We start from the raw sequence: 53084 nt of genomic DNA, 5'->3' as shown, positions 1-53084 counted from the left end.
CACCCCCCCATCTGAGACACATGTTGGTGCGGCATTGACATCCGCACAGATGAAACGTCTGTTGCTGAGCTCATCCCTGCTATTGCTCTGTGTGTAGGTGGGATTGGGGGGGGTGCTTCTTTTCCAGGCATAATAAGTCAGAAACGTTCCCTGTGACAATGGATTCCATATTAAGACAGACAAACAGATGTTCTAATTGTTTGCGCCAGTACAACTTCTGCACTTGTTATTTAAAGAAGGGAATGAAGATACAAAAACAAGGCTGTGGGAAACATTTCAAGCGTTATTTATTTTGTTTCTATTCCCTCTGAAATAAAGACTAGTAAATCTCTCCCAGGGTGTTCAAAGTGAAAATGAAGAGGAATTCCAAAAAGTTCAGACATTTAGTGCATGTCATCATTTTTGGTTACTATTTCTACCATTCTGGACCAATATCCTCCACACTCTTAAATCTCAGCCCAATGAACACACACATCCTACTAAACCCCAGTCCCTCACAGGATCAGGCTCCATTAGCTGAGTCACTACAGGTCAACACAGCCACTGCCTCTGCTCTCCGCTTCCCTGGATCGTGGATTGTGCAATTAGACATCATAGCATGTGCTCCTCTTAACCCCGGGGGTACACTTAGAGAGTCATTACTCTCAGTAATGTCAAGTGTGATCCCTGCGCTTATCTGCACCAACTCACTGTAGTGGTTAGACTGACAGGTCCAGGGGCAGTAAGTCAGCCCATCAGAGGCAATGCTCCCCTCTTGTGCCTCAGAGGGGTAGTTCACCATTCCAAGATCAATGTTTGTCAATCCACATTCCTAAATTAATAGGAAAGGTGGTAACTATCTAAAACAATGAGCATAGACAGTGCCATTCATCTGGGTTTCAGGCTTATATATGTATGTAGCTGTATCTATTGTGGGACTCACCAATAGACTACCTGAAACTTTGAGGTTTGCAAAATGTGATGTTGGAGTGAATTATCACTTTAATTCCAGTAACAATAGGTGAAGATGCATAACCTCTGTTGGGGATTTTCCTATGCAGCCAGAGCCATATTAAATATATGGCTCTGTACATAGCATGAGAGGTAAAACACAGAGCCTTTATACACCCTAATCACCAACCACCCCTGCTTGTTGGGTCTCATCCAGAGTGATAATGACTAAGGGATGTGTGGTGGGATGTGGAGGGAACTCCCAATACCACAGCCCTGCTATCTCTGTGGGAGTTCATGATACATACAGACTGCACACAGATACACAATTTTGCAGTTTGGACAACAAGTGATAATTGTAAGATAAATGTTTTAAATAAAAGCTATATCCCCATTATAAACCTGATAGAGATAAATTGAGTAATCAGTTTGGGGGAAGCTGTGAGGAATGCACCTCCACACACACACGGACCTCCCATGTATTCACACACACAAATATGTATGCTGGTGGACAGACGCGCATATTACCACACTATAAATTCACCATACCGAAATGATTTGTGCGGACATCCTCTGTCGCACCCTAGCAGGCTCCCTGACATCCTTCTGCCCCCCCCCCAGAGCCCTATGAACCCTGGTGAAAACTAGTGCACTATACAGGGAATAGGGTTCCATTTGGGATGAAGCCTGAGTCAGTCGGCCCCTTGCGTTTAGGAGAGCAGCGACAGACAGTCAGTAAGTGGAACCAGCTCAGTCACAGAGGTCAGATTAAGATACAGAGTGGAGGAGTGAGTAAGAGGGGTTAACAGTGACGGACCGACCAAACACACACACACCACTACAGCACTGTGATGTCACTAATTAATTCAGACAATCACTGCAGTAAAACCATAGTCAATGCTAGAGAAGGAAGTCCAACGGCCAAACAACCATCCACTGATCACTAACAATACTTCATCCTCAAAGCCAATGCCATAATATACATGTTAATGCAGTCACATGACAAAGGTGTCTATGATGTGTAGAGGTCTTGCCTAGAGAGATAGAGAGTGGCCCAGGGGAGGTTACGGCCCTCCTGAAGGAGTGGTGACAGCAGACACCCTTTGCAGCCATTCTTTACACTTGCTGCCCTCTACTGGTCACACATTGGGACTACAGCGACTGGCCTGGACTGACATGCAAGATAGAGATGTCAAGACAGCATAGGTACACACACACACACACAGTATAAAATCTCACACGCTTGACAATTGAATACTGAAAATTCACTCCAATTCTGTTTAAAGCATAAAGTAACCTTTATGTAAGGTTATTTGACCAGGTAATTATTTATTATAAACTTTTAATTGAAAAGTACATTTTCCCTCCTGTACTATAGCACATCCCATTATTCACAGTAGTCTCAGTCAGGAGGAGCAGTCCAAAGAACACAGGGCTGAAATGGCACCCTATGCCCTTTAAAAGTGCACAACTTCTGACCAGAACCTTATGGGAACGGGTCAAAAAGTAACACAATATTTAGGGAAAAGTGTGCCATTTCAGACACACTCAGTCTGAGAGGAGAGGCAGAGCAAGAGGGGTGGATGGTGGTGGGAGGCAGAGCAAGCTGGAGATGGAGTCTCCAGACGAGGATGATATCCTTGTCACCCTAACGAGGAGGCAGTTAGGTAGCTCCAGAAGTACACTCAAAGTGGCCTTTCTTTCAGCAGACAGAATGCTCACTCATAACCTTACACCACAAAGAATACATTTAAACATAATCTAATTCAACAAAAGCAAAAAAACTAAAAATGTTGTTTGTTCTTTCCTATTTACAAAGTGTTTTGACCGAATCTTTTAAGGTGTCGGAGGGGTTAAAATCCCTCAAGGTTAAATGAAACGACCTAGTACAGTACCACATACATAAAACTTATCAAAACAGGGAGGGTGATAGTATTCCAGTCTTGCTGATGTCCATGAGAAGTTGTTGACTCCAGAGTCCTTTGATTCCAGGAAAGCTCCTCTTCTAGAGCTCAGTCAGGTGTGATGGGTTTAACATTGGAAATGGGAGCCTTCATGATCCAAGATGTATGTGAGTGGTTGACATTGGATGACAATTAGTTGACATTAAAAAGGTATGTTGACTTGAAGATCCAAACTCTCCAAATTGAAGCAAATAAGTCATTTGTCATTTGAGGGGGAATTAAGGTGGTAATAAAATAATTTTGGGGACAAATACAGCATTAAATATAACCAGGACTTCTTTAAAAAAAATAACATCAAGCCACCTTCAGAATATTAGAAAATAAAACAAATCAACCCATCCTGAGAACAATCAAAAAATAAATACACCCCTAAGTGTGCTCCTTTGTTTGTGTGTGTGTTTTTTTGTGTGGCGCAGAACTCAGTCCAGACTGTCTTTTGGTGTGTCAGTATCCCTGTAGTCCATTGTAAACCTTCTGTACTGACGATTGTTTCAGAATCCCTCTCACTCCTGAGAACAACAAAAGGCACAATTTAAAGTACTAACCCTTGTGATCATAATTATTACATGTTTCAGAATCATTCATTGCCGACAAGTTAATCAGTAGTTTCATTGTCTTCGTGTCCTGCGCCTCTGTCTTTGTGTACATTGTTGATATGCCTAATCTTTATGGAAGAACAAGACCCCATACCTGATATGTAACATACAGTTGACCTTTTACTGATAGCATCAATGTCAACTCAAGTCTAATAGATCATTACAAAACCCTTTCCCCATGTTTATCAACTTCCTCCTTACCCTCTTTCTGATTGTCATCCAGCTGTGTCTGTGGGAACTCGATGTCAAAGGAGACAATGAGAGATCCACGGATGTTGTTGTTGTCAAAATTTGGCAGGCCTTCTCCCTTCTTCCACAGCCGGGCACCAGGCTTGGTGATCTTGTCCCTCTCAATGTGAACCTGCCACAGGGGCAGTCACAAGTCAATGTTGTTATTGATTCAAAGATGTGTCAGTTTTGGACCAATCATTCCAAACCCAGATAAAACCTACTCTGGACAGAAAGCATGCTCAATGGAGAATATCCATTGGAAGTTATTTTTAGTCCAGGAATAAGCTTAATTTGGGTCGGGGAAACTTGGCCATTACATTTCATTACATGTTGGAAAAACAGTTCATGTGTATTCCTGAGTGGCGCAGCGGTCTAAGGCACAGCATCTCAGTGCTAGAGGCATCAGTATAGACACCCTGGTTCGAATCCAAGCTGTATCGCAACCGGCCGTGATTGGCAGTACTATAGGGCGGCGCACAATTGGCCCTGCGGCGCCCGGGTTTGGCTGTCATTGTAAATAAGAATGTGTTCAACAGACTTGCCTAGTTAAATAAAATAAATTCTTGGTCTCCACTGGGAATCTTGTTTTTGGTCCTGATTAAACATGTAGAATCGACCACAGACAGTTGGCCTGAGTTGGGGGAAAACTACCCAATGCATCACTGATAGCTAGTAGGCTGTAGTTGGATAGATGTGTAGGAGCCTTTACACACCGTATGTCCATCGAGGTGTGTGATGTCCATCTCAAAGCCGACCAGAGCCTCTACCAGAGAGATTGTGACGTTAGTGTACAGGTCATCTCCTCGACGCTCAAACACTGGATGTCTGGAAGCACACACAATCATTGTTCAATAAAAACGGCTTCAACTGACAACATATTACTGTGCAATAGAAACAGGCTAACAGAGTGAGAGAATGCATTTGCATAAAGCAAGCATACAAATAGATAAACAGAAGGGCCAAGACACAGATGCCGCAAGTAGAGTACATTCCAAAAATCTTTACATAACATCAATGTATTCACTTGACAGTTTGATCTGTACTGAAAAAGGTATAGTACTCAGAAGGATAGATCAGCCTCGTCAGAATCCTTATATAATATCTGAAATAAGGAAATGCATGCTGCTCTTACTTCATAACTTTGATGCGGAAGCGTAGATCCCCTGGCTCGCCGTCGATGTGAGGTTCACCTGTAAAATATTATTATTATTTATATACAATGACTTTACCCTTGTTTACCCATGTTATCCTGATGGTTGAGTAAGTAGCTTACCTTCTCCAATGAAAGGGTACTCCATCTCATCTCTCACTCCCTGTTCAATCTCCACCTCCAAAGTTCTCTCCTCATTCACCAGCCTGGGATCATTGAGAGAGACAAATCCTAACCATTATTATGAAACTATTTGCTTTATTACTGAGCATGTAAAGAAAGACACCATTGTCTCCTGCGTTATCAATCTCAGCCAATAGTACAGTGACTCACTTTATATTGGGGCACTCATCACACACTACTTCCTGGGTCATCTGGAAGCGTCCAGGTCCGAGCTGCGTCGTCCTCATTTCCTGTCTGCAGTTGCATTTCCTTTTCCCAGAGGCCTCTTTGGCTACAGGCTTGTTGCGCACAACCTGGGCGGTGCATATAGATGTTATGATGAGAGTGGTAGGTATGTGTTGGACTAGGGTAGGACTGGTGAAGCACATCAATCCTATACAATATATCACAGACCACCATCAGTGATTAATAGTACCTCTACAAAGTTCCCAGAGTACACTTCTTCGAGTGTGACCTCCAGGTCTAGTACTATGTCATTTCCTCTGGGAATGTTCCTGTCCTGTTGTCCTTGCCTGTTACCTCCAAACATGAAGCCAAAGTCCCCGAAGAAACTGTAAGAGGTGATTGTTGATGAGAGAACAGTGATGCCGAAGGCATTCTTTGATTCTTAAAACCTCACATGCTTAGGCCTACAATTGGATATGGCTTGTAACTGGAATACAGATGTCATTATTTTACCACACACTAGTGCCTAGTAGTATAAATGAATGGAACGCTCATTAGGTATTGTTAAGCAGAGGTATATGTATTAATGTGTGACTCCATACAGTATATTATGGTAATTAGGTCAACCTACCTGGAGAAGATATCATTGTGAGAACCATGGTGACCCTCTTTCAGACCATCCTCTCCGTATGCATCATACTGCTTCCTCTTCTCATCATCTGAAAGCACCTACAAACAGCACAACACCAGGGACTAACTCATTTAAGTCACAAAATAAAGGGTTTTGTTGAATGTGTGAATTTGCAACATTGTATAAACATGAATTGCAAACTCTTAATATCACATTAAAAAAAAAACTAAATAGCTCATCATGCAATTGTCCTAATTTGAACCCTTTCAATTTTGTTATAGGATTAGTGGTCACTCATAATGCCATTGGTGCACATCATAGAAGCACGTCACTGAGCAGGTCCGCGTGCTCCACGTCGTGTTTTCAGGAGAGCAAGCGGACCACAACATGAGCCAATCAGAGGCAGCCACACGGTCTTTTTGGCCAATCAAAAGGCTTATGTCGTTTCCATAGACACTCGCCTTGGTTAAGGGATACAGTATTTTCAACCTAACTTACGTTACCCGCGCAGGCATATTTTTACGCCTGCTACATTAGGTTACCAACAACAACCAAATAGGTTGCTTCAGTTTCCTACAAAATACGTTTATCGGTGCCTCGAGCGCTTCAGCAAATGAAATATAACGAAACCCCTAATATACACCCTGGTTAAATTAGAATTATTAAAATATTATTGGGAGAGAAGCAATAAAACGCTAGCGTTCTCATAAAACTCAACTAAGTTGCCGTTCATGTTTTGTAAATATCTTAATGACGTGAGCATTGTTTCCGAAGCCACAAATCAGACACCATTATTATACTGGTAAAACAAAAAAGGGCCATTCAACACATTGGAAGATAAATTATATATGATGCAGGCAAACACAGCGGGTAATTTCCTACCTCATAGGCTGACCCCAGGTCTGCGAATTTGTCAGCAGCAGTAGGGTCATCGGGGTTTCTGTCAGGGTGAAGCTGGAGAGCCAGCTTTCTGTAAGCCTTCTTGATGTCCCTCACAGATGCCGACTTGCTCACCCCCAAGATCTTGTAGAAATCTCGCCTGTAGAGAAAGGTGAAAATGCGAGGGGAATTTAGTTACAGACTCTTGTAGATACAGTATTTCCCTTCATGATAGGGACAGGTGGAGTAGGGTTCGCAAACGTGTCGTTTATATATAATAATCTTTGCTTGTGTCTTGTATTTATGAAGTTTAAAAAAATCGAAAATGGGGATCACCCAGAGTGATTCAGATTGATATCAATAACTCATTTGAGAGTACAAAGCCAGCGGGAAAGCTAGCCCACTTCCCTGAGATGGCATTCATCATTCCCTTGAATAGTATGACTCAGCCGATAGACGATACTGGAAACAAAGAATCAGGCAAGGGTGATGTTGACTACCCTTTCGGACAATTATTTATTTAGCGAGTTGTTGAGATTGCTTATTTTACCCCTCCAGCTAGTAGCGAGCTAGCCATATTACACTTGGAGAATGGGGTTCAAAAGTGTAGACCAATCACAATGAAACATGTGTACCAGTTAGCGACACCGCGTTTAACCGTTGCAGTAGCGGTGTGTACGGATAATATAGAAACATGTACTTACCCTGCAAGCACTGCCGCAACAAAATACAGGACAAGACAGCAAACACTGCCCAGATTCATCCCTTTAACGGCCATAGATCCCAGTTTCTTCAAGAAACCAACAGAACAACCCGGCTTTTTGATGTTCGCTTCCTTCTGTCACTAGTTCTCTTCCTTCTGTCAAATCAGAACCGCCCACGTGAAACCCAGAAGTCCCGCCTCTCATCCTAAAGCCCGCCCACCCTTAAAGGCGCTGCATGGTCAATCTGCTGTCTGCATTGACCATGCAGCATTTACAGTGTTACGGTCTCTGGGCATTCATACTGTACTTCCTGCGCTTCGTAGAGCAACGCAGAGCTGTTGTAGAGGAAGTAATCAAGACAGTGAGGTTCTGTTTATACAGGACCTCCCGCCTCCATCTATCGTCCACCAATAATGACAATGCGGAGCTATATGGCACTATATGGACCCCTCCGCATTGTTATTGAGCCCTCCACATTGTTACAACATTTGGGAGGCGCAAGGCGATGCGGTACAGGGCTCGATTAGGCCTCTGCATTAATCCAGACGCTCTGCAATTCCGTTACACCCTCCGGCCACATTTCTGATCGAGCATAATAAATTGGCTTTTAGCTACAGCAACAAAAGCCGGTGTAAACTTTTGCTATATCTTTGCAATAGCATTTTTAGTGGATGAATGTAGGATGTACATCGTTTTCAGCAATATCCCCCAAAATCGATAAATATTCTCCCTTTATGTCTGATTGAGAAAGAAGAGCGCAATTTTGCAGCCTGCAATTCCTGCATGTGGGCATCACAGGAGGTTGGTGGCACCTTAATTGGGAAGAACGGGCTCATGGTAATGACTGGAGCAGGCTCAGTGGAATAGTACCAAATACGTCAAACACATGGTTTCCATTCCATTTGCTCTGTTCCGGCCATTATTACAAGCCATTCTTCCCTCAGCTGCCTCCACTGGTGGGCATTCCAGCATCTGCAGGAACCATTCTTTATACTTCCTATTGGTAGATGTTTTAATTAGGACAGGCAGGAGTGATCCTGGGGTCAGTAGGGGGCTAGCTAGCCGTACACCGGTAGACAGTGTCTTTCGCCCCCGCCTGTCAGGCACTGTTTTCCCGCAGTGCTATTAATGACGGCAATCGGTACACCGCAGGCGAGGGCGACACAGTTAACTAGTTACCTAGCACACTGTCGCCCTAGCCTCCTGTCTCCCTGCATGTCGGGGACTGTTATCATGCAGTTCTGTTAACAATGGTGAGGGCAGGCGACACTCCCGCTAGGACTGCGATTGTCAGGGGCAAAAGAAATCTGTTAATAAAAGTATTGTCTGCCACAGTGGACTATAAAAATACCCGTAAAACCTAGCCGTCAAACACGGAAATGGTTAAAATAATTTTTCCACCATTCATTTTTCACATAATGAATTTTACAGAGACTTCAAATTAAGTATGCATTTGGTGTAGGCTTATCTTTGCGTGACATTTTGACAACCGTGTAATTCTCTTGTGACAAAGTGAGTTTTATCAATATATTTGCCTAAAAATAAAATCATTCAATACTAATCAGCAACAGAGAAGACCTCAGCAAGACCACAAATTCCTGCAGGAAGCTCCTGCACATCATCTCTAGCTGACACTGTCTGCTACCGTTCACCAGTGCGATCAGAGACCTGTGCCCAATCCACGATGAACTCATGTGCTGTATTGAAATGAATAGAATAAAGTGTTGAACTTCTTCTGTCCCCTTTCTCTGTCTTAGCTAGTAGCCACTGACTACACTTTAGCTACCTAGTTAGCAGAGCAGTAGATACAAACAAATGGTATTACTTAGCTGAGATAATTGTTTGTACAGTATGTCAACCTTGGTGTCTATTTCAAACCTCATGGCAAGGATGAGCATAAGAGCGTTAAAATGGGAGAATACCACTATGCGTCTGGCCATGTGGAGAAGTGCAGCTATAATGAGTGGCAATTTACCAGTTTGGTCAGGGCCAGAATGAGGGATAAAGTTGATCCTGTGTCAGTGAGTGTAGATATTAACTATACTGCTGTTAACATTCTATAAGGAAAGATACACTTTTTATTTTTTATTTAACTAGGCAAGTCAGTTAAGAACAAATTCTTATTTACAATGACGGCCTAGGAACAATGGGTTAACTGCCTTGTTCAGGGACAGAATTAAATATTTTTTACCTTGTCAGCTCGGGATTAAATCTAGCACCCTTTCGGTTACTGGCCCAACACTCTAACCACTAGGCTACCTGCCCGCCATTTAAGCAATTATATAATCAATCATTAACCAGATTACCAATGATACCAGACTTAGATGAGTGATAAATCAGTTCTAAGATGTCATTGATGAGAATTGGTCAAAAAATCTATTGACATTCAGAATTGACCATGTTAAGACATCCAGCCTCTATTGCAGTTTCATGACTAGAGACATCTTCAAAGGCACAGTATTTATTTATTCAGAGTGGCACATGCATTCACACAGTCTTGACTTATAGGATCCTTCCAACTATATGATTGATATGTCAAATTATAAAATCACAAATTATATATTAAAAGTTGATGGAAAAACAACTTTTGTCCTCATGAAAATTACAGTTTATTAAATATTCCACAGCTGTAATGTCATCAATTAAATCAAACTTCATTTCTTACAACATTTCTTACAACAAATGCATTTCAAGGTGTTCAAAGTCATGAATTGAAAGGCATATGGCACTTAACATCCTTCCTCTTGGGAGGTCTCTATTAGTGACCAGGGGATTCTCTCTACCACATGTGAATGCCTCTGTGGAGCTCATAAGTGTAGCCATGCAGCCTATTTTGGCGTATTCACAATATCGGCCGTACAGATGTGGAATGCCAGTGGAGGAAGCCAGCAATGCCCAACAATGTGCAGTCAGTGGAGGACCTATACCCAGCCGAAGACTACAACCCTCTGTCTCGAGAGCCCAGAGAGGAGGAACTTCAGTGACTAAGGAACCGTTTCCGGGGCATGTTCAGTGGAATAGCACGTCTCCTTGAACCTGAGTCAGAACAACCGCTACCCTCCTGTCTGTACTGGACATTTTCTTTTTAAAACAAGGGTACCTGGGGAATGGAACATTCTAGTAATTTAAAAATGCCAGGTAGCTAGCTAGGTAACTAGAAAAATGCCACCCCCCCAAAATTATATACATGAGAAATACACTATCAATTATTCACACAACAAACTAAAAAGGCTATAATATTTACATGTTAGTTTACTTGCTACTTGTTGATGAGAGTTTGTATGGAGAAATGTGGAGGTTTTTCCTACTCTGTGCCTTGAGTGATGACGTTAAAGCTTGCGACAGGAAGTATAGTTCTGTATGATAGCTACATTAGCAGCTAATTCATATTTCATTTTTGGGAGGGTAATTACAGATTAAAAACTGATAAAAGTTACCTTGTCCGGTGGAGATTTGCACAGTTATTAAAACGTTGTGCCAGGGTAAGCCTACACGAAACACAGACCTTATATTAAGTAGTTATAAAATCCCCTATGGAAAAATGAATGGTGGAAAAACGATTGGAACCATTTCCGGGGTTTACCGCTAGGTTTTATGGGTATTATAACTCGTACTGTGGTACTCAATTTCCATTTTGACTCAGGGGTAGGGGCGTTCCTGCAGGGATGCACACATGTAAGAACGCCTGAATTGTGGGCTTCAGTGTTACCGGTAATAAACAAACCAAAAGCCAGCCCAGGTTGATAAGCCACTAAACTTGAATTTAAGAGCATTATTACCAGTTACTTTTCCTGGAGCTTCGAGACAGGACCAGAAATCGTTTAGACTAACGTTAGTTTAAACTTACTGAAGCCAAGTGTTTTGTCTGTCTGCTAACGCGTTAGTCTGCTTTATATCAGCTAGCTACTAACGTTCCCTTAATGCTAAGCAAATAAATCAAGCAACTGCTGTCAGCTTCATTCTATTTTTATGCCAGATCGTCTCTGCTTGCCAGTTGTCATGGGAACATCAGACAGACGTCCTAGTATCCAGGACGCTAGGAGGGAACAACAGAGACATTTGCATTGGAGCAAGAGGCAGTGAAATAAATGCCATTTAGGAAGCAGTCAAGTGAAAGGGTCCATATGCCCATTCTGTTACCTATAATGTTAAAAATCAGTTTTTACAACAGCTAGTTAGTTATGATACCACTTTCATCTAATACTGCAATATTGATATGAAGACCAGAAGCCACCAATTAAATAGGTGAACTCTTGTTTAAAACTTTTTGGCATACTCCAAGCAGGCTGTCATGTGCTTTTTTTTTTTTACTGAGGAGGGGCTTCTGTCTGACCACTAACATAAAGGCCTGATTGGTGGAGTGCTGCAGAGATGCTTGTCCTTCTGGAATGTTCTCCCATCTCCACAGAGGAGCTCTGTCAGTGACCATCAAGTTCTTGGTCACCTCCTTGACCAAGGCCCTTCTCCCCCGATTACTCAGTTTGGCTGTGTGGCCAGCTTTAGGGAGAGTGTGGTAGCAGGAATACAAGATTGTTATATTTATACACCAAATGGTTGTTTTATTCTTGCCTCAAACAGTGAAAGGGTCCATAACGCCCATGTCTTCATAGTTTTTACAATAAATTGTTTTCCTTTTCAGTAAGAACAGTACCCTCTGCTCAACTCTGCAACCTCTGAACGTGTATGTGTCTTTCGGAGGGGTTAAAATAAAGTATAACGCATGTATCTGTTAGATATCTGTTAGATATCCGTGTACATTGGACAATAAAGTAATCTTTTTCTTCTTTCTTCTTTGCAGTGCCTCAGCCTGGTGATGGAGGACTCAGTGTACCCCGGACGGGCAGTGTTAGTATGTCTATAGAGGTTTGTGAGTTATCTTGTGACTGTTTTATAGCTCACCTTTTTTTGTGGGAGAAGAGAGCTATCGGGATTGAAGCATGGCTGTGTGTCTGTGACTGACCGTATTTCTGTTCTCCAGTGGAGGGCGCTATGAAGAGAGCTAAGATCGCCCGGAACACCCACATTGTATTTTCCTTTTTGTACACATTTGTTTCATCATCTGAACAAATAATAATCCTCTTGGAATGGCCTACCATGAGGTCAAGAAGGAGCTGGCCCTGGACCAAAGGTAAGGTGGCCTGTCTCCTGGGTGAGTACATTTAACACCTAGTCGCACACATTTACTTCCCACGTTTATGCACACATCAAATCAGGTTACAGAACATTTAGCTGGGCTTAAGACCCCTAGACATAACGAGAGCAACAAAATCAGTACACTAGTTATTGGTTTCGTAGCAGTTCCTTTAATATTTCTATACTGTAATAATGTCCATTAGCTCAGGTGCGATGACATTCACAGTGGTGTGTGTGTTTTAGGTCAGTGAGCCTAAACGTCAGGGTGGTGTTTGTGGCTGGCCATAGGGTCCTCCTCCTACTGTAACATCCACGCCCTCAGCCCCACTCAGCCCATACTCCTCCCCGGGAACACGGCTCTCACCCCAGGGCCCTTCCACACACTACCCCTCCCTGGAGGATCACATGGCAAGTGTGGGTTTAGCTGTGGTGCCAAACGCCTGGGACCAGCCCTTACTGCTGGGTGTGAAGGGCACCACCCCAGACCCTGGCTCCTACCGTTTCCTGACGCCCGCTGAGTTTCTAGAATTGGAGGTGGACACTTGTGAGGTGCCTGGTGGACTGCCATCGATGTACCAGAAGGCCCATGAGGAGAGGGAGAAGAGTGTACAGGACTGGCAGAAGACGGTGAAGGATGCCCACCTGAACAAGTGAGTGACAGAGCAGAGACAGACACTACCAGTCAGCCATTCTACCGCTTAGATTTATCAGCAATTTGACCAGCGCTCAGTGAGTGGAAATATGAAGTGCTTTCCAGTTTCCAGGATCAATGTGAATATAATGCAGCCACTCAAAGTCTGTGACTACTGTGTCACTTAATTTACATAACAAGTGACCCAGTTGCGTTCACTAATATGATTTACAAATAAATGCAATGATTTAATGGGGAGCTAATTGAGGGGCCCAAGTGCTCATTTAAAGTGAACTCTGGTTGTCTGTTAATGTTTTTGAGTCTTGTTCCTGTAGTAAGTTGTCTGTTTTCAGAGAGCGGTGGCGTCAGTTCCAGGCCCTGGTGGAGCAGAAGTTCCATGATTGGCTGTTGGAGTCGGGACACAGACATGGGCTGGACAGCCTTATCCCCCCCTGCATCACTTCCCAGGACCCCTCGCACAGCGACAGCCTGGAGGCCAGGCCAAATGACACCAGGCAGGAAGGGACATCTAGATGGACAGTGGGGAGGACACCTTTTGCCTTGCTGACTTTTTGGGTTCTTGTTGATGGAGATCCCCATACAAAGAAGCTTTTGCCTCACAGTCAGCTGTTTGCTTCACAGCCACTGGTAGCACTAAGCCCTTTGTTTGCATGCTGTCCACAGTTCCAGACAGGCCTGGATCTGATCTGAGGATCACTAGACTGCAGAAGGGTGGCCTGGTATACACCTCTGGCTCTGTTCTCGTCCCCTGTATGCTGTCTCGCCCTCCCACTGCTGCATTCCTTCATCTAGTTGAGACTGGTGTGTCCAGATTCTCTACCCTTGCACACTCACTCTCATGGATTTACCAATGGTGGGGATGGTAGAGAATCAGGACACAGGCAGTGGTCCTAGAGTACTTGGGGTACGACTACAGGGTACCTATTGTTAGCCACTCAGGTTAGATCTGCCTAGAGTCTGGTTCTTCTGCTGTGTGCACTGTACCAATGAAATAATAGGGAATCATTTAACTGTCTGTTAAATTCAGAGATTGACCTTCCAGTATAGGGGAAAGATGTATTAATGTATACATATGATATTAAGTTGTTTATGTATTTTCTGGTAGCGTAGGAGAGAGGGTGTGATGAATTTAAAGGCCTGTGCCAAATTCCAAGGAATGTAATACCTTTAGCACCTGAGCGCCAATCTGTTTGTGCTGTCATGTCAACTCCTTATCACTCATTGTCATGTCAAACTGTTTCAAAATGTTTGACTTTGGCAATGGGGTTGGCAAGAGCACGAACCGATCTGGGACCAGGCTAGTGCCTCCCTCAGATGGGACTTTGGTCTGTAGACTATAATAGCCACCTCGAAGAAGATGGCAGAACACATTAGTGTTATGAGAAGAGAAAGATGCCTTTGAGGGAGCAGTTATATTCCGTTACATGGGCCATTCAGTTATATTCCGTTACTGTGTACTATTAAAATAAGCCTAGCATGCTCCAGAGAATGCTGATGTTGCTAGGTAACCAGGTATTTCTCTTCCTTATTAGTCCTTTGCTTCTTCGGCCAGTGTGGATGGATGAGATTGTATTATTGTTCTTCTGCCTTGCTGCTGTAGTTTAGTTCTCAGGGACTTCCCCTGTGTATGGCCTCTTTATTGTTATGTCATCTTATTGTGTTACTTTTTATTTGATATTTTACTTTAGTTAGCAAATATTTTCTTAACTCTATTTCTTGAACTGCGTTGTTGGTTAAGGGCTTGTAAGTAAGCATTTCACAGTAAGGTCTGTTGTATTCTGCGAATGTGACAAATAAAAATGGATTTGATTTGCCTTTCAATTAAATTGCACTATGTCGGCCTACCTACATGTTACAATGGAAATTATTTTCATGTTTTCTAAGAGCACAATTTTGTTTAGTTCTGTTTTTTCTTTAGTCATGAATAAACTATTCATTTTTGCCTTGACATGCCTTTTATTGTTGAATATCGTACTTTCATAGAGACCCTGTATATCGACCTCAGCTAATGTTTAGTTATACTGTTGGACAAATCACAAACCATTACAATTAGCTGTAGCACAGCCAAATTGTATAGAGATAAACTATTTTTGGCTAAGACGGGGGAGCAGATGTTGAACAATCACCTCCGAATCATTCATTGGCCCTAGAGGAGGAAGGGAAGAGTGATTGGCCTGCACGCTTGACAGATTTTCATGCTTCTTGGTTGTATTCTAGTGTAATGGACCTTGCATAGTTCAAATGTCTAATGAATGCCTCCAAGTTCACCCACACACATATTTCCCCCATTTGTGTTTAGTTGAAGACATGAATACGCCCGAAGAGAACTTGTGACACTTTAAACAATGGGGGCACAATATCTTTGCATCTGGGCAGAATTTGGCCCTTTTGGTAGACTCTTGGCCTGAGGTGGTAGGCACATTGGTCATAGGCTGGTGTGGGGGTGATGGGAACAAGCTGGCAGGGTGGCGTGTAGGGAGGGTGTGTGTTTTGGTGGATGTAGGGGGCGAGATGAGTTGGGGGGGGCAATTCAGCAAGCCAGCAGAGAGGGGGTCAATGGGCACTCTCACCATGCTGTCATTATGCCGTAATCCCGCTTCACTTTTCTGGAAAAACTGAATAGCACTAGAATCACTGACTCAATTTTTGGATCCCATTTTCATGACAAAGCGATTGTTCCACTCACTGTTTAAAAAACTGGGAGGCTGGGTATATAAAAGGGCTTGGGTGGCAGGACCAGAGGCATCCAGACTTCGGGGAGACCAGCAGACCACCGCTATCTATCAAGCCTAGCCCACAAACAATGTCCAAAATGGGCAGGGTGAGTAACAGGGATATGGCCGCTTGGCTCTGGGCAATCACTGACTCCATCAGAACAGGTTCTAATGATACAGTATAGTGGGCAGGATAGTGATTGTATGGTGGCAGTAGCATAGCAGTGATTTTCTGTGGTGTGTTTGGTTTAGTTATAGGATGGCCCATTTTCATATTTTCTGTCAAACTTGGTGGATTTATCCTGCTGGCCATTGCCATAGTAATAACAACGTAATAGTATAATTGTAATGTAAGTGTAGTAATACCAGTGTAATAGTCTTCTGTGTGATGCCTGGTATACAAGTGGAGGGCACTATTGCCAGACAGCACAGCTCAATCCCATCTGTGAGATAGAATGCTGGTTAAAGCTTGTCAGCACTGGTGTCCTGCAGAAATTGACATAATCTCTGCCTGTCTTAAATACACATTTTTATTATAAATACAGTCTTCGATTTGGCATTCAAGGCATCAGGAATGTGTTGAGTGATTGACTTGTTCTTTGGTAGTTTGGAAAAAGCTATTCATTGTGTAAAAAGGTACCTACAGTGCAGTGCAGAGCTTTTATCAAGCATATGAACCTAAGTTCAACCCACTCACTCCACTCTGGTCTCTTTTGTTCTCGTCCAGATTGTCTTTTACGAGGATAAGAACTTCCAGGGCTGTCGTTATGAGTGTGACAGCGACTGCACCGACTTCCATTCCTACCTGAGCCACTGCAACTCCATCCGTGTGGAGAGTGGAGCCTGGGTGGTGTACGAGAGGCCCAACTACATGGGCTACCAGTATGTTCTGACCAGGGGAGAGTACCCTGAATACCTGCGCTGGATGGGCCTCAATGACCGCCTCAGCTCCTGCAAGATGATCCACTTTGTAAGTCTGCCACTGCCTCAGTCCTTAGAGCATTATAGTGAACGAAAGGAGATATCATTATGTTTTTTCAATAACAGTATCTAGATGGGGTGTGTCTGTTAGGTCTATGCTGAGCTGTCTGAATGGGGTGTACCGTATGTTGTATTATAAACCGGGTTGTTTGGGTCCCGTATGCTGATTGGCTGAAACAGAATTTCAGCCGTGTGTACATCAGGCAATATATCACAGTGATGATGCAAAAATAATTGTTTACTGTTCTATTTATGTTGGTAGCCAGTTTATAATAGCAATAAGGCAACTCTAGTCTTTGTGGTATATGGCCAATATACCACATCCCCTCTGGTCTTATTGCTTAATTAGAGCACAGAACACTGTACACTTCCCTTTAATGCACAGGGTAGGCTATACATTGTAGTAGTAATTTCATAGATCAACAGAAAAACCAAGAATAGCTATTATAGTGATAGCAAAAGTGGTATAGACAGGTATATGCAAGTAAACCATTTCTGACTGTTCGTCAGATGGGCATATTAGGCATCCAAATCCCAATGAGGCCAGGCACAGAACAGTGACAGTGGCGGTTCACCCAGGACCCAGGGCTTTGTCAAAGGAGTTCAATACCAGCATATAGCACTGAGCAAGTGATTGTGGCACTGATCGCTATTGGCTGACCTAGAGCTGGCAGGAAGAGTCAGACCTACACTTCTACTGTAGAATCAATCAATTGTCCAACTATGGTGCAGAATATGGTGGTGGAAATATTCTCTGTAACACAGGAAGCCATAAACGGCCCAAACAACAGCAGTGAAAAAAATACAGCATGTTCTAAAAATATATGTTTCTTTTCTCATGATGGTCCGTTCAGTTTCGGACCAATCTCAAGAGTATAAAAACATTGGATTGGTGATGGGTTGGTAGACAAATGCATTTTGGGTCGACCAGAACATCGACAAACACACAACAATACTTTACAAACCTTGTGTGTTACTAGCTATCCTTACATCCTAGCCCCCAAAATAAACCAGAAGTTGCTGAGTAAGAATCTCATCTCCCTATATATCCCTCCTTCCCCCTTTCTCTTACCCCACATCCCCTCCCCCTTCTTTCCCAATCCCTTGCACTAACCCCTCGCCTCCACCTCCACTACTACCACCACCACCCCCCATCCCCACCCCCCCACAGTCCTGTGGGACCCAGTACAAGATGCAGCTATATGAGAAGGATGACTTCGCGGGCCAGGCCTTCGAGGCTGCCGAGGACTGCCCCTCAGTCCTGGAGAAGTACCGTTGGAGGGAGGTGTACTCCTGCAAGGTGCTGGATGGCTGGTGGGTCTTCTACGAGCACCCCAACTACCGTGGACGCCAGTACTTCCTGGAGAAGGGAGAGTACAGGAAGCCTGGGGACTGGGGTGCAGTCAGTCCCACTGTCCAGTCCTTTAGACGCTTCACTGAGTGATCTTCCTGACCACACAACAACACCAACCTCAACACCAACCTCAACCTCAAACCCAACCTCAATATTATCATACATAATATGCATAATATGGACTTTGAATAACCCTAATATTTATTGATTTTGAATAACGCCTATCCTATTACTTTGAGTCATTTGATTGTGACTTTACTGAGGTCTCTCTCCTGAAATAAAAACTTGGCTGGTAAGCAGATCTGAAATGTTGGCGTTTTTGTGTGTGTCTGTGTCAGTGAATGTGTGAAGCTGGAAGGTAGAAGGTGTATTCTTTTGTCCAAAATGTATGACCCTGAACTGATACAGCCCAAAGGGAGATCAACTTCTACATGTGGAATTTAGACACTGAATAATTTGGTTCAAGCTATAAGGAATATCAAGTGAACTAATAAGACAATGTCATCATGACAGATGCCAAGATATCTTAATGATGCATAACAGCTCCAGTGCCAGAAATTTACCCAGCTTTCCATTACCAAGTCGTTACTTTACAAAAATGTCCTCACAAAGAATTCTTCTAGCGACCTTGTCTCATAGTTATATAACAGGTTTCAGGTCTACAGTGATGGGGTGAGGGTTGTGATGAGTCACAACAGAGAAGCAGTTTCCTTCCCCACCAATCAGAGCCATCGTTGTCAACTCGTCAGAGTCGCCCAGGAGAGCCGAGCAGAAGGAGTGCCGAGCAGAAGGAGAGCCGAGCAGAAGGAGTGCCGAGCAGAAGGAGTGCCGAGCAGAAGGAGTGCCGAGCAGAAGGAGAGCCGAGCAGAAGGAGTGCCGAGCAGAAGGAGTGCCGAGCAGAAGGAGTGCCGAGCAGAAGGAGAGCCGAGCAGAAGGAGTGCCGAGCAGAAGGAGTGCCGAGCAGAAGGAGTGCCGAGCAGAAGGAGAGCCGAGCAGAAGGAGAGCCGAGCAGAAGGAGTGCCGAGCAGAAGGAGTGCCGAGCAGAAGGAGTGCCGAGCAGAAGGAGAGCCGAGCAGAAGGAGTGCCGAGCAGAAGGAGTGCAGCATGAGAGGCCAGGGTACAGCAGACTAGAAGGGTAGGGCAGAGAGAGATGACATTTGGCACTCATTGAATCCATTTTTAATTTGTATTTAATGTATTCAATGTACAGTGTGTGTGTACATTGAATCCATTTTGTTTGTGTTGTCTGTGACCTTGTGTGCACTACAGTGAATATATGGATGTAATATAACTGGTCAAAGCCTACGGTACTCAGCGTCCAGGCTGAGCTCCACACTGCCCCTTTTGGTCAGATCTGTAACAGCAACCCCTGGCACACCAACATCATCCAATCACCAATCACATGGACACTGTGGGAATATCTGGAGCAAACATAGGATGGTGCCCGTGTTTGAACAACCCTTTGACTTAGCAGCACAATATCCTGGGCACATTTAGAGGAGGACTACATTGTCTGTAACAACTATCCATTAACTTACTCAATGTTAAAGAATATGGAAAACGTCAGCCACTAGACTGTTTTCCTGTATCTGAGTTGTTGAAGCTCCACATCTGGACACTAGAGGGGGTTGGTGTAGTCTCTCCCAGCAGAAGCCTGTGGTGGTGGGCCTCAGTAAGACTGTATTCCCCAGTAGAACACTTTCTCTTACCCAACCCTCCACAGATCACCACCACAGATCACTGCCCCTCCTTCATCGTTGTCTGAATGGGAGAAGCGAGGCTCACATAGTCAAAGTTCTGTGGGTATTGTATTTATTTGTTGTTGGCGGGCTATGTTCCCCACAGCTGGATAATGCAGGAGGTAATAATATAATGAACAGCAAAGTTTTAAAAACACCTCAGTCCAACACTGGCCATCAAGACAAAGGAAGTGGGCATCAAAAGTTCTGCCTCTGCCTCCAAACACAAACAGGAAGTTCTGACCTCTGAGGAAGAGATCGGAGAAGGCTGTTGAGGCATGATTCCTGCTGAAAACTGACTTAAAGGCTCAGTGCAGACAAAAACATGATTTTCTGTGTTATTTATATATATTTCCACACTATGAGGTCAGAATAACACACACTGGTTGAATCAATGTTGTTTCCACGTCATGTCAATGAAATTATGTTGAACCAATGTGGAATAGACATTAAATTGACGTCTGTGCCCAGTGGGTAATGCCCTTTTAGTGTAAGAGCTGTTTGAAAAGACTGCCTGAAATTTCAGCCTGTTTAGTGGAATGGCGTTTTGGCCTGCCTGGTGAAATTAGTTGATAGACCAATAAGAAAGAGAGTTCCAAACCTCTCTGCCAATAATCGCTAGTTTTCTGTTTTCTCCTCCCCACTCAGGCCACTCCTAGCAAAATTCTTTCTTGGGAAATTGCTCTTTGCTAAGGAACTATTTTTGTTGACCATTTTAACTGAAAACAGTCACAGTAAGGTTACCCAGAAGTGATTTGATATTGAGATAAAAATGGCTGCATTGGACCTTTAAGATCAGTGTTTAAGAGTACTCACCCATGGTCAGAGTGTGTCTCCATCTTGGTTGAGGCGGGTTGCCACTACACGTCATTTTCTTCAAAGATAGCCTCACTGATGCCTGGCCGTCAGGGGCAACGGGGTCAAGCAGGTTACATTGTGATTCTGATTGGGTTGAGTGGGGAGGAGCGGCCACCAAACACAGCTCCCCGCCCAGGCACAGATGTTACTGTGTGATACAGTATGACACCTGGGAGGAGAACAGAACCTGACCAGGAACAACTCTGGGTTCTATAGCCTATATCTAGAACCCAGAATATTTCCTGGTCAGAACAAAACACAGTTTTTGTTGGAAAACTCAATGCCCTAATAGTACCATTGACCAAATCCATTGAACCCTCTTACCCCAGTCATTGGATGATTTCACACAGGCACATCTCCAGCCACCCTTGGCTCTGATGAGGACCCTGGCTGTAGTATCCTCTCTACCCCCCCAGCCTGAGCCGCCACTGAGCAGCACCAGCCCAGGACCCAGGGGCATCCCCAGACCCTCCACACACATCTCCCCAACCACGGCCTCACAGCCAGGGGAGGCGGCTCAGCACCAGCCTCAGGGGAGGGATGGGAGACACTATGGGGGGTAGACACAGAGGAGGACACGCCAGACATCCAGTATTCTCTGTGATGATACTGGCATTAGTGTTCAATAAATTAAAATACAGAATGGAAGAATAAATGGTTGCAGGGAAATTGGAAAGATGTTCAATATAAAATGTTTGTGTTTGTGTGTAGTGTATATCTTTGATGGGGAGGTTGATGGCTAGTGAGTTGAATCAAAAGTAGACCGCAGGATTCTAGATTAGAGTAACTGACCTCAAACGCATCGAATGGTTCCAGGCTCTCTACTCCGCGTGTCTCCTTCTGTGGTATCAGACCCAGGTAGAACTCATTCATATCCAGACACTGTTCCCAACCATGTAGGCAACACTCAGCCCACACACTTAACAACACTTATTCAACAGAGATAGAGTACATTTATATGGCTGCTTTTAGGTAGCAGCAGTAGCTTTCAGTCAACCATACTTGCCCTGTTCAGGAACCTGTGCAGTCCTGTCTGGGTAGTGTCTGAGCGAGTGCAAGGTGGAGCTGAGCTTCAGGAAGTGGTCGTGCATGACTCGACCAAAGGGGTTGTGGGGGCTGATCTATTCGTACATCACAAATGGCAACTTGGGGAGGAGCCTCACAGCCCAGCCAATAACAGCATCCGACCAGGGTCAAAAGAATAAGTACAATTACACTTAATTCTAACATGGATACCAGGTATCCATCACCCTTACACACAAACACACATAAACAAACCAACAAACAAAAGCATGCACACGCATGCGCACGCACACAAACACATTCCACTCCATTCTCACACTGTGTCTCCATGTAGGTGAGCACCACTTCAGACAATAGCAGGGTAGGGGAACTCTAGATCAGCCCCACTAAGAGACTCTTCCACTAGGCTACCTGCCACCCCAGTCACTGCAACAGATTAAAACATTCTGCCCTCAACTCTACAGAAATGTGATAAAATCTGATATTCTGCTTCTCTAAGAAACGAACATGGCCAAGTTCCAACATTTCCAAATCATACAGCAAATGAGGGTGTTTTTGTTCCCATAAAAGGTAAATGGAGGGTATTTTCCAAGCTGGGGTGTAGCGCACAAATATAACATGGCTCTGATTTATCAATAAAAGCATGCCTATATATTGTGTGCGACAGTTTGTTAAATCCTAATCATTTCTGGTGCACACAAATCCTTGAATCTCCACATATGGCAGAATTTAGTAAGAAATGTACACCCGGTTGATAAATGAGGGCACTGGAGAGAGAGAAAGTTACCAAGATACCATCTCTAAAGAGAGAGACAAGCGTGTTGTGAATGAACATATCCTCAGCTAGAACCCTCACAATCTTAAAACATGATCTCTACCATTGATGTGGTGGTAAACTATGCTGTCCGTGGTGAATAAAGTAACTCTCCCTATACTTAAAATACTTTAAAAATACTTTAAAATACTTTCTCACAAAATAAAAAAAGGTGGGTAAACTACACCACTGATCTCCACTGTATATAAACACTGTATATATAAACACTGATTATAAGCATTAGTTATGAATAGTCCATTTTGAGATTTGTGGTGGAGCAGAGAGCAGAAAAATGCACTCACCTACCCTGCATGGTACATTTCCTAGCCTTCATGCACACAGACCTCACCAACAAACAACAAACACAATAATAAATTATACATTTTATTTTAAGCGTTTTTCAAGACACCCAAGGTCTCAGTCAACTTTATTGCTTCAGTCAAATCACATCAAACGTTAAAAAATGTCAGTCTTTCGGTTCACGCAGACGCTTCAGTTTCATAATGTTTGGATCAGTATCCTCTCTTAAACAGAGAGAGGGAGGGAGGCAGAGAGAGAGGAAGAGAAGGAGAGGAAGAGAACAGGGGAGACAAATAGACTACCATTGCTGTTCCCTTTTCCTATGATGACGTTATGACTTGTAGTCTGGTGTCTCTTAAGTTTATCTAGTCAAAGTGCAATGAGTGCTAAAATAGCATCTGGGTCAGAGGAGCATAATACATCCAAACCACAGGAGGTTGGTGGCACCTTAATTGTGGAGGACGTGCTTGGAGTAATAGCTGGAGTGGAATTGGTGGAACGGTATCAGACACATCCAACACATGGTTTCCATGTGCTTGATGCCATTCCATTCGCTCCATTCCAGCCATTATTATAAGCCGTCCCCTCACTTTCACTGATCCAAACAGTCACAATGCTTGTAAAGAGAGACACACTTGTTTTAACCCAGACCTCACACACACTTCCCAAGCCCTGGCCAACCTTGGTCCTGGAGAGCTATATATATATATATATATATATATATACTTTAAAATGTAACTAGGCAAGTCAGTTAAGAACAAGGACGCTGGGCCAATGGTGCACAGTCCTGTGGGCCTCACAATCACAGCCAGTTATGATACAGCCTAGATTCGAACCAGGGTGTCTGTAGTGATGCCTCAAGCACTGAGATGCTGTGCCTTAGACCTCAAGCGTTGTAAGTTACATACTGTATCAACATTAACACACCTTATACAGCTTGTCAATGTCTTGATGAGAGGTTATGTTGAATCAGGTGTGCTAGTGCTGGGCTGGAACAAAAGCACATTCACAGACAGATCCCTCGGTATGAGGAGAATACACACCAACTCTGACATAAAACATCATATTATACTCTATACAGTACATTGTGAATGAATACCAGTGACATCACAGGATCAGAGGTAATGAACTGGTTTGGAATGCTGCTACAGACTGAACTGTGACCTACAGGGTCCCGATCTCATCACCTATTGTGCATTTAGAGAAATAATGTGAGAAGGGAATGAGGGAAGGCGGAGAAGAGGAGACTTTTACCTAGGGCTTGGTGTATCAGAGGGTCAGAGGGGATGTGTTTCTGATGGACTTTAGTTTGGTCCAGGTGTGTGTGTGTCTAGCTGACAGACTTTAGTTTGACCTTCTTGGGCGGTTTGTTAGTGAAGATGTGGTATTTACGTTTATTTATTTTCCCTTTTGTATTGTTTATTTTACATTAGTTTATTATCTATTTCATTTGCTTTGGCAATGTAAACATGTTTCTCATGCCAATAAAGGAACTTTGCCCCCAAGCAGGCAAATCAAACGCTCTCCCTCTTATTGAGGAATATTTTTGATTACGACCTTTTGGCATTACAAATGTTGTTGTTTTTGTGGCGGGAATGCGCTTCCACAGATGCGGTTTACAAATAAAACTATTTTACTCAATGAAATATGTTGGGGAATTTTTGGGAGAGTGGGCACCTTTGCACCTGACGTGAACTAAAACGTGGAAGAATGCCGTTATCTATCCGTTTAAGAAAATCGAGAATGCGGCACTGACTGCGACTGCGCGAATTTGCAGGAAGCGTTAACAGTCCTTTTACCAGTAGATACATTGTCAACAGTCAAGACTCAAGACTGGGATCTTAGATCGTTTTAGAGACAGCGCCGATACTGTCACTGGTATGTATTGATGTTTTTCTACTCCCCGTGTGTAGGCTACATGGGACGTGTATCCGCAAGGCTGAAAGAGAAGGGCGTCGAACCAGAGCTGGGGCCGAATTGACTCATCCGCATCAAAATGACTTGGCTACAACGGAGTCCATTCTCTACGGAGACGCACCAATTAACAGATAAAACGGACAATACCTGCATAACTCCTATTCTCCAATATAAAATAAAAAATAAAGCTAAATGCGTAGCAGGTAATTAACGATGGCAAAGCCACATACGTGGTTTGATCTCTGGTGGTGAAAGCACAGTCATTCCCCTGATATGACAATGGGTGTGTTCGAGGGCTTAGCCTCATGAAGCCGACAGTAGACGAAAGTGGGCGAGTGAAGTCGGGGGAGATGACAGCCGAAAGTCGGACAATGTAGTGGTATTACAACATTAAGGCTGAGATCAACATGGCAGAGTCAACATAGCTGCTATTGTTTATAAAAGTGTTAATGTGTAAATGTCTAAAGAAACTTCTATACCCCCATATCACGCATTCACAAACTGGAAATATAACATGTGTACAATTGATTGGTTAGAGTGGTCGCAAATATCACTTTTCATTTGTATCCCCTGTAGCTTTAGAATCCGCAAAGTTGGTTCCTGTTTCAGTCACATTCGGCCACGTTTGCGTGGGTGAAACAAAAGCACCCTAATGATTGGTTGACAAATAGTGCCTTCCACAAGGCAGGTGATGCTGCATGGTGTAGTGGGTGAGAAGCAACTGTGGCGACTTCATCAAAAAACTGTATGACCTTTGAGCGCATGATTTTTGTAAAGTTCATGCAGTCGACAAGTCATACATTATTTATAACCATAATGAAACAAACGTTGAAATGACAGCTCTTGTATACATGTGACAGTGGGGAGTGGGAGATCAACACACATCATTGGTGCGAATGTCAGACATAACCATTTTGTCCTATCAATTGTACCTGGAATGGTCGACACCACTTGTTTTGACCGTTCCATGATTCCTGTGGCGATCTATAATGCAGGCTAGCGCACATCCTCAGCCTGTGTTTTATGTCAGTCATCCTAGATGTGTGGATGGGCTTTATTGCAGATCATGTAATAATCTAGTCATACAGATGAAACAATTACCCACCTGTCCAGACTGAATGACACCTGCTGTCATGTGAGACACTCTTTCCTTTTTCCATTACCAGCAATGCTTTACATAACAGTTCCCTCTATTGTCATTCTCTCTCTCATCTGCAGACAGAAAGAGAGGAGAGGTAGAGAAAGACTTCACATCCTAGAGATCCCTGTAGTCTAAGCTCCCATCACTGGGAGGCCCCACCCTCCACCGTCACCATGGCTACCAGAGGGAGTGGCCAGCCCAATGGCACGCTGCCCCAGACCAAGATCTGCCAGTTTAAACTGGTCCTACTGGGAGACATGGCAGTGGGAAAGTCCAGCCTAGTTCTGCGCTTCGTCAAGGGACAGTTTGATGAGTTCCAGGAGACCACCATCGGAGGTGATGGGGGATGGGGAATAAGGGGAGGGGAGAAGTTGACAGGCACACTGTTGGCCCCAGATCACGGCTGGGCAACTCTGTTCAAATCAAATCAAACTTTATTTGTCACATGCGCCGAATACAACAAGTGTAGACCTTTCCGTGAAATGCTTACTTACAAGCCCTTAACAAACAGTGCAGTTCAAGAAGAGTTAAGAAAATATTTACCAAGGAGACTAAAGTAAAAAGTAATAAAAAGCAACACAATGACAATAACAAGGCTATATACTGGGGGCACCAGTACCAAGTCAGTGTGCGGGGGTACAGGTTAGTTGAGCTAATTTGTACATGTAAGTGGGGGTGAAGTGACTATGCATAGATAATAAACAATGAGTAGCAGCAGTGTACAAAAGGGGGGGTCAATGTAAATTGTCTGGTGGCTTTTTTATTAATTATTCAGCAGTCTTTTGGCTTGGGGGTAGAAGCTGTTGAGGAGCCTTTTTGTCCTTGAGTACCGCAGCGTAAGCACACTGTGCCAGATTTCCTGGATCAAGTTGGGAGGGTTGTCTGAGATGAAAGGACTAAGTTTTACATCATGAGTTATTCATCCTCTCTCTCTCTCTCTCTCCCTCTCAGCTGCGTTCCTGGCCCAGTCTGTGTGTCTAGACGACACTACCGTGAAGTTTGAGATCTGGGACACAGCGGGACAGGAGCGCTACCACAGTCTGGCTCCCATGTACTACCGCGGGGCACAGGCTGCCATCGTGGTCTTTGACATCACCAAGCCGGTAGTCATCAGCACACCACAAAGATGCATGCTCAGAGCTAACTTTAAGAGTAAACAATGAATGTATTGTACTGTATAGAAGCTTTAGCCCTCTCTATCATGTGAACACAGCCATGTTATTTAAATGTTGCACTGTATCTGACTCCTCTTTCTCACCTCCCCCCTCTGTCCCTCTCCTGTGGTCTATATTTTGCCCTCCTGTAGGAGACGTTTGAGCGGGCTAAAGCCTGGGTGAAGGAGCTACAGAGGCAGGCTAGCCCCAACATTGTCATCGCTCTGGCAGGCAACAAGGCGGACCTGGCTGAGAAGAGACTAGTGGAGTATGAGGTACTGTACTCAACACTGACTCTTTAAGATGTTAAGGCCTTTACTGTACAATGACTTAATGCTTTACCACATTTGAATTCTAACTGGGGATTCCCAATACTGATGGATAGCCTTTTCATTATGTGTTGCCTGTCTGACAGGAGGCCCAGACCTATTCTGAAGACACTGGACTTCTCTTCATGGAGACCTCTGCCAAGACTGCCATGAATGTCAACGAACTTTTCCTGGCCATTGGTGAGCTCCCATCTTTTCCCAACAATCTAGAGGGCGTCTTCTAGGGATAATAATTTATATTCAAATCAACTATTGGCTTAATAAAAAAGTTCACATGACCAGGAAAAACTCCAGGGAATAGTTCAAAATAATAATAACAAACATTATTTTTGGCCTCTAACCAAGTGTGTTCCACTATCTCTGCAGCCAAAAAGATGCCCAAAACAGACACCCAGAATCCTACACACGCAGCGCGACACAGGGGAGTGAACCTACAGGATCCTGAAGCCCACAACACCCGATCCTGCTGTGGAGGAGGAGGAGGGAACTAGGACTGCTTCACCGCCATCCTGCCATCCCTGTTCCAAACCTCTGGGGTTGGGCAGGGGGACACCCCCTCCACCCTCCCTCCCATCCACAGACAGACAGACCACTATTGAGAGAAATAGAAAGAGGGGAAGAAAGAAAGAGGGAGTTTGAGTTGGACGGTTGTCTTTTATGAGTGTTTGCCTCACCAACCGACGCCAGAGAGATATTTTGGACAAAGACTAACGGACATGAGGAGGAAAAAGACCGTGAGAGAGTGAATACTTTGTATAGTATTGAGAGCTAATCGTGGCTGTTTTTCGTTTTGTCTGTCTCGTTTAATTTCAATCATGGTTCCATTTGATTATGCAATCAGTGCAGTCAGTTCTTGAGTGGCAGAGAGGGAAGAAAGGAGAGATGGAGCAAGGGAGACTGAAGGATGAGGGAATGAAAGAGTGAATGGGATGCAGGTCATACTCCCTCCCTATAGTATTCCCATTTGTGCACCTCAAAGAGGGGCAGAGCTGTATTAAATGGCCTCTCATCACCCTCCTCTGGCATGAGCCCCAGACAACCTGGACAACCTTAACCCAACTCTGAAGCCTTGGCCTGGGCCATTCCAGATACTCCCCAGTCCCTACAGATAGAGTAACCCATGTTAGATGGCACAGGTTACCCACCATCCCAAAAGACAGAGGGAGGATAACCACAGTTTATTGCCTCTTCTAATGCCCTTATTTCCTCTGGTGCCCTTTATTTATTTGAATCCCTAGGCTATATTATTATAATTATTACTCCTTAGACAGCGGTGTTGTGAAACATCATGCTGCCAGTACCAGTCTGGTATTATCCAGGCATCTCCTCCTCATTTATCTATCTTCTACGCACAGATGTAGATGTACACTAAAGAACCCAGAGTCCAGTATTTATTTGCTGTTGGGACTGAGTCATGCTCTAGGCCATGTCTGTCTGGCTAGACCTTCACTGGAAGCCTTCACTGTTTCTAACAATCAATCCACTGTCTAGTGCACAATTGGTGATATCCATGGCCACAGTCTCTCCTGGTCAGTTTACATCGTCAGCAGAAATTCCTTGCCCCTCGTAGTGATAACTTATAGTTGGTATTGATCTCAAACCCTAGCCTGGTCCCAGATCTGTCTCCCTCTGCTCAATATTGACTATAGGAGTTTGCAAGAAAGCACAAGCAGATCTGGGACCAGGCTACTCAAACCCCTCTAGACTTGCAGTCCTGTGGGTAGGAAACCAATGCATCTGGTATCTGGCCTGTCATGTTGTGAATGCAAGGTCCATGATCTACATGATATGTTCTGCTGTTCCTTATTTGTCTTGTTTCTTACTGCTTAAGAGTTGATGTCATTGAAAACATTGTAAACAAACGCTTTTAACGTGATTAATGAGCTGATGCTGTTCAAAGCACTGGAGTGAGACGACAAGCTTTGGTGACAGAGCTACTCAATCTGTTGATGGATTCTGAATTGACCCTTAACCCCTAGACATATTTATGTAGATCTGAACAGATCAGAAAGGTTAATGTTTTATGATAGTTGCTTAACCTGGCCAAATAGGTGGATTATTTTTGCCATATTGCTTCCACCTCTCCAAGATCTACAGGAGTGTCTGGTGTAGGAAAGGATCCATTTGGGATGTGTCCAAGGCTTAGCTAAGAAGAATAAGGCTGCTTACAAGGGGTTTAAAAACAAAACAAGAAGTGCCTTCTCCCATTTTCTTCCTTTGTTCTTTGTTTTGGGTTTGCTTTGGCGTGTTCAATAGGCAGACATGTACGTTTTTATTGAACCTTTATCTTATCAGGGGGTCACACTCAGACCAAGGTCTCTTTTACAGATGAGCCCAGAATGACAGAAAATATACGCAGCAAAATGCAAACAGAAAGAAAAACACACTAGCTAGGTTTCCATCCAATTGGTGACAGATTTATGTGAATATGTGCGTAGGCTGGGCTGGTAGATTATATAATGGGATTATTATGGATGGGCGCAAGAATAATTGTTTTTGTTAAACGGCAGTCAAGCGTCGATCATGTCACCAGAATAAGACCCTCGATATGTATTGGAAAGGAGCATCAAGATCACTATGCGCTTTCACCACCCTGTGAAGTTCATCATATATTATTTCATCTGTAGCCTAATAAACTGCATGGTTTCCCGAGTCATAGTGGGAGGACAACACATCATATCGTCACAACTTCACGTTTACTTCCATATGATGGTTATTATATCAATATTTGGGAATAAAGGTGTTTCCACCACCATTTCTCACATAATTAATTAAGACACAAAAAAGATCCCACCAGGTCGAACGAACAAATTCTGTCTGCATTTTAAAAAATTTACCGAAAAGACCTGTTTCCATCACAGCTGTCGTGATTTTTTTTATACGGTATGACATAACCCGCAAACAAACGTCGAAGGTTGATTGTTCCACAAATAAGGTGCAAGAAAACTAAAAGCTGATTCACTTAACACAGTAGAGACCAATGGAATTTCCAGAGTTCGCCATACCAGCTAAAAATTAAAAGTAAAGCATCTCCCTGGACCTCAACATGAGCTTGTAACCATGAACTCTTTATGTACAATGTAATTCTGCTCTTTGTACAGTTGTAAGGAGCTCTTCTTGTCAAATTCAGTATATTTTGTCACCTAATTTGATTGAAACTGTTGATTTTACTAACTAGAGTACGTATATCATTACGCTGGAATTAGTCACTAAGGACACCAGTCTATGTGATGAGCTCTACTTCATTTCAAAGCTAATTGTTTCATAGGCTGTCATCATGATTAATTGATAAGTCCATGAGTCACTCACTCATGGCCTCTTATTCTATGATCACAGGTTAGTGTAATAATGATGAAGTCCACACGATGTGGGAAAGTCTCAAACGCCCCTCAGCTCCTCTGTAAAGTGTTGTTCAATAAAGATGTGCTATTGCGCCATGTGTGCAGTGAATATGAACTGAGGGCTTGTATCATAAATGGTTTAGTCCAGTTGTGCCATTTGTCTCTGTCATGGGTTAAGCTTGAAATATAGTTTTTCATTTAGGGGGTGGGGGGCTTGCAACAACAAAAAAACAAACCACTGGTTTAGGCAGTCACAAAGCACTGCATAAAAATGAACATGGGCCTGATCTCAGCATTTGTACAGGAGTAAAGATGTCATACACAAGGTTCATGTTCAAAATTGATTTGACTATTTATTGCAGGGTTTCCCAAACTGGGTCCTGGGGCCCCCCTGGGGGGACATTTTGTTTTTTTTGCCCTAGCACTACACAGCTGATTCAAATAACCAACTTGTCATCAAGCTTTGATTATTTGAATCAGCTATGTAGTGCTAGGGTAAAACCCATAACGTGCACCCAACAGAGGGCCTCAGGACTGAGTTTGGGAAACACTGATTAGTGTACAAACATAATCATGTTCTTTACACAGGTTAGCATTTTTCGTCATGAATCTTGTTCTGGAGGCAGTTCTGCAGAGTGGTCACTAGCTGGCACAGTTACAAAGTCAAAAGTTGATTTTAAACCTAACCTTAACCACACTGCTAACCCTAATGCCTAACCTTAAATGAATACCAAAAAAATAGTTTTGAGTTATCATGAATTTGTACAATATAGCTAATTTTGACTTTGCAGTTGGCCCTTCTAGCGGAAATCGCTCAGTTCTGCCTCCAGGGCAAGATTCATGAATAAACATCAACTTGCATTCTTTACATGATATACTTGTTTTATGTTTTGTTTACAACAGCCCTTTTGCAGTTGACCCACACTAGAAAACGAGTCAGTAAAATGTCTGAAATCAACCTTTGTCCAAAATGTAATTATTTACAAAAACATAAATTAGACTTAAAAACATACATTTCCATCATGGGATTCTCCCCTCTCCCTTTCCTAATAAAACAGCTCTCTGTTGGTTTGCAATCAAGAAGGACAATTGACAGACAATATCAATATAAAAACATCATGAGAATCTTGTATATTTCACAACAGTTCCCACCAAAACTTGGGTCAAGTTCCAGCCCTAGTCCTCACTCTCTTTGTCGTCGACTGCTGTGTAGATGACCTGGTTCCTGCGTTTGATCCTGGAGTTGCTACCCGTACTGCTGTGGTCCCCCTTCTTCCCACTGGTGCGCTTGGGGATCCGGACATGGGGCTCCTCCCCCTCCCTTTCCCCTTCCAGGGGTGAGGATTGAGAGGGGGTAGGCAGGTTGAGGGACAGGCCAGAGGGTGTAGCGGGGTCTGATTTGGGCTCAAGCATGGACAGGACCATGCGACTGGGGGGGTTGCTCTCCAGAGGCTCCCTGAGTCCCGTCTCTCTCCTGCTTCCCCCGTCTCACCCTCAGGCACCACTGCATCAAGGCCCTCCCCCTTACCCCTTTTCTCTCCTCCCTCCTTCTCCCCCTCTTCTTCCTCTATGGTAATCTCATCAGGGTTGTATGAGCTGGACAGGCCTGAGGTGTCAATAGGGTTCATCCCCACTCTGGACATCATCATCCTCCATCCCCACTCTGGACATCATCATCCTCCAGCTCTGGGGCTCCTGTGCCCATCTGTCCCCCGACCTGGGCATAGATGTCTGTGAGGCCATCTATGCCCAGGTCGGCACAGAGCTGGGTGGTCTGGGGGTTGGTGCTGTAGCTGGGATGGGGGCGGCAGGGTAGCCTAGTGGTTAGAGCGTTGGACTAGTAACTGAAAGGTTGCAAGTTCAAATCCCCGAGCTGACAAGGTACAAATCTGTCGTTCTGCCCCTGAACAGGCAGTTAACCCACTGTTCCTAGGCCCTCATTGAAAATAAGAATTTGTTCTTAACTGACTTGCCTAGTTAAATAAAGGTAAAATAAAAAAATAAAAGGGGGCCAGGCAGGATCGTAGGCTGGCACGGTCAGGCTGAAGTTGTCTGGGATGGACAGCTCACCTCCCAGTTCACCCACAGCCTCCATCATGTTTGCCTCAGACGCACTGATGTCCCACCTGGACAACAAGTGTGGGTGTGTAAGTGAGGGGTGGTCTGTAAGTATACAAATGTGTATGTGTGTGAGAGAAGAGGTGTTTAAGTGAGATAGCAGGGTGTGTCATATGTGTGAGAGAGAGAGGAATACAGACAGCGTGAGTATTTGACCTTATGTGGAGGTTTCCAGTAGTTAGGGCTAACAGCCAGCAGGCTGTCTTTTAGCCTTCGGGATGACCAGCTACTCTGGATCATATTCCAGAACCTGGGATGAGCTTGGCCTGTCTGCTACCTCTACAATCTGAAACACACACCCTACAAGTCAGCATCAACTCAGACATGCACCATAGAAGAAACCTATAGCCCGTACTAACATAAAACAAGATCTTCAAGCAAGTTGTTTCACAAACCAAGATGAACAGATTCTACATAAATTCAGGAGTAGGTTTAATCTGGATCTATGAAACTGGACCATAATCACACACCATCCATGTCACGAGTTTGGTTTGCATAACGAGCTAGGTCGAGGGAAATAAATTAATGATATGATGAGGAAGACAACTACAGAATACAATATAATAAAAGTTATAATAATAATAATAATAATAATAAAAGCATATTTGCTCAATCATTTGTGTTGGTTGTTGTCGCTAGCGCAACAGATCAGCTGTCAATAACTCTCTGGGGTTTTAGACAGGTTGTAGCCTTGTGTCCTGTCTAAGAGACATGGTCATATCAAAGTATACATTTTTTTTCTCACCTTTTGCTATTTTCATTTACGACGTAGCGTGATTATGATTATGTTGGTTTGTTCCGTTCATTTCAACCAAAACGTATGAATCGAACATTTTTTCCCACCTCAGCCTAGTTTGCCCATAGCTCATGCGCACACCACATCCACCAAAGTAAATCGAGCAATGGCGTCATAGGTTGCACTTTCCACAATCAAAATAATTTACAAAAAAACAAACATCCGTACATTATCCCGAAACGTTGTAATTCGGACTACCACCACTTATTTATGAATAAAACATATTTATATATGAACATAAATGCTTATAATAATCATATGTTTGTCGAATCACCCAAACTTAAATTTCAAATTATCTGCGCGTTTAGAACCAAAATGTACCTAATTGACTTGATTCACAAATTGACATTCGAGCAATGTAGCCAGTGTGCAACTATAAACAATAGTTTCATTATCACAGGAAACGTTATCTGTGGCTTAAACAGACCAAATACACCCGACTAACTCCACCTAACCCATGAAATACTAAGTGCTTCTAAAGTGTTGCGTGATTTAGCTATATTTACTTTTTTAATCTGAGCAGCTGGTCTGGAGGGCAGGGTGTTTGGAAAGTGCTGCTCCGATTGGGGTGCTCGACAGGGGGAAGAGAGATGGCGTGCTTGTTGGAGGCCCCTCTCCGCATCAGCGTGCTATCTGTGAGTCGTTCTTATAGTATTTAATAAACACTTTATTTTTTGCTATGCACTGCATTCTTCCTAACTGCATTGCATAGTGAAACGCAATTTACGTGTCGCATCAAATTATCAATGTGGGTTGAGGGCATGCACTGAATTTGCTAGCTAGCTACGCTAACTCAGGCGTTGCAACATTTAGCTAGCTAACGTTAGCTACTGTAGTTAGGGCGGTCTCCCGACGTTCACCCGGAATGACTTAGCTAGCTAACTAGTAACCGGTGACATTTACGTGAATTAAATTATAACGAAAACACGCAACATTTAATAACTTTATTGCACAGTGACGGTGTAATTAAATAAGGTTATGCTAGCTGGAACCACCCGCTAATTAGCTACCTAGTTGGCTAGCTATCTATAACCGTACTTACTCTGTTAGGTAGCATGCTATACAGAACTAGCTAGTTGTCTGAGTCAGTTTTGGGTAAAAGGCTAGCTAACTATGTCAAGTGTCAACTGCTGTCAGTTTTGTGATCGAGAATCGAATTTAACTTTTTTTTAAGACTAACGTTTATCATTTTTACTTATGTTTCAAAGTTAGCTATTAAGCTAACGTTAGCAAGATAGTTTAAAGTTATCATACTGGAAACGCCCCCATATGCTGTTGGTGGTGTCATTGACCAGATCACAGGGTTTTGGAGGAAATACATGAAGATGCCATGAATACACGGCAAACGATACAGCTCTAAAACAAAATGTGTTCATTTGCCACCTGTTAGTCTGTCAACAGATATGTTTTTCAGGACCTGTAAGGAAATGGCCAAAGCCAGAGCTAGGTTTAACAACGTTTACCAAATGTCATATTCAAATCAAATAAAATGTTATGTCACATGCGCTGAATACAACAGGTGGAGGAGACCTTACAGTGAAATGCTTCCTTACAAGCCTTTAACCATCAATGCTTTAAGATGTTTTAAGAACAGATTAAGTAAGAAATGAAAAATAAAAGTATCAAATAATTTAAATATCAGCACTAAAATAACAATAGCGAGGCTATATTCAGGGGGTACTGGTACAGAGTCAATGTGTGGGGCACTGGTTAGTTGAGGTAATATGTACATGTAGGTTGAGTTAAAGTGACCATGCATCGATAATTAACAGAGAGTAGCAGCAGCAGTGTAAAAGAGGGGTCTGGGTAGCCCTTTGATTAGCTGTTCAGGAGTCATCATATTGTCAAAGTTTTACATTTCACCCACCTGAAATGTGACAATGCACCCATAACTGCATCTGGACTACTGTAATTGTAATGTACTTTAATTGTTAAAGAACTTTGTTTCAGATCCCTTACTGACTCATGACTGATATGGTATGATTCACAAGGAATACACACAAGTCATTGAAAATCCCTCTTTTTAAAGAGAGCTATAGTAGAGCAGTGCCTCTTTGCTCATCAGTAACCTATTACATAGTGAGTCGTGGGGAAAGTTCTGGATGGTCCCTCAATGATAAACATAAACAAAGTTATCAAGTGACATATGATCATCTCGTGCACTGGATGAGTTTGCAGCTTGACGAGAGTAGCCTACTGCCTGTTGACCAGTCATATAGTTAGGAGGGGCTTTTCTGGGATGGAGTATCTATCTTGCCCAGGCCGGTGTCTTTCTGCTGAGTGTGTGGTTGGTGTCAGCAGTGGGATGATGAGGGAGGCCAGCGCTGACTCATTGTTGTTCTGTCTCTTGTCACCATGCAGGAGGTCACGGCCACCAGTCGCCATTATGTTGACAGGCTTTTTGACCCTGACCCGCAGAAAGTGCTGCAGGGAGTCATGTAAGTACATTACCTTGTCTTGTAGTAGCCTATGTTTTTCTATAGGAAAATAGATATTTGTCCTGTCCATCTTTGTTTCCGTCCAAAATGGCACCCTATCCTCTACTTGGTGCACTACTTTTGACCAGAGCCTTATGGAAAATAGGATGCCATTTGGGCCTCTGTCTGTCCTTGTGTGAGTCTGGTATCTGTATGCGGGTGGAGCAGGCAGCTCTTGGTGCTCTGGAGGGAGCTGTCTGTCAATGATTGATTTGTTTGAGGTGCGATGTGAGCATGCTCAGTGTGAGCTGCTTGGAACACTTTGTTTACATGTGGCTGAACAACCTGGCTGTCAGTGGTGTGTGTTTCTCTCCGATCAGTCAGTGTGATTCATGCTGTGTGGTATGCCAGGTCTCTGCTAGTGTGTGTGTGACTGAGAGAGTGTGTTTCACTGGGCAGTGTGAGTGAGAGCCTCAGCACAGCTTGGACTCGGACATCTTTTCATCTTTATTTTTAACTCTGAGACCCAGCTCTGGTTACGGTTTTGGATGGCTAGCCGAGTCGCTTCTTACCTGACTGGTGCAGCAGTACTTTTCCACTGGCCTCCATCTTCTCATGGCTATTTAATTCCATTTAGCTACTTGTATCTTTATGTCATATGCATTGCATTCTATAGGGTGTCAGCAGTTGGCAAACCAGAGTTAGAATTCTGCAAGTTTGGACACACTTACTCATTCAAGGGTTTTTCTTTATTTGTACTATTTCCTACATTGTAGAATAATAGTGAAGACATCCAAACTATGAAATAACACATGGAATCATGTGTTAAACAAATCAAAATATATTTGAGATTCTTCAAAGTAGCCACCCTTTGCCTTGATGACAGCTTTGCATTCTCTCAACCAGCTTAAACCTGGAATGGTTTTCCAACAGTCTTGAAGGAGTTCCCACATATGCTGAGCACTTGTTGGCTACTTTTCCTTCACTCTGCGGTCCAACTGATCCCAAACCATCTCAATTGGGTTGAGGTCGGGTGATTGTGGAGGCCAGGTCATCTGATGCAGCACTCCACTCCTTGGTCAAATAGCCATTACACAGTCTGGAGGTGTTTTGGGTCATTGTCCTGTTGAAAAACAAATGATAGTCCCACTAAGCTCAAACCAGATGGTATGGCATATTGCTGCAGAATGCTGTGGTAGCCATGCTGGTTAAGTGTGCCTTGATCTAAATAAATCACAGATGGTGTCACCAGCAAAGCAACATCAATCCCTATACCAGTCTGCTGTTCCCACATGCTTCAAGAGGGCCACCATTGTTCCTGTTCCCAAGAAAGCTAAGGTAACTGAGCTAAACGACTACCGCCCGTAGCACTCACATCCGTCATCATGAAGTGCTTTGAGAGACTAGTCAAGGACCATATCACCTCCACCCTACCTGACACCCTTGACCCACTCCAATTTGCTTACCGCCCAAATAGGTCCACAGACGATGCAATCTCAACCACACTGCACACTGCCCTAACCCATCTGGACAAGAGGAATACCTATGTGAGAATGCTGTTCATCGACTACAGCTCGGCATTCAACACCATAGTACCCTCCAAGCTCGTCATCAAGCTCGAGACCCTGGGTCTCGACCCCGCCCTGTGCAACTGGGTACTGGACTTCCTGACGGGCCGCCCCAGGTGGTGAGGGTAGGCAACAACATCTCCTCCCCGCTGATCCTCAACACTGGGGCCCCACAAGGGTGCGTTCTGAGCCCCCTCCTGTACTCCCTGTTCACCCACGACTGCGTGGCCATGCACGCCTCCAACTCAATCATCAAGTTTGCGGACGACACAACAGTGGTAGGCTTGATTACCAACAACGACGAGACGGCCTACAGGGAGGAGGTGAGGGCCCTCGGAGTGTGGTGTCAGGAAAATAACCTCACACTCAACGTCAACAAAACTAAGGAGATGATTGTGGACTTCAGGAAACAGCAGAGGGAACACCCCCCATCCACATCGATGGAACAGTAGTGGAGAGGGTAGCAAGTTTTAAGTTCCTCGGCATACACATCACAGACAAACTGAATTGGTCCACTCACACAGACAGCATCGTGAGGAAGGCGCAGCAGCGCCTCTTCAACCTCAGGAGGCTGAAGAAATTCGGCTTGTCACCAAAAGCACTCACAAACTTCTACAGATGCACAATCGAGAGCATCCTGGCGGGCTGTATCACCGCCTGGTATGGCAACTGCACCGCCCTCAACCGTAAGGCTCTCCAGAGGGTAGTGAGGTCTGCACAACGCATCACCGGGGGCAAACTACCTGCCCTCCAGGACACCTACACCACCCGATGCTACAGGAAGGCCATAAAGATCATCAAGGACATCAACCACCCGAGCCACTGCCTGTTCACCCCGCTGTCATCCAGAAGGCGAGGTCAGTACAGGTGCATCAAAGCTGGGACCGAGAGACTGAAAAACAGCTTCTATCTCAAGGCCATCAGACTGTTAAACAGCCACCACTAACATTGAGTGGCTACTGCCAACACACTGTCAATGACACTGACTCTACTCCAGCCACTTTAATCATGGGAATTGATGGGAAATGATGTAAATATATCACTAGCCACTTTAAACAATGCTACCTTATATAATGTTACTTACCCTACATTGTTCATCTCATATGCATACGTTGATACTGTACTCTATATCATCGACTGCATCCTTATGTAATACATGTATCACTAGCCACTTTAACTATGCCACTTGGTTTACATACTTATCTCATATGTATATACTGTACTCGATATCATCTACTGTATCTTGCCTATGCTGCTCTGTACCATCACTCATTCATATATCCTTATGTACATATTCTTTATCCCCTTACACTGTGTATAAGACAGTAGTTTTTTTGGAATTGTTAGTTAGATTACTTGCTCGTTATTACTGCATTTTCGGAACTAGAAGCACAAGCATTTCGCTACACTCGCATTAACATCTGCTAACCATGTGTATGTGACAAATAAATTTGATTTGAATAAAATTTATTTGATTTGATTTGATCACACCACCACCTCATGCTTCACGGTGGGAACCATACACGTGGAGATCATCCATTCACCTACTCTGCTTCTCACAAAGACACAGCAGTTGGAACCAAAAATCTCAAATTTGGGCTCATTAGACCAAAGGACAGATTTCCACCAGTCTAATGTCCATTGCTCGTGTTTCTTGGCCCAAGCAAGTCTCTTCTTTATTATTGGTGTCCTTTTAGTAGTGGTTTCAAATCAAATTGCTCACATACACATGGTTAGCAGATGTTAATGCGGGTGTAGCGAAATGCTTGTGCTTCCAGTTCCGACAGTGCAGTAATATCTAACAATTTCCCAACTACCCAATACACACATCTAAAAGGGGTGAATGAGAATATGTAAATAGAGATGTCTATGCCGCTCGGCCATCGCTCAAGGTGCAATATATATTATAAAATACGGTATGTAGATGTATGAGTTATGTAAACATTAAAGTGGCATTATTTTAAAGTGACTAGAGATCCATTTATTAAAGTGGCCAGTGATTGGGTCTCAGTGTAGTAAGCAGCCTCTCTGAGTTGGTTAAAGCAATTCGACCATGAAAGTAATGATGGACTGTCGTATCTCTTTGCTTATGAGCTGTTCTTGCCCTAATGTGGACTTGGTCTTTTACCAAATAGTGGCCTCTTCTGTATACCACTCCTACCTTGTCACAACACAACTGATTTGCTCAAATGCATTAAGAAGGAAAGATATTCCACTCTTGACTTTTATCAAGGCACATCTGTTAATTGAAATGTATTCCAGGTGACTACCTCATGAAGCTGGTTGAGAGAATGCCAAGAATGTGCAAAGCTGTCATCAAGGCAAAGGGTGGCTACTTTTAAAAATCTCAATATATTTTGATTTGTTTAACCCTTTTTTGCTTAGTACATGATTCCATATGTGTTATTTTATAGTTTTGATGTCTTCACTATTATTCTACAATGTAGAAACTAGTAAAATTGAAGAAAAACCCTTGAATGCGTAGGTTTGACTGGTACTGTATGTTATTGGCTTATATAAGTGGTGTGATGTTCAGAATTCTATCCTCAAAGCAACATGTTAACAATCTTGAACAGCAATGACGTTTCTCAGTTGAACCTGTGGCTGTTAGCATTAGTGTTAGACTTGTGTGGTTTAGCGTAGGTGATATGATTGCTACTGTGGTTGAACTCTGTCAAGCGTTGTTATTGTGGCTGTTGGTAACATGCTGAGGAAGCTCCACACATCTGACTCTTACCATTTGTGTGTTCACAGTGACATGAAGAATGCTGTCATCGGAAACAACAAACAGAAAGCCAACCTGATTGTCCTGGGAGCTGTGCCCAGGTGTCTCTCTCTCTCCACCTGTTTTCCCATCTTCCTCTTTCCCCACTTGCTCTCTTTCCCCTCCCCTCAACCCAATCTCCAAGCCCAATTGAATGGCAGCGTTGACTGCGTTTAACCTGCCCAGGGACTGCGGTTGAAAATTAGCCGGCTGGCTAAAACCGGCACTTTTACTGAAACGTTGATTAATGTGCACTGTCCCTGTAAAAATAAAATGAACTCAAACTGTGTGTCTCTCCACAGGTTACTATATCTGCTCCAGCAGGGCTCGTCCAGCTCAGAGCTGAGGGCAGAGTGTGCGGTGGTGCTGGGCAGTCTGGCCATGGGCACTGAGAACAACATCAAGTCCCTGGTGGACTGTCACATCATCCCTGCCCTACTGCAAGGTAGATGTATGCGTAACACAGACAAATCGATACACACAATCAGTCACACTTAGAGTGACGTGCTGACCTGTGTTAGTCTTTCAGTCATAACTCACTGACAGGACAGCACTCTGACTGAGGAAACACATACTCATTCTCTCATCACAAGTGTGTCTCTCTGCAGGTCTCCTATGTCCAGACCTGATCTTCATCGAGGCTTGTCTACGCTGCCTCAGGACAGTCTTCATCAGTCCAGTCACCCCAGTGCAGCTGCTCTACACTGTAAGTCTCTCTCGCTCTTCTCTTTCTGTCTATTCCCCCCCCATTGGTATTGTGTAACTTGCCATCACTATTCTTAGTGATGTGTTGTCTAACTGGGGTGTGTTTCTGTGAGGGTGCACAGTAACACTGGGTGTGCGCAGTAACTGTGTGTGTTACACCTTGTCAGGACCCCACTGTGATCCCCCACCTCATGTCCCTGCTGAGTCGGTCACAGCGGACGCAGGAGTACATCACCCAGATCTTCTCCCACTGCTGCAAGGTCAGTACACCAGCACACATTTAAAACGCTTCACATTAGAGAAAGATTTACAGTATTGTAATAGAACACCGAAGACACTCAGTGGTGTGTGTGTGTTTTGTAGACTCCGGAGCACCAGACGGTTCTGTTTAACCACGGGGCTATCCAGAACATTGCTCCTCTTCTCATCTCTCCCTCCTATAAGGTAGTCTTTGAAACGACTCCTCACCCAGATCTCAGTACTACCATCTCTGACCTTTTTATATTACCATGTTTCTCTCACCCTCTTCCCCCCCTCTTCTCGCATTCTTTTATTTCTGCTCTCATGCTATACAGGTACGGATGCAAGCATTAAAATGCTTCTCGGTCCTGGCCTACGAGAACACTCAGGTCTCCATGACACTGGTGAATGGTGAGGGCCTTTATTTCCCCTTCTATTTATGTCTGTCTGTCTCTTGCTGCTGCTGCTTTGGGACCTGACTGGGACAGCTTCCAGCTAGATTCTTCACTCTGTGTCAGGAGTTCTATTCTTGGCATTATATTGGTATTGTCATGGTAGCAAAAAGTTTGTCAGATGGTGACAATATTGTATAATGAAGTTACTATGAAAATCAATGTTCTTCTCTCTGTTCTCAGTGCTGGTGGATGAGGAGCTGCTCTCTCAGGTATTTGTCAGAATGATGCAAAGGGATCAGCCCATTGACATGCAGCTCACAGCAGCCAAGTGGTGAGTGAGTGTTTCCTTCACTTGACTTAAAAGAAGTATGCTTCCATTGACAGTGTTGAAGTAACTGTAAAGTATATGTTTTCTGCGGACTATTAAAGTAAGAATCTCAAGTGTTTTAGTTTCGGGAAGATAATCTCTTTTCCCACTCTCGCTCACTGTTTGCTTTCCTCCCCTCCCCCAGTCTAACATACATGTGTCGAGCAGGAGCCATTAGGACAGATGACAGCTGCATCGTGTTAAAGGTGATTATACCATTTTGCGTGTCTCGTGCAATCATATGACTTGCCTGATACTGGTATGTGTGTGATGTATGTTGAGTCTAGCCTGCCTGTTGTGTGTTGTGTCTTCCCTGCCTGTGTGTCTATAATCCTTGTTCCATCCCTGTGTAGACCCTGCCGTGCCTGGTGAGGATGTGCAGTAAGGAGAGGTTGTTGGAGGAGCGTGTGGAGGGGGCCGAGACCCTGGCCTACCTGATGGAGCCTGATGTGGAGCTGCAGAGGATCGCCAGTGTAACCGACCACCTAGTGGCCATGCTGGCTGACTACTTCAAATACCCCAGCTCTGTCAGCGCCATCACTGACATCAAGAGGGTGAGACACTGGACTTTACTCATTGAACCTAGCCAGGCAATCTTACAAGGCAGAGAGAACTAATACTGTCAGGAAAACCCTGACACTGTTGGGAGAAAAGAACACCACATTCTTTACTTTGGACAAAAACCTCTAACTCTCATCTCTCACCAAATAGCCAGCAGCATACTACCCTGCATACCACTGCTGGCTTGCTTCTGAAGCTAAGCAGGGTTGGTCCTGGTCAGTCCTGGGCAGATGGGAGACCAGATGCTGCTGGAAGTGGTGTTGGAGTGCCAGTAGGAGGCACTCTTTCCTCTGGTCTAAAAAATATCCCAAAGCCCCAAGGCAGTGATTGGGGACACTGCCCTGTGTAGGGTGCTGTCTTTCGGATGGGACTCTCTGCGGTCATTAAAGATCCCATGGCACTTATCGTAGGGGTGTTAACCCCGGTGTCCTGGCTAAATTCCCAACCTGGCTATCAAACCATCACGGTCACCTAATAATCCCCAGTTTACAGTTGGCTCATTCATCCCCCTCCTCTCCAATGTAACTATTCCCCAGGTCGTTGCTGCAAATGAGAATGTGTTCTCAGTCAACTTACCTGGTAAAATAACGGATAAATAAAATAAATAAATATTGAATTGTCTTTATCTGCAGTTGGATCACGACCTGAAGCATGCTCACGAGCTGAGACAAGCTGCCTTTAAACTGTACGCCTCACTGGGCTCCAATGACGAAGATATCCGCAAGAAGGTGGCTTTCACGCAACAGTACACACACACACCCCTACCTAGCCTCCTTTAGAAATGTGTCCGTGTCCTCTTCCTAACCCCCCCCGTCTCTCTCCTCCTCAGATCACAGAGACAGAGAACATGATGGACAGGATAGTGAGTGGCCTGTCAGAATCCAGCGTCAAGGTGCGGCTAGCTGCCGTCAGGTACTGATAACATCCCTACCTCTCCACTGAGGGTGCTGTGACATCCTGAGTGTCCTGTCACATTCTGTTCCCTTCTTAGCCTAAGAAGATCTCCTTGCATCCGAGACATCTGACTCTCGACTGGTTGCCTTGTGTGCCTGTTGTGATATTGACTCTTCCTCTGTGTCCAGGTGTCTTCACAGTCTGTCCCGGTCAGTCCAGCAGTTGAGGACTAGTTTTCATGACCACGCCGTATGGAAGCCCCTTATGAAGGTCTGTACCAAGGGGTCTTTTTTTCACCATACAAGATTACTTACTATACAAACGATCTATGTATGCTGCAAAGTACATGGCCTTCGTAGTGAGACTGTACGTCTCTTCTCTTCTGTGTGTAGTTGTTACAGAACGCTCCAGACGAGGTGTTGGTCATGGCCTCTTCTACACTATGCAACCTGCTACTGGAGTTTTCACCCAGCAAAGAGGTGAGACCGCCAGACAGCAATACAACACCACTACTGCTACCTAGCTAGCAATATAACACTACCACTGCCACCTAGCTAGCAATATAACACTACCACTGCCACCTAGCTAGCAATACAACACTGCCACCTAGCTAGCAATACAACACTGCCACCTAGCTAGCAATACAACACTGCCACCTAGCTAGGTAAAGTTTAACTTTAAAAGTTCAAGTGCAGTCGCAAAAACCAAGCGCTATGACGAACCTGCATGAGGACCGCCACAGGAAAGGAAGACCCAGAGTTACCTCTGCTGCAGAGGATAAGTTAATTAAGAGTTAACTGCACCTCAGATTGCAGCCCAAATAAATGCTTCTGAGTTCAAGTAACAGACACATCTCAACATCAACTGTTCAGAGGAGACTGTGTGAATCAGGCCTTCAGGGTTGAATTGCTGCAAAGAAACCACTGCTAAAGGACACCAATAAGAAGACTTGCTTGGGCCAAGAAACACGTGCAATGATACACATGGAAATCTGTCCTTTAGTCTGATGAGCCCAAATGTGCAATTTTGGTTCTAACCGCCGTGTTTTGTGAGACGCAGAGTAGGTGTACGGATGATTTCCGCATGTGTGGTTCACACCATGAAGCATGGAGGAGGTGGTGTGGGGGTGCCTTGCTGATGACACTGTCAGTGATTTTATTTACAATTCAAGGCACACTTGACCAGCATGGATACCACAGCATTCTGCAGCTTTTCGCCATCCCATCTGGTTTGGGCTTAGTGGGACTATCATTTGTTTTTCAACAGGACAATGACCCAACACATTTCTAGGCTGTGTAAGGGATATTTTACCAAGAAGAAGAGTGATGGAGTGCTGCATCAGATGACCTGGCCTCCACAATCAGCCAACCTCAACCCAATTTAGATGGTTTGTGATGAGTTGGACTGCAGAGTGAATGAAAAGCAGCCTGTGCTCAGCATATGTGTGAACTCCTTCAAGATTTTTGGTAAAGCATTCCAGGTGAAGCTGGTTGAGAGAATGCCAAGAGTGTGCAAAGCTGTCATCAAGGCAAAGGGTGGCTACTTTGAAGAATCTCAAATGTAAAATATATTTTGATGTTTCTCACTTTTGATCACTACATGATGCCATATGTGTTATTTCATAGTTTTGATGTCTTCACTATTATTCTACAATGTAGAAAATATTAAAAATCAAGAAAAAAACTTGAATGAGTAGGTGTCCAAACTTTTGACTGGTTGTGTGTGAATATTTTTGTCTTGATGTTTTAGGACTAAATATTAGCTGTCAGGTTGTGAACCTGCAATTTAGCATGACCAGTGGGAGTAAGTGCGTATGTTTTGTGTATGTCTGCAGCCCATCTTGGAGTCAGGGGTGATCGAGTTACTATGCAGTCTGACCCAGAGTGATAGTCCAGCCCTGAGGGTCAATGGCATCTGGGCTCTAATGGTGAGTCACCGCTTTACTGCCTTGCTCTGCTCTCACCGCTTTACTGCCTTGCTCTGCTCTCACCGCTTTACTGCCTTGCTCTGCTCTCACCGCTTTACTGCCTTGCTCTGCTCTCACCGCTTTACTGCCTTGCTCTGCTCTCACCGCTTTACTGCCTTGCTCTGCTCTCACCGCTTTACTGCCTTGCTCTGCTCTCACCGCTTTACTGCCTTGCTCTGCTCTCACCGCTTTACTGCCTTGCTCTGCTCTCACCGCTTTACTGCCTTGCTCTTGCTCTGCCTTGCTCTGCTCTCACCGCTTTACTGCCTTGCTCTGCTCTCACCGCTTTACTGCCTTGCTCTGCTCTCACCGCTGTACTGCCTTGCTCTGCTCTCACCGCTGTACTGCCTTGCTCTGCTCTCACCGCTTTACTGCCTTGCTCTGCTCTCACCGCTGTACTGCCTTGCTCTGCTCTCACCGCTGTACTGCCTTGCTCTGCTCTCACCGCTGTACTGCCTTGCTCTGCTCTCACCGCTTTACTGCCTTGCTCTGCTCTCACCGCTTTACTGCCTTGCTCTGCTCTCACCGCTGTACTGCCTTGCTCCATTGATTCTCAGTCAGTAGAGCATAAGCAGTGAAGCAACCCTTCACCTGAGAATCTTCCAACTGGAACTTTGGTAAAGTTTCTGTATCTGCGCAACCCTACTATAGAAGATGTGTGTCTAACCTACACCATCATGGTTGTGTGTAGAACATGGCGTTCCAGGCGGACCAGAAGGTGAAGGGGGAGATTGTGAGAGCGTTGGGAACAGAGCAGCTCTTCCGTCTGCTTTCTGACCCTGACTCTAACGTCCTGATGAAGACCCTGGGCCTGCTACGGAACCTGCTCTCCACACGACCCGTAAGACTGGCACACACACACACTTAGTCTTTCTGTGACTTAAGTCCAATCATTGACCCACATCGTATGTTGCAGACAGGGTATGTAGAGTCTCTGATTGGGGTGGGGGGGGGTGTAGGTACATTCCTGGCTTCATGTCTCTTGAGGCGATTTCTTCTCCGTAGCCCGTTCCTGTCCTTTTCAAGCTTCTGCACTCCTTGCTGGTAGAGCTGACACCAGATGGAGCGTTCAGCGGCAGTGCCCTCCAGCTGGGTAGGGTTAAGCCTGCACTTTTCCGTTGTGGTCTACAGTTGATCTTTGTAGTGCCTCCCCTGACCCTCTACAGAGCTGGCCATACAGGGCTCCCGGTCACGCAAGGTTATCCACAGGGTGCACTAGAGGCACCTGATGTGAAAGGCCTCCAGCATCCTGATGTTGCTAGTGTAGATGGTCCATGTCTCGCAGCTGTAGAGGAGAGTTGTCATGACCACTGCCTGGTAAACAGAGATTTTTGTGTGAAGGTTGAGGCCTTTTGTTCTGGAAGACCATTCTCCTGAGCCTACCAAAGGAAGCTGAGGCTTGTTTGGTCAGGTTTTGTATTTCTCTTTCGGTACTGCAGTCGTCAGAGAGACAGACACTCACACTCTGCTTTTAATAATCTCAAGTCTCACGCACATTGTCTTGCCTTTTCATACTCTATCCCGCTTGATCAGTCTCTTTCTCTAACCTCCTCTCCCTTCTGTCTCCCAGCACATAGACCAGGTCATGAGTTCTCATGGGAAGCAGATCATGCAGGCAGTCACTCTAATCCTCGAGGGAGAACACAGCATCGAGGTCAAGGAACAGGTATGACCCCCTCCTCCCCCCTTCGGCTTACTATACCATGAACACTTTGATGTAGGGTTGCAATATTTCATTCACATAATCCCAAATTCCCGGGCTTTCCAGTTGGATTATTCCCTCCTTGCTTATTTCCTAATTCCAGGAGTGCTCCAAATTCTAGAAAACTTGTGAATTTCTGAGAAGTTAGCAGTTCTGCAACCCTACTTTTGTCTTGAGAAGCACTTCAGGACAGAGTTGCTGTCTGTGTTTCAGACACTCTGTATCCTAGCCAACATTGCCGACGGCAACACAGCCAAGGAACTCATCATGACCAATGACGACATCCTCCAGAAAATCAAATATTACATGGTAGAGTCTCTTCCCTCCATTAGCCACTGTAGCTATACTTAATTCTCGACTACTGATCAGGCTTAGAGGTTCACTGAACTCTGTCAACCTTCATATTTGCCTGTATCCATGTGTGATCATTTTATTTAGAACGAGTTTGACCGTCTCTCTTTGGATCTATTGTTGCCATATCTTAAGCAAGTACTGCCATTTTCTCTGTGATGTCCTCTCAGGCTCACTCTAATGTGAAGCTGCAGCTGGCGGCCACCTTCTGTATCTCCAACCTGATCTGGAACGAGGAGGACGGTGAGGCCAACGCCATGACAGGTTGTCACAAGCTGGGGGGGACTGCGGGGGAGCGTGGAAACACAGATGTTCAAAGTGTTTGTTAGCTAGGGCTAGTGGTAGTTTCATGGATGTAGTGGTATAAAGTGAGTGAAATTCTGCAATGTTATGCATTACGGCAACGTAACTCATTTATGCTCCACTACATCAATGGTTTTCATCTGTGTTTTGAGTAAACACTGTTGGACCGGGTCTCTGGCTCTGACATCCTCCTCTCTAACCTTCCTACGTCGGTGTCTCTCTCTGTTCAGGTTCCCAGGAGCGTCAGGACAAGCTGAGGGAGTTGGGCTTTGTAGACATCCTGCACAAACTCACCCAGGCCTCAGACCCCAACCTCTGTGACAGGTCTGACACAGCCACACACACTTCTGATCTCTCTCCTGCTTTCCTACAGATTCTCTCTTCTATTGACAGACAGACGGGCACAAACACATGCACGCTTATTGTGTTGTAGGATACCGACTCTCTCGCTCTCTTTCAGGGCGAAGACGGCAATGCAGCAGTATCTGGCGTGACCCTACGAGAGCAGTCTCCGATGTCGTTGCCCCTAACAACACAACTAACAATCCAATGGCCTGCCAGGAGGAGACCTGCCTGCCTGCTGCCATTGTTTTGTTTTCTTCTCCTTCAGTTTAATCTTAGTTTTGTTGCACAAAGACACCTTTGAGCTGCAGCGACGGGCGCCCCCCTTCCACCCCATCACCCCCAACCCAAACCTGACCCCCATCCCACCTGGAGACAAGGTTGGCGGGGGAACTGGGAAACACCTTCTGTATCGCAACGGTTACTGGAGGGGGGGTTATTCAAAGGTTTTTGCCTTTTTATTTTTTTATGCAAAGATGGATGTGAATGAAGAAGGGTTAGGAGAGTGCAGTAAAGTAGCCAGCCAGTGCAGCACATCGCCACCATGTGGCCAGGAGGCTTTGGTGCTATTGGACTCCTAATGAGGAGACTGAACATAAAGATGTCTCAGAGAGTGGGACGGAGAGCTGGACTAAAGGCTCTGACGAAGAGGGCAGGGTTGTGGGAGCATCGCTTCCTCCTGGTTTTATTTAGCTAATTAATGATTCATTATTGATATTATTATTATTATTATTATTATTATTATTATTAGAGGGGCTTTATGTCACGAGATTGCTCAATTTGTACTTTTTTGTGTTTTCTTTTTTTGTGGATACATACCTCGTAAATATATATAAACATATAAATATATTTTTTAGATTATAATTTCCCCCCTCTGTTTCTTTTTCTCTGTGTCTGATCCCGGGTTCCTTGTACAGTAGGGTGTGAACATAATATCAATGGGAGGATGATGTGGTCAATAGAACAAAGTTAGAAGGTTGACTGGAAATATGGGCTGCTTTCACAGACCCAGATTAAGTTTAGTCCTGGACTAAAAAGCACTTTCAATGGAGAATCTTCATTGAGCATAATTTTAAAATCTCGTACTAGATTTAGGGCTCTATTCAATCTGTGTTGTGGAAGTTCAGTGTTATAGCGTGATTGAAATTTCAAGGCAATGTTCCCGCGTTAGTGGTAAACGCTGCATCTGTCGGTTCAACCGGAATGTACCTTTACATTTCGATCGGGGAATTTGTAACGATTCAGCGATACAGATTTAATTGGGCCCTTAATCTGTATCTGGTAAACCGGCCCATAGTGTCACTATGTATGACCCTGACTCTCTCTAGTCTTACCTTTCGGGAGGCACAAAGATGGATCCGCTAAATGTCCTTCACCTGTAGCCATTTGGTTCCTCCCAGAATCTTCTAGATCTTTCCTCTCCCTGACATTTCCATTCTTACAGAAGCTCTGACAGAATGAATGCTACCATTTGAAATATATGCAGACCTGAAAGATGGACTTGGTCATTGAGTACTGTCTTTTTTTTTGTCCATGGGTCACCGGGTGGAGGAAAGTGGAGAACACTTGTCAATGTGAGGCATGTGAACAGGTGAACGAAACAAGTCACAAGTGTAACATATCTGAATACATGCATCAATTAAAGCTCCACTGGTTATAAGAGCATTACCATGGTTGTGCCACCATGTGAAAATGACTTAGGAAGTGATCCCACTGGCGCTGGACATCACGTCATCCCTGACAATGATTCGGATCCAAAGCATCACAGAAGCCTGGATCTTATAAAACAACACTTTGTTTTATTCTTGTATAATGTATTTCTGGTAAAGTTGGTGACATTTAATAATAAAATACATCTGAAGCCTCCCAAAGCCTCGGGCAGCACAGTAAGCCTACCTTCCTCTCCCTTAGTTCTGAAGCAGGCACATTCCTCATGCAGATAGCTGTGACATGCATTTAACACCCCCACCCCAAACCCCTCTCGTTGGGCCCCCCCATCCTCCCACTACTCTCACACCTCCATGCAGCCGCATCCAAGTCCTCACCTTGTTACAGAAAATAGAAACCAGCATCTGAATCTGTCTATATTACGCATAGTGCACCACCTCCAAACAACTCTGGTACACATTCCAAGTACACAGCGCATCAGACGATGCTAGTAAAATTAGGCCTCTGACCAATTTAGCAGTATCTGAGCATTGTAGGATAAGTCTGTCTTATCCAGAGGTTGACAATTGTTCATGGGTTGCAGATGATGCTGGGGACATGGCAATAGTGTGTGTTGGTGCATGTGGGCTTTCATATGAAGCTGTTGAAGTGGAGATGTCTGGTTGAACAACTAGTGATGGATGGAAAAGGGCCAGAACACGCCTCTGCATTTTCAACAAGATATTGCCAGAATATATAATTTACTAACAACACAAATAAATACATAACTTACTTTTCAAAATAAAAGTGCAGTGTTCATAATTGAATAGTCAATGGTTTATAAATCACAGCATTCCCATCTGTGAATGATATGTGAAAGAATGGATATGTGCTATATATGTGTACGACTAGCAGTGTGTGTTCGAAGGAGAAGGCACGAATGGCTGGATGGCTAAAAATTGGTTTGATGTGGGAACTCTTCACTGTACAATCTGGTCGTCTGCTTCTTCACAACAGACCTATATTCCCCTCATCCCCCACTATGCATAGCCTCCAAAACCTAAACCTAGACTGTCTTTGGCAGGCTGGTGCCCGCCCTTAGATCTCCCTCTTAAAGGGTAATTCTGCCACTTTTCAACCTCATTCATCATCTCAGCACCAAACCAACCACTGGGCAAAAACTGGTTGTTTAAAAATCTATTTCATGATGTTGATTCAATGTGGAAAACTGTTTGGGTTTACAAAAAGTTATCAACGTAAGGGACCTTTTGAAATTTTTTATTTTTACCTGATATCTCAACCAAATGTAAATAAAAATGATTTTTTTAAATGATGTCTGTGCCCAGTGGGAAGTGTCTACATACACTACTATTCTAAAGTTTGGGGTCACTTAGAAAGTTCCTTGTTTTTGAAAGAAAAGCACATTTTTTGTCCATTAAAATAACATTAAATTGATCAGAAATACAGTGTAGACATTGTGAATGTTGTAAATTACTATTGTAGCTGGAAATGGCAAATTTTTAATGGAATATCTACATGGGTGTACAGAGGCCCATTATCACCAACCATCACTCCTGTGTTCCAATGGCACGTTGTGTTAGCTAATCCAAGTTTATCATTTTAAAAGGCTTATTGATCACTAAAAAAGCCTTTGTTAGCACAGCTGAAAACTCTTGTTTTGAGTAAAGAAGCAATAAAACTGGCCTTCTTTAGGCTAGTTGAGTATCTGGAGCATCAGCATTTCTGGGTTCGATTACAGGCTCAAAATGGCTAAAGTTGCAAAGAATAAGCCATATCTCAGACTGGCCAATAGAAATAAAATATTAAGATGGGCAAAAGAACACAGACACTGGACAGAGGAACTCTGCCTAGAAGGACAGCATCCTGGAGTCACCTCATCACTGTTGACATTGAGACTGGTGTTTTGCGGGTACTATTTAATGAAGCTGCCAATTGAGGACTTGTGAGGTGTCTGTTTCTCAAACTAGACACTATAATGTACTTGTCCTCTTGCTCAGGTGTGCTCCGGGGCCTCCCACTCCCTTTTCTATTTTGGTTAGAGTCAGTTTGCACTGTTCTGTGAAGGGAGTAGTACACAGCATTGTACGTGATCTTCAGTTTCTTGGCAATTTCTCGCATCGAATAGCCTTTATTTCTCAGAACAAGAATAGACTGACAAGTTTCAGAAGAACATACTTAGTTTATGGCCATTTTGAGCCTGTAATCAAACCCAGAAATGCTGATGCTCCAGATACTCAACTAGTCTAAAGAAGGCCAGTTTTATTGCTTCTTTACTCAAAACAAGAGTTTTCAGCTGTGCTAACAAAGGGTTTTCTAGTGATCAATTAGTCTTTTAAAATTATCAACTTGGATTAGCTAATACAACGTGCCATTGGAACACAGGAGTGATGGTTGCTGATAATGGGCCTCTGTACGCCTATGTAGATATTCCATAAAAAAATCTGTCATTTACAGCTACAATAGTAATTTACAACATTAACAATGTCTACACTGTATTTCTGATCAATTTTATGTTATTTCAATGGACAAAAAATGTGATAAACAAGGACATTTCTAAGTGACCCCAAACTTTTGAACGGTAGTGTATGTGAAAACAGCACATTTCTGTGGCTAAAAAGATGCTTCTCTGTGACATCACAGGGTAGGATTAAAAGTAAAAAACGGATTTTCAAAACCTGCAATGAATTTCTAGCCCAAGGGAGGGTATTTTCTTGCTCCCCATATCACCGCAAATTTCATAGTGTTTGAAAATGAAAGTTTTTAAAATGTAACTTTTGACGATGTCATCGGGTTGGCTCCCCAGGCTCCTTGCTCCGACTATACTCCACGCCCACAGACGTTAGTTTCTTCTCCGCATTGAGTCTGGCTCTGAGTATCTCCCTGACCCTTCACCGATTGCGAACAAATTCAGGGCCGTCTGATTGGTCAAGACACTGATGGCTTGGGCAAGTGCCAGAACACGCTTGGGAAAAGCAGCTTTAATACTCTGATTGGTTAGAGGCGAACCAATCAGAGTATTAAAGGGACTTTGTGTTGTACAATGC

The 53084-nt window shown here is 44.1% G+C and overlaps 6 protein-coding genes and 1 pseudogene across 8 annotated transcripts; 4 read left to right on the top strand and 3 right to left on the bottom strand.

Moving 5' to 3' along the window:
• Window positions 1-2209: 2209 nt before the first annotated feature.
• Window positions 2210-7594, bottom strand: LOC112238100 (dnaJ homolog subfamily B member 11). The gene is made up of 10 exons (XM_024406697.2): window positions 7434-7594; window positions 6733-6889; window positions 5851-5948; window positions 5470-5605; window positions 5205-5347; window positions 4995-5077; window positions 4854-4911; window positions 4435-4546; window positions 3692-3851; window positions 2210-3403 (listed from the first exon to the last, which is right to left on the bottom strand). Exons 1-10 carry the CDS (start codon window positions 7505-7507, stop codon window positions 3339-3341), a joined length of 1086 nt encoding a protein of 361 aa, XP_024262465.1. The 5' UTR covers window positions 7508-7594; the 3' UTR covers window positions 2210-3338.
• A 4300-nt stretch (window positions 7595-11894) lies between these two features.
• LOC112245681 (TBCC domain-containing protein 1-like) lies at window positions 11895-15161 on the top strand. Of its 2 annotated transcripts, XM_042318981.1 has the most exons (5): window positions 11895-12114; window positions 12232-12296; window positions 12412-12561; window positions 12810-13216; window positions 13551-15161. In XM_042318981.1, exons 4-5 carry the CDS (start codon window positions 12972-12974, stop codon window positions 13906-13908), a joined length of 603 nt encoding a protein of 200 aa, XP_042174915.1. In that variant the 5' UTR covers window positions 11895-12114; window positions 12232-12296; window positions 12412-12561; window positions 12810-12971; the 3' UTR covers window positions 13909-15161. The 2 variants fall into 2 exon arrangements, with proteins under 2 accessions (XP_042174915.1, XP_024269596.1); XM_024413828.2 differs by having other exon boundaries at window positions 12232-12561.
• Window positions 15162-15931: 770 nt separating this feature from the next.
• crygs2 (crystallin, gamma S2) lies at window positions 15932-18568 on the top strand. The gene is made up of 3 exons (XM_024406690.1): window positions 15932-16039; window positions 16660-16902; window positions 18085-18568. Exons 1-3 carry the CDS (start codon window positions 16022-16024, stop codon window positions 18355-18357), a joined length of 534 nt encoding a protein of 177 aa, XP_024262458.1. The 5' UTR covers window positions 15932-16021; the 3' UTR covers window positions 18358-18568.
• Window positions 18569-18801: 233 nt separating this feature from the next.
• Window positions 18802-22054, bottom strand: lcmt2 (leucine carboxyl methyltransferase 2; the record flags this gene model as incomplete). The annotated part of the gene is given in 8 exon segments (XM_042320088.1): window positions 18802-19430; window positions 19574-19658; window positions 19839-19969; window positions 20823-20952; window positions 20954-21033; window positions 21189-21380; window positions 21548-21770; window positions 21884-22054. Coding segments are annotated over 8 exon segments (1536 nt in total), but the record flags the coding sequence as incomplete, so codon positions are not given.
• A 2684-nt stretch (window positions 22055-24738) lies between these two features.
• On the top strand, window positions 24739-30979 carry LOC112238081 (ras-related protein Rab-5B). The gene is made up of 6 exons (XM_024406681.2): window positions 24739-24879; window positions 26137-26395; window positions 27011-27162; window positions 27366-27488; window positions 27629-27722; window positions 27909-30979. Exons 2-6 carry the CDS (start codon window positions 26233-26235, stop codon window positions 28031-28033), a joined length of 657 nt encoding a protein of 218 aa, XP_024262449.1. The 5' UTR covers window positions 24739-24879; window positions 26137-26232; the 3' UTR covers window positions 28034-30979.
• A 231-nt stretch (window positions 30980-31210) lies between these two features.
• On the bottom strand, window positions 31211-32981 carry LOC121846231 (annotated as a pseudogene).
• Window positions 32982-34128: 1147 nt separating this feature from the next.
• Window positions 34129-51352, top strand: armc8 (armadillo repeat containing 8). 2 transcript variants are annotated; one of them, XM_042318950.1, is made up of 22 exons: window positions 34129-34432; window positions 36159-36235; window positions 40537-40608; window positions 40849-40991; window positions 41155-41252; window positions 41419-41511; window positions 41615-41695; window positions 41827-41902; window positions 42127-42217; window positions 42399-42459; window positions 42607-42807; window positions 43447-43542; window positions 43644-43726; window positions 43897-43978; window positions 44101-44187; window positions 45543-45635; window positions 46366-46515; window positions 47245-47340; window positions 47590-47685; window positions 47898-47970; window positions 48261-48354; window positions 48491-51352. In XM_042318950.1, exons 1-22 carry the CDS (start codon window positions 34388-34390, stop codon window positions 48522-48524), a joined length of 2022 nt encoding a protein of 673 aa, XP_042174884.1. In that variant the 5' UTR covers window positions 34129-34387; the 3' UTR covers window positions 48525-51352. The 2 variants fall into 2 exon arrangements, with proteins under 2 accessions (XP_042174884.1, XP_042174873.1); XM_042318939.1 differs by having other exon boundaries at window positions 47898-47991.
• The last annotated feature ends 1732 nt before the right edge of the window (window positions 51353-53084 follow it).

The sequence above is a fragment of the Oncorhynchus tshawytscha genome, linkage group LG03 (assembly GCF_018296145.1).
Source record: "Oncorhynchus tshawytscha isolate Ot180627B linkage group LG03, Otsh_v2.0, whole genome shotgun sequence".
NCBI classification, from domain to species: Eukaryota; Metazoa; Chordata; class Actinopteri; order Salmoniformes; family Salmonidae; genus Oncorhynchus; species Oncorhynchus tshawytscha.
Note: the sequence above shows the minus strand (reverse complement) of the source record. Positions and strands in the feature narration are given on the sequence as shown.

Bases quoted from the DNA above. Each gene is read 5' to 3' on its own strand.
- LOC112238100 (XM_024406697.2), bottom strand. From the start codon at position 7,507: ATGGCCGTTAAAGGGATGAATCTGGGCAGTGTTTGCTGTCTTGTCCTG. The intron at 5,078-5,204 runs GTGAGTCACTGT...CAATGATCCCAG, and splicing joins GATGAGTGCCCCAATATAAA to GCTGGTGAATGAGGAGAGAA. The intron at 4,912-4,994 runs GTAAGCTACTTA...AATATTTTACAG, and splicing joins GTACCCTTTCATTGGAGAAG to GTGAACCTCACATCGACGGC.
- LOC112245681 (XM_042318981.1), top strand. From the start codon at position 12,972: ATGGCAAGTGTGGGTTTAGCTGTGGTGCCAAACGCCTGGGACCAGCCC. The intron at 13,217-13,550 runs GTGAGTGACAGA...GTCTGTTTTCAG, and splicing joins AAGGATGCCCACCTGAACAA to AGAGCGGTGGCGTCAGTTCC.
- crygs2 (XM_024406690.1), top strand. The intron at 16,903-18,084 runs GTAAGTCTGCCA...ACCCCCCCACAG, and splicing joins CCTGCAAGATGATCCACTTT to TCCTGTGGGACCCAGTACAA.
- LOC112238081 (XM_024406681.2), top strand. From the start codon at position 26,233: ATGGCTACCAGAGGGAGTGGCCAGCCCAATGGCACGCTGCCCCAGACC. The intron at 27,163-27,365 runs GTAGTCATCAGC...GCCCTCCTGTAG, and splicing joins TCTTTGACATCACCAAGCCG to GAGACGTTTGAGCGGGCTAA. The intron at 27,489-27,628 runs GTACTGTACTCA...CCTGTCTGACAG, and splicing joins AGAGACTAGTGGAGTATGAG to GAGGCCCAGACCTATTCTGA.
- armc8 (XM_042318939.1), top strand. From the start codon at position 34,388: ATGGCGTGCTTGTTGGAGGCCCCTCTCCGCATCAGCGTGCTATCT. The intron at 47,686-47,897 runs GTAGAGTCTCTT...ATGTCCTCTCAG, and splicing joins AGAAAATCAAATATTACATG to GCTCACTCTAATGTGAAGCT. The intron at 47,992-48,260 runs GTTGTCACAAGC...CTCTCTGTTCAG, and splicing joins TGAGGCCAACGCCATGACAG to GTTCCCAGGAGCGTCAGGAC.